Source organism: Prosopis cineraria, unplaced genomic scaffold (genome assembly GCF_029017545.1).
Source record: "Prosopis cineraria cultivar Desert tree isolate PC_DT_omini unplaced genomic scaffold, ASM2901754v1 PC10, whole genome shotgun sequence".
In the NCBI taxonomy this organism is placed as follows: Eukaryota; Viridiplantae; Streptophyta; class Magnoliopsida; order Fabales; family Fabaceae; genus Prosopis; species Prosopis cineraria.
The window spans coordinates 14,953,092-15,025,180 of record NW_026555341.1 but is presented as its reverse complement, the minus strand read 5'-3'; the positions used below and the strand labels follow the sequence as shown (position 1 = coordinate 15,025,180).

General features: G+C 33.2%; 4 protein-coding genes across 8 annotated transcripts in view; 3 read left to right on the top strand and 1 right to left on the bottom strand.

Annotated features, from left to right (window-relative positions):
- Positions 1–768, top strand: part of LOC129321706 (phospholipid-transporting ATPase 3) — a 20,525-nt gene extending 19,757 nt beyond the window's left edge. For both annotated transcript variants that reach the window (XM_054967588.1, XM_054967589.1), the window contains exon 27: positions 161–768. In XM_054967588.1, coding sequence (XP_054823563.1) covers positions 161–473 — 313 coding nt within the window. In that variant the 3' untranslated portion in view covers positions 474–768. The remainder of the gene's footprint in view (positions 1–160) is intronic.
- Positions 769–13,167: 12,399 nt separating this feature from the next.
- LOC129322363 (peptidyl-prolyl cis-trans isomerase CYP59) lies at positions 13,168–21,105 on the top strand. The gene is made up of 15 exons (XM_054968686.1): positions 13,168–13,326; positions 13,519–14,027; positions 15,182–15,286; positions 15,382–15,499; positions 15,641–15,691; positions 17,091–17,182; positions 17,312–17,411; positions 17,849–17,971; positions 18,049–18,126; positions 18,249–18,295; positions 18,904–18,959; positions 19,265–19,305; positions 19,757–19,859; positions 20,013–20,142; positions 20,216–21,105. Exons 2-15 carry the CDS (start codon positions 13,930–13,932, stop codon positions 20,889–20,891), a joined length of 1,818 nt encoding a protein of 605 aa, XP_054824661.1. The 5' UTR covers positions 13,168–13,326; positions 13,519–13,929; the 3' UTR covers positions 20,892–21,105.
- A 20,243-nt stretch (positions 21,106–41,348) lies between these two features.
- LOC129284539 (pentatricopeptide repeat-containing protein At2g27800, mitochondrial-like) lies at positions 41,349–46,173 on the top strand. Of its 4 annotated transcripts, none has more exons than XM_054920051.1 (6): positions 41,349–42,951; positions 43,648–43,856; positions 43,978–44,060; positions 44,904–45,006; positions 45,152–45,281; positions 45,355–46,173. In XM_054920051.1, the coding sequence occupies exons 1-2, from the start codon at positions 41,640–41,642 to the stop codon at positions 43,689–43,691; spliced, it is 1,356 nt and encodes a 451-aa protein (XP_054776026.1). In that variant the 5' UTR covers positions 41,349–41,639; the 3' UTR covers positions 43,692–43,856; positions 43,978–44,060; positions 44,904–45,006; positions 45,152–45,281; positions 45,355–46,173. The 4 variants fall into 4 exon arrangements, with proteins under 4 accessions (XP_054776026.1, XP_054776027.1, XP_054776028.1 ...); XM_054920052.1 differs by having other exon boundaries at positions 45,099–45,281; XM_054920053.1 differs by having other exon boundaries at positions 43,782–43,856; positions 44,904–45,281.
- A 2,333-nt stretch (positions 46,174–48,506) lies between these two features.
- On the bottom strand, positions 48,507–53,937 carry LOC129284437 (DEAD-box ATP-dependent RNA helicase 36). The gene is given in 9 exon segments (XM_054919923.1): positions 48,507–49,169; positions 49,712–49,810; positions 50,711–50,792; positions 50,873–51,076; positions 51,232–51,286; positions 51,289–51,553; positions 52,807–52,823; positions 52,826–53,564; positions 53,673–53,937. Coding segments are annotated over 8 exon segments (1,578 nt in total). The 5' UTR covers positions 53,436–53,564; positions 53,673–53,937; the 3' UTR covers positions 48,507–48,923.
- Between the last annotated feature and the right edge of the window lie 18,152 nt (positions 53,938–72,089).

Below are 72,089 nucleotides of genomic sequence, written 5' to 3'. Positions count from 1 at the left end.
ATATCTGATCCTATTGTAGGATAGCATGACCTTTAATAACGTTCTTATTTTTGTTTTTATTCCCCTGGGGCTAGAGATCTAATGACTAGATGGGATAATAGTTTTGTTCCCACTTCTTTCTTTGGCTGCCATTGTCTCATTTCAGTTCATCTGGTTGCAGGGTTCAAAGATGGTTCTTCCCTTATGACTATCAGATTGTTCAGGAAATGCATCGGCACGAAGTGGAGGGCACTAGCAGGGCACAGCTGCTGGAGATAGAGAACCAGCTAACACCAGCTGAGGCAAGAACTTATGCCATATCTCAACTCCCGCGTGAAATATCAAAGCATACAGGGTTTGCTTTTGATTCACCTGGGTATGAGTCCTTTTTTGCTGCACAGTTAGGTGTATATGCCCCACAAAAGGCATGGGATGTTGCGAGACGAGCTAGTGCCAGGTCAAAGCCCAAAATCTTAAAAAAAATGATAAATTGATCTGAGAGTAGGATGATTTGTAAAATTACTCTCTTTTCATTAGTTCATTAGTTTTGGCTTCCCATTATGAGAGCCAGCTTCAGGAGTAAATGTAGTAGAATATATGTGCGATAATATTTGTTATTTTCAGTTAGGGAGGTATCAAACTTCGTCCTCTGGGGAAAGTAGAGCAGATTGTTGGCAGGATTACATAGATGTACATTATACGATTTGTAAAAATTCGAAGTCAAATTATACCATTTGTAGAAACTCGATTTTGTTCTGAAATGCAGAGATTGATTTTCTTTGCAATGTCCTTTATTTTTGATCGAATGCTGCTTGTCTTTCTGATGCGAACGGTGGTCCTAATCTTTTTTTCGTTGTTAACAAAAAGTTATGTTGAATATTCATTGTTTTTTTTTCCCCTTTCTATATGTTGCTATTTTACGCTCCTGCTTATGAGATAATTGAACATTTTAAGACTGGCATTTTTAAGCAAAAGACGAAGAATAAATCTAAAACGAAACTGATGATCTGACAGTTTGAGTTTTAACCGATTAGGGTGTTTACTTTTTTGTATTTATATGCCCTTATTATAATTTTTTTAAAACGGAGGATTTGAAGGTTTATTTAAGACATTTTTTAATATCAAGTGTTAAAATAAATTGAAAATGATAAAAATTTGGTCATGACAGTTTAGAACTGCGATAAAAAAGAATATTAAAGTCATTTCATAAAATATTAATTATGAACTGCTCAAATTTTGATCTTAACCATTGAGATGAGAAGTGGGGGAAATTCAAATAGAGTGAGGTTCTGTTCTTATACGTTTAGAAGTGAAAGCAAGAATAACTTGGAAATGGTGTCTACAAGTTCAAGATGCTTCGTTTCAGTGCTGGTGAAAGGTCACCGAGAAAGATGTGGTATGATGATTAAGGGGATGATCCATCCAATTGACATCATAACAGGCCTACAAAATAAGAGAAAAATTGGTGAAAAAAAAAAAAAGGGAAAATCATTCTAAAGTTCCATGAAAAGCACTCAAAATACACTGAAGTCTCATAAATTCATCAAATAGCTGCCAGATCCTCAGGGACTTAAAGGTGAATAAGTCTGAAAATGAAATTACTAATTTATCCTCTACCATTAAAAGGGAAATTTTGTTATCTCACAAAACCCATGATCAGCGATACTTAAGATTGATGCATATCCATGATTGTTGATCACGGTAGGATAATTTTTACTTCCTCATATCTATGATAATCGCCCTTGTCTTCATCTAAGCGAGGTGAGAGTGTTCATCTACGACTGCAGTATTTCATCGACAAAAAACAATACAGTGATTGTTGAGCGAGTAAACGATTTCTTATGCATTAATGATTTCATTATTGTTTAAGCTTAGGATAATGCTTTCTCGGTATACCTGCGATCATTTGATTTGCATAGCTAATGGGTATGAATTTATCTAGTGCAACATTGATACGTTGAAAAATATCTGATACGAATAACTCTACATGTTGTCAACAGTGTATTCTTGTGTTGTCAATATGCTATGGATAGTTGTTGATACAATGTATTGTGCAGGATGACTTATAAGAATGCTTATACTACTGAAAAACATGGATTATGTTATGCTTTTTTTCATATAGGGGACATTTTATATATTATTCTTAAGCATGTGATGCAAGCTTATTTTGTTAAAAAATCTCTATTTTGAAACAACACTGCATCGTGTCAATAGTGGATGAATGTGTTGTCATTATGCTGTGTGTAGTTGTTAATGTACTGTGTGTGGTGTAGGTTAACCTGTAAGATGGCAAGTTCTTATATTTTTTCCATATAGGGGACATTTTCAAAATTATGACCATGGAAGTATGCAATATGTTGGGGGGAATGTTAGAACAAGAACAATAAACGAACAAACAATGTATGAAGAGTTGACAAGAATAATATCATCAAATGAGTAGCACACACATGCTCTTGTTTAGCATGACAAATAAGTGGAATACCTTGCGCACATGTATGTGCAGCAATCAAACTAGTTTATGGCAATGTGTACAATTTTGTGAATGAATATTACAAGTTTACCGCTCAATAGAAGATATATGCTAGCAACATGAGGCCGGTAGCCACACATGATTGTCTATGTCCTTAAGTATTGACGGTGACAAATTTATTAACCTAAACCTGCTTGAAGCTATCAATGACTATAAGGCTTTCCGGTAGGCCAAAGCATATAAGAAGGGAATCTCAAATCCAAAACAAAAAGGTTTATCATTGTGCAAGATGCCATGAGTCTGGTCATACCTCTGAGACTTGCAAAAATCCTAATCTATGCTAGAAAATATCAGAGACAAGTGTACTTTTTTGTTTATGTATCTAGAATTTATTTTTTTATTTATTGCACCTAATGTATCAGCACTTGTCAATGAAAAATGCATTGCTTGTCAATAAAGTGATAACTTATAGTCAATGGTCAATGGCAAGTAGTCAATCAATTCTTGTAACTGGTTGATTTTTAAAGGGAATTATTGCACCTAATGTATCAGCACTTGTCAATGAAAAATGCATAGCTTGTCAATATAATGATAACTTGTAGTCAATGGCTAATGGAAAGTAGTCAACAAGTTCTTGTAACTGGTTGATTTTTAAAGGAAATAATAGCACCTAATATATTAACACTTGTCAATGGCGAATATATAGCTTGTTAATATAGTGATAACTTATAGTCAATGGCCAATGGCAAGTGGTGAATAGGTTCTTATAACTAGTTGATTTTTAAAGGGAATAACAATACTTAACGTATCAGCACTTGTCAATGGTGAATGCATAACTTGTCAATATAGTAATAACCACTTCTCAATTGCCAACAGCAAATGATCAATAAGTTCTTGTAACTTGTTGATTTTTAAAGGGAATAACATCACCTAAGGTATCAACACTTGTCAATGGTGAATGCATAACTTGTTAATATAGTGATAACCACTTGTCAATTGTCAACAACAAGTAATCAATAGGTTCTTGTACTTTGTTAATTTTTAAAGGGAATAACAACACCTAATGTATCAGCACTAGTCAATAGCAAATCCATAGCTTATCAATAAAGTGAAAATCACTTGTCAATCATAGTTGGCCACTTGTCAACATTTAATTAATAAAACAAACTATTTGCCACATTTAGAAACTTGTAATCACCATTCATAATAACATTGTCTAAGTTAACTACATGAAATGAGCTAACTATGTAAAAGGACATGATTATCAATAAAGTTATATACTAAAATTCTATCAATAATCTTCTCTTTCCTTTCCTTCCTTTCTTGGGATCTTTCTAACAAGGGCATGGCTTCGTGCTCCTTCACGTTGTTACAATGACTCAATAGCCACAATAAGAATTCTATCTTCTTTATCCTGCACCACAAGTCAGTCTTATAAGGTACAACAAAGATTTTTTAACAAAACAAGCTTGTATCAAATGCTTGAGAATAATATATAAAATGTCCCCTATGTGAAAAAAAAAAACATAACATAATACATGTTTTCTAGTAGTATAAGCATTCTTACAAGTCATCCTGCACAATACAGTGTATTGACAACTATTCATAGCATATTAACAACACAAAAATATATTATTGACAACATGTATAGTTATTCATATCAGATATTTTTCAACGTATTAATGTTACACCAGATAAATCCATACCCATTAACTATGCAAATCAAATTATTGCAAGTATACCTAGAAATCATTATCTACCCTTAAACAATAATGAAATCATTAACGCGTAAGAAATCATTTACTTGCTCAACAATCACTGTATTATTTTCTATCGATGAAATACTGTAATCGCAGATAAACACTCCCACCTCGCTTAGATGAAGACAAGGGTGGTAATCATAGATATGAGGAAGTGAAAATTACCTTACCGTGATCAGCAATCATGGATATGCATCAATCTTCAGTATTGTTGATCATGGGTTTTGTGAGTTATGCGTTCAAGCAAAATTTCCTTTTTAATGGTAGAGAACAAATCAGTAATTTCATTTTTAGATTTATTTACCCTTAAGTCCCTGAGGATCTGGTAGCTATTTGATGAATTCATGAGACTTCAGTGTATTTTGAATGCTTCCATGGGACCTTAGAATGATTTTCCCAAAAAATAAAATCTATTGGACAAACTACTCTGTGTGTGTGTGTAAAAGCTTGAACAAAGTACCCTTAACATATAGAAGGATGTGGAGAATCAATATATCTTATATAGAAGTTCTACCAAGTCAATGTAAAAGTTGTGGCTCCTCTCATAAATTTACTATTTATAGAACTGTGTAAGCTTTATAACATATTAAGTTAGATGGTTTCACTTTTAAACTCTAAAGACTTAAAATCTAGTGTTTTATATGGAGCCATCCTTTTTCTTGTTTATGTTGTTTTTCTTAAGTCTTAATAAAACTAAATTTAAATTTTAAATTTTATCACAAATCATAATAAGTTGTGTTTTTAAACTAAACAATCATCATTCCTTTAGTTTTGATGACTATTAGGCTCAAGTCTTACTTGCCCTTTTTCCCCCTCTCTATCATAAGTGTTTAGATTGAAATTTGCTTTTTATCCAAAGCCTCCATATTCTATCTCGATTTCTCTCCAGAACACCCTCTTCTTGTTCTTTATGCCTCTCTCATTCTCTCATGTTCTTCATTTTTCAACCCTTGCTTGGTGCTCACTCTTTATTCCTACCTTTATGTTTTTTTTTCCTTTTCCTAGTGCTTTGCCTTCTTCACATTCTTTCTGTCTCGTCCATGGGAATTTTGGCTTTTGGCTTATGGTTTTGGTAGAGCAATTGACCTTTTTTTTTTACTTTGAAAACAATTGCAGTCCATGTAATACAAACATCAACCAAGAAAATAAAAATTAGTACAACCTAAAGATTGAGGTATGGACTTCCACCAAGGTGTCCAATTTTTTGGTACAATTTTGAACTAGTTGAATCTAAAGAGATTCAAAAGGGAGTGAATGTCTTTTCTCATGATTCTTCTAGTAGGATCTCTATCAATTTCCCTAAGAACATTTCCAAAATCTTGCTTCTTGATAAATACCACTGTGACATCAGAAAATCTAGGGGGACCCAAAAAAATCCAAGTTAGTTATCCACTTGAACACTACACATAACTCTATCAGGATGAGTTGCATCTTGCCTTCATTCTTTCTTGCCACATTCTTTCTTTCAGCTATAAAAGCAAAATCATGAAAAATAAGTATTTTACTTCCCTTTGATTTACCTCTTCCTCACTGGATAATCTGATTGATGTTAATAAAAATGAACCAGCCTTTTTGAGCTATTGCAATTTAAGGAATGATCTTTTTAGAAGCAAATTAACAGGTCTTCATAGCTTCAATTTCTTATCATGTTGTTTCTACTTCTTAGCATCAGCAATTGAGACTTGAATAATATCCCCAACCCTGTTTATTGTCTCTTTAATATGTTGAGGGTGAATTTCTTTTGCATTGAATTTTTTTCTTATTTCTACAATCTCAGAGAGCTTGAATTATGAGTAGAATTTTCTTTAATTGATCTAGCCAATTCTTATCAATTGCAACTTTGTTAACCCAATCAACAATGAATGATTTGATATTTGAAATTTCATCAGATCTAATTGTGAGTTTTGATGAAAACCAAACAACCTTCGCCAGATCACAATGAAGAAAGATGTGATCCACATTCTCCTTAGCATTATCACAAATGACATATCGATCTTCATTTTACAAATGATGTTTCTTCAAAATGTCTAAAGAAGGGATAACTTCATTGATAATTTTCGAAGAGAATAAAAGAACCTTGAGTGGCAGTTTAATCTTCCAAACCTCTTTCCAATTGACTCCTTTTGCATAAGGCAAGAATTGATTGTGTTCAGCCATAAGAGAGGAGAATACTTTTTTAATTAAGTAAACTCTATCACTTGCTTTGATCCAAACAAAAAAATAATTCTGGTCAGAAAAGGAGAAATGTGTTCTTAATATATCATCCATATCAACCTTAAGGCTTCTCTATTCATGAAGTGTGAGGACGATTGGGAGATTCGGTGACTAGGATGAAAAAAAAAGCAACTGAAAGGATAGTTAGTGAGGATGGTGATGATGGCAAAAAGGCAGCGACGGTGATGCAATGGTGAAGGGAAGAGGGGTGTCTAATTTTCCCTCATCATTTTCCCCTCGTTCTCTTCGTTACCATTAGATGAAAGTCTAAGTGATTCAAATTTAATATTTGATAAAATAATTATTTTACATAAAATATATAAATAAATTTGAACTATTAAAATTTGATATAAATAATTTGAAGCTATAATATATTATTTATATATTTTATGTAAAATTAAAATAATAATCTCATCAAGTATCAAAAACAAATTATTGAAAAGTTTTGATCTATTAGTATTGAAAAGAAGATGAGGGAAATTGATAGTAAGGAAAAGGAGACTCCCCTCTCCCATGATGTAGATGAAATTATGGCTGTTAATATCCAAATTTATTGATAAGTGACTTTTAGGTGATGTTTTTTATTTTTTGAGTTTGGTGAGAATATTGTGATAAAAGCTCAAATTCAAGTTTAGATTGAGAGTTTGAGGTTTCCCCCCCTAAAGAATGAAAAGATAACTATTAACCAACAAATGAGGAACCAATTGGGTAAAACAACACACAAAAAAGAAGCAAAACAAAAGGAACAATAAAAAAGATGCCAAAAAAAAAGCAAGGTGCAAATAAGGAAAATCTTAATGTCAAATCTTAGATAAAAACAAGGACCTTATATAAGAGAAGAATCATTGGAGAGAGGGTCTTGAGGCCTAATCCACAGAGCACAGTCCCTGACTCACAAGTGATCCAAATTGTTGCCTTAGCAAAAATGTCTTAGGATTCATGGAAAGCAACACATGCTTAAATGCTTACCAAAATTTAAGATAAAATTCATTAAGGTTGAACAATCTCATAAAAAAACAAAATGTTTCATAACTAACAAGTTCAATCAAAGAAAAACAAAGAAAGTTCTTATTTGGATTTTGGATGTCTCTCATCATAAGCCTCAGTTCTTTTAGGGCATTATCTTTGTTACCTTATTGAGGTTCTCGTTGTTGCCCTTAGTCCACCGATCATTGTTCCCATCTTTGCACATTCTCTAGTGTATTTCCAACATTTGAAACTCTTGTTTGCACCATATTCTCCCCTCCTAGGATGGGAGCAATGCTAAAAAGAAAAAAGAAAATTAGCACTAGCTCGCTGAGGGAAATCAACAAGTGTACTAGGAAATTGCCAATTATCTATATGCAATACACAACACATCTCAACCAGAAATCACACAAACCATAAACAGTTCTCAAAACTAAAAAATTGATACTAAGTTGTAAAATCTCTCACTACTAAATGCAATTAACTAATAAAACTTATGGTAATCAAAAGGTTAACCTAATAAGTAGATTACCAAGTTTTAGTTTTCAAATCAAGGGATCTCAAGTTTTCTAAAGTTAAAACATGTTCAAATCATCCATTGACTCATCAATTAGAGTAAAAATAAGTTACAGAAGCATGAGATATCTTAGAGGAGTAAAAGAAATCAAAATCATTTAAAAAACAACATGTTTACTGTGAGACAAGGCAATACACTGTGGCTTGTGCATGCTGCGCCACAGTGTGTTGCTTTCTATGCCATATGCTATGGCGTGTTGCACATAAATGACAGCGAATTTGACAGTAGAATTGAGAAACTTTCAATGCATCCTGATTCTTCATTCGACATTTGGATGACATGATCTAAGTGTTTATGGAAAGCTCTTTCCATAAATTAGATAATGGCATATGTTTTACTTTTAAAAATAGTCACACCAAGAAGTTGGACACCAAAATATATTTTTACCACTTTTTACAACTTCTAAACAAAAAGGGTATCCAAAACCCATACCAAGTGCTAAAAGCTATTCCTATCACCTAAATCATATTCATTGGATTTAAACTATCAATACAACACGTCACATACATTTAAATATTAGTACAACATAAAATTACTCCTCAACCCCTTTTCACTAAAAATAAAAGCGGGGAGGTAATTTGCTTTGCATTGCATTAAAACCAATCAAAATATATTCAAAACATTATTTCTACATTTACACTAGTATTTTAGCTTATCAACAAAATCTATCTCATCATAAACAATTACTCAGAGCTCAAAATATATTTTAGACATTTGCAACAATAAAAAGGTGCAAGCGTAATAATATGCAATATAGAATTAGCAAAATATTCTATTACATAAAATAATATAAACTAGAGGCATATAGTAGGAATGAACTAATTCCTAACCTCTTGAGCCTTCTCCCTCTTTGCTTCAGAGCTAGAGTCAGTAAAGTGTTAAATGAAAGGGGTAAGTCTAGCCACTCAATAACTAAGATACAACCTACACATGCATATGAAAATAAGTTCTTAAACCATATTTAACCACATAACAAAACTTATCATTATGTCTTTAACTCATTTCCATCTCATATACACTAGGTGCATTATCACAATTTAGGCACATGACCATAACCCATTATCCATGCAACTTGCCACATCATAATCATGTGACATGTCATAAGTTTACATAAGCAATGATCAACCAACCTTATACCCTCTTTATTTTCTTTAACTGAAACCGTGGTCTATAACATTGAATAGGGCTTCGTTTGTGTGACTAGACTACCTAAGCTTACTAATCATAAGGTGTGACTCAGCCAAAGATCACATGACTTACTCTCGAACCATGGCTTCCCCCACTCTCAAATTTCTAGAGTGTCACATACCCTAAGCTATTCTCCTCAATAAATTGGTGGAGAAAGCTAAGTTCTAGTCCCTTAACAAACTATGGAACAGTCTCTCGACAAATTGTGGGACAAGACTATGCCTCCATTCACTGGAGGGCAACCTAAATACCACATAAATTTTCTTTACTCCTAATCCCTAGGCAAACTCCTGCCCACTAATCATACCATGTATGATGCTTACCTTTTTATTTACATTCTTATTTATTCATTATCACAATAATCACGTTAGGCTTACAATTGTGCGATATCCAAGTGAGATTCAAGTTTCATTTCCCCTTATATCACATGAACACATCATTTTCAATCTCAATTACCCATCTTTATCAAGTCTATCATCAATAATTCATTCAAAACACATTATAAACATGCGATTCATCTCGAACATCACTTTTGCAACTTAAAACTCATTTTGCAATCACTTTAGTATGTTTAATGCACATCAAAGTGATTATATAAGCACAATGTTTTATTGCATGATATACTCGTTCACAAGTCATAATTTGCATATTAAACACAAGATTCATATCATACTATAGTTAATATATAAATATCCAAAGTAGGGTTCCCTCGGTTACCTTAAACCTTTGAGAGGTGAAAGATTTACCTTTCAATATTATAGCTTCCAAGCTTGAATTCTCAAGCCAAATTGATTTTCAAGAGCTTAATCTACAATTAACGAAGTTGAATTTCATCAATGATGTCAATTACACACAACTCTTAACTCACTTTCCATTTTTAACTCACCCAATGCCCACATTGCTTACATTTGGGCCTATTCATTGGGTTTATTAACTATCATTAGTTTTCATTAACATTAATGAGCCATTAAATTCCCATTAATGGCATCACATTCTTCTAACAACCCACATTAATGCAATTTTCAGATATTTATAAAGCCCAACAAGCCAAAACACCAAAATTTATTATACCTATGTTTAGATACTGTAATCTACTCCTGTTAACTCCATATGAGTTAATAGATTTAGACCTATAATTTATATGGATTGAAAATCATCTTCCATCATCAAACCCTAACCATAAACTTATAAAGAGGGAAATTAATGAGTGTGATACTTACCTTGGATGTTTGTAGTTTTTAAAATACTCTCAATGTCATTCAAGAATGAACCCCAACAAAGCTTGGTCATTGGTTCTCGTTCTCTCCTCTTTTCTCTTTATTTTCTATCTCACAACTGATAAACTACAGAAAATGACCATATGCTATGGCAAATGCTAAATGTGCTGTTACGCATGGCATAAAGAGGTCATCTTCTCACATTAGTTGTGTCTATGTGTCGCGGCAGATGCACTCCACACCGTGGCATGTGGCACAATAACACTAAATCTTTATTTTCTTCTCTTTTTGATGCTCGAGTGGTCCAACTTGATATCAAACCCACAATTAAGGCTAAAACACAATTGAATATGATTATTAGACCTCCTTGGCCATATAACACCTCAACTTACTTAGTTATCCTAATTAAGCTTAGTAAATCAGAGAATTAAAAATCGAGATGTTACAATTGGAGTGTAAGGCTTCTGGCTTAGGTATAAATCTTCTAGCTTGGGGTATAAGGTGTAAGATTTCTTACTAATTTTCCCTTTGAACTATTAGAATTTGATCTAAATAATTTAAAATTATAATATACTATTTATATGTTATATGTAGAATTAAAATAATAATCTTACCAAGTATTAAATCTAAATTATTGAAAAGTTTTGATCTAACAATAGTGAAAAACGATGAGGGAAATTGTAGTAAGAGAAAAGGAGACTCCCCTCTCCCATGATAAAGATAATATCATGGCTGTTGATACTTAAATTTATTGATGAGTGATTTTTAGGTGATCATGTTTTTTATTTTTTGAGTTTGGTAAGAATATTATGATAAAAGCTCAAATTCAAGTTTAGATAGATAGAGTTTGAGTTTTTTTTTTTTCAAAGAATGAAAAAATAACCATTAACCAATAAATGAATAGCCAATCAGGTATGGTGACACGAAGAAAAAAAAAAGAAACAAGAGAAAAGGAACAATAAAAAAGATGACCAAAAAAAAAAGCAAGTTACAAACAAGGAAATTCCTAATGTCAAATCCTAAATAAAAACAAGGACCTTAATTAAGGGGAAAACCATTGGAGATGGAGGTTTCACGGCCTAGTCCAAAGAGCACATCCCTTGACCCACAACTTGAGTAATCTAAATTGTTGCCTGCCAAAGATATCTTGGGATTCATGGAAAGCAACACATGCTTACCAAAATTTAAAATAAAATTCACTAAGGTTGGACAATCTTATAAAAACCAGAATGTTTCACAACTAACAAGTTCAACAAAAAAAAAAAACAAAGAAACAATATCATGATGAAAAGAGCTCCAAAAAGAAAACGATAACTTAGGTATAAGTTTAATATTAAATTATTATTTTTCTTTGTCAAATTATCATTTGTCTTTATCAAATTGTAATTGCATCCAATTTGAAGCTTCACAACAATTTATATATTTTATAGGATTTTAAAATAAGTGAAATCATTGTGTGGGATTTCTAACTAACTTTCCTGAAAAAAAAAAACAATAAGATTCTTGGTTTCAATATTCTACATATCACTGACATTTACTGCCTTGTGCGTTGTAGGGGGGAATTGTGTATAAGAAATTTCATGTCAAATAAACTACATGATGAAGAATTAAGATTCGTTAGAGAAACTAATATATGATACATGCGAGAAAGGAAAATTACATTGATGCACAATCAACAAATTAAGTTCCTAAAAACTTCTACAATAAATGAAATCTTCCATGTTAGAAGATCATGATATCTATCCCATAGAAGCCCACCCGCAGCTCAGAGGAAGCCACACACGTCTGGAACATCATCAAATATTAAAATTAATAACTAAGATACATCATTACATTAGATACATGCACCTCAAACTTTATCAGGTGGTACTCCACTAATCGCGAACACGATTTACTGGCCACCATTCACGTCTTATTTCTTCCACCGGTCTTATCTTGAAAACATAGTCGACAATGGGATAAGGAAATTCATGAATGCACGTATCTAGAAAGAACTCATATGAAACCTTGAGTGAATATCAAAACCGCCCACAACAACGTTAAAATGCTGTATAAAATAACTATTCTTTTCTTCTAAACGAGAAGCGGTCAATTATATCATCACCAATGAGAGATATTGTTATTCTGAAAAGCTATAAAGTAAAGCAGAACGCTTAATTTGTATATTGAATGAACTTATATATAAAATAAAAAATATTTATAACATAAAAACTGACCATACTATCAAAAACAATGAAGTCCAAAAAGGCAACTTTCTTGAACCATCCACAAATCCTATTAAATAAGTTTCTATCAAACTTAAAGGTAAATCCTATCGACCTTCACAACAATTGTGGACGAAATTGATTTTGAAGGATTGAAATCCTCAAACATATTGTGCTTTGAGAATGCAAGAATTTCATGAGCAGAAATTGATGAGTAGGTTAGAAGTTCTTGCAAGCAATGAAGGCGTAGAGTAATGAGAGCATCTTTGCATGACAATTTAAGCAGAAAATGTGATCCACGGCGCACGATACCCAAAAAATATAATGAATAAGTAAATTGCTGCATGGCGCCCAACACATGCGTTAGTCGGATCAGGCTTTTGTGATCAACTGAACAGTATAATGTAGCCAAGATAATAGGACAAAAGATTTACTGTAGATAAGGGAGTATGACAAATAAGTTACTGTAGCTAAGCTTTTTTTTTTTTTGGGCACCGGGGGGGGGGGGAAGGCTCAGGGAAATAGATTCCCATTATATATAAATTCAATGCGACTCACGTTAGAAATGGAGTGAAAATTGTGTCTTCTCGCCTCTCGGTGCTCTGCCTCTCGTCCCTTCCCTTTCCTGTCATACAGATCCATTCATTCCTCTGTGTCACGTTCTCCTCACAACGTGCCTTCGTCGTTCTTCTTTCAGTCTCTCCCTTGACCGAACGATTTCTACTCCTCCGTGGTCTGTGGCTTGTCGCTGGTCAGTATCATTCTTATTGTTCTTCTCTTTCTGCATCGTGGCTGTTGGTTGCTGTTTCTGAATGTAAATTCTGGATGTAGTGATTTTTGGAACTGGAATTGTTTGTTTCTCCGAATTACATTTTTTGAACTAGAATTGATGGTTTCTTTCTCTCGGTGTGAATATAAATTCTGGAATGGTTGTGTTTCGCAGGGAGCATGGGTTCTAGGGGTAGAGACATATTCATACAGTAATGAATAAGGCTTGGTGGTGATTTTGAAACTCGAAAGCAGGGATAGAGCTGCTTCGCTTCTAACGTGGTTTTTAGGGCAAACGGAGTTTAGCTGAACTCAAGTTTGTTTCGTTGCTCCATTTTTTTTCTGACGTGAGTTGAGATTGAAACTTGGTTTTGGGAAAAATTGAAAGTTGAAACCAAAAAACTAGGTTGGATTGAATGAACGAGGGCTTGGTGGGGGCGGTGGTTTTGGGTGCTGCCGGTGTGGCCAGACACTGAGTGTTGACGTGGAAGAATTTCCTAGTCGCTGCACTGTTCTCTCCCTTTGTGCAACCAGACTTCCGAGCTGAACTCGGGACGGTTCTCCATTTTCGTAGCAGTACAGGAAGATGTCGGTTCTAATCGTCACGAGCTTAGGAGACATAGTGGTAGATTTGTACACCGATAAATGCCCGTTGACGAGTAAAAATTTCTTGAAGCTTTGCAAGTGAGTCTAATCATTCCATCATTACACATTCTTTCTTCGTTTTTTTTTTTAAATAAATTTTTCTGTTATAAAATAAAATCTATTTCTGGGTTTGGCAATTCAACTCATTTCCCACTGATTTCATGACACCAATGTTTGGTTCAAAACCCAGAACCACTTCTTTGTTAACCATTTGCCACATTTTGAATTTAAATAACGAAGACATTCCAATATACTAGCTTGCTTAGATCTTAGGTATATCGCTAGTTTGAGGAATTTTAGTATTATTGCCCCTCACCCAATGTACTCCAACTGTTTTCTGGTGTTTGTTTTCCCACTTCTGCGCAAAGATTTACGCGAGCCTATGACGCCTATAACTTTCGTTACCCAAATGCTGCTCATAACTTGTATTTCACTATGACAAATTCTACATTTGATATATTTTTTCCAAGCTCAAATCTTACTTTTTGTCTTTAGAGCGTTAAATATAGCACATAAAAGATCAAATTACGGTCTCTTTATTCTCCTATGTAGCCGGCTATTGGTGTATTATGAACATGTGATCTGGTTACGTCTAGTTCAGTGATGGCTGGCTATGAGCCGTATGACTTTGCCCTTTAATTCCTATAGATTGTTTAAATTCACACATAAAAATTCAGTGATGGCTGGCTATGAACCGTATGACTATTGCCCTTTAATTCCTATAGATTGTTTAAATTCGACGTATGAATGTTGTCCGATAACTCAAATTACATGAAGTGTTTCCTTCACATTTCTCGCTGGGCCTTTAAATATTGTTTCAATCAACTTTTCTACTGTTGGGGATAGAAATTTAATATGGCGGTTGAAGATGTCAATGAGACAATAAGTCTAACATGACTTAGAAAAATTGAACACATGTTATATCATAAATTTACAGCTCTGCACTTCCCAACTCCACTCTTACGCTGGCCCAAAAAAAGAAAAAATCCACCCTTACAAAACACTAACCATTTTACCTATTTAGATGGGTAAATGCTAACCACTTAACCTCTTCCTTAATTTGAGAAGTTACAAAGAATAAAATAGAATAATGGGTGTCTATTTATTATACTTTGTTAAGCTGGTTTCCTATGGATGTTCATATTTGTCTAGCATCATACTGATTATTTGTTACTTTGGACTTGTTGGCCTAGGATTAAGTACTATAATGGGTGTCTATTTCACACTGTTCAGAAAGATTTCACTGCTCAGACTGGTGATCCAACTGGAATTGGGAGCGGTGGTGATTCTGTTTACAAGTATGAAATCGGAACTTATAACTTCATAGGTTTTATTTATAATTATTGCACGTTGAAATTTGATCTAATATATCTAATATTACTCTTCTTATTAGATTTCTCTATGGTGATCAAGCTCGCTTTTTTAGTGATGAGATTCATATTGATTTAAAACATTCTAAGACTGGTACAGTTGCCATGGCTAGTGCTGGAGAGAACCTGAATGCTTCCCAGGTACAAGATTATTTTCTTCAAATGTTCTCCTATGAATTCTGTAAGAGAAAGGAAAAATCTTGAATTAGTATTTGCTCTTATCTTTAACTCATTGTAGAAAGTTGTTTTTGAATAATTATTTATTCAATTGAATTTTTTCAGTTCTACATCACTCTGCGTGATAATCTTGATTACCTTGATGGAAAGCACACTGTAAGTGTTTTCTGCTCTCTTGCTTTACTTGCATCGCTAAGTACAATTACATCCTTGTGATGAATTTTATTGAAAAATTTTAGTTTTTCATATTTTAGATATAATGGTTACTTTTTTGTAATTTAACGGCTTCCCCCTCCTTGCTGGGCCCCCAAATGATGTTTTCATGATAACATACAAGACAGGATTAGAGAACCCCCATTTCAGTATTACCTTTCATAATAGCAATAGTCACTGATAGTTCATTTTCGGCAATTTTGTTTTCAGAAAGTAAAGATGGTTATTATTAGGTACTGAAAAGGAATGAGTGAGAGAGAGTGGGGGATTGAAAGCAAATGAGGTCTAGAAGTCCTAGTGAAAGAATATGAAAGAAAATGTGGATGGAAATAAAAAAAACAAGATAGTAAATTAACTCAGGAAGCATCCCTTTCATCATACATATTGCCTTTTAGACAAATAATTAATCTTGTCTTTGTAATGAGTGTGTGTCATTCTTCTTTTTGCACAAAACGGGGCATCTCTGGAGGCCTATGTATTTAGGAATGCATACTCTCTAAGGTTGGCAATTAATTATTACCCCATTCTCTATCATTACATAGTTATTCTGACATCATATTATTGCTGCAATATTTTGTATTACTCATTAATTTTACCAAGTCAAGACTTTAGATATAAAGTGGTAATTTTAGGAAGATGGAACATCCGGGTGTTACTTGTTTTTGTAGTGGAGAGATGATGGGTTTTTTTTTTTTTTTTTGGGTTACACTGATTCCTTTTTATGTTTCCTTATGGGTGACGGCATGATGATAATATGTTACAAAAGTTTTTAGAAGATGATCAGGAAAAAAAAAAAAATAATGTCAGTGCCTGCTGATTCCAGTACTTGATCATGCAAGCTGTGTTGTATTTGTATATGGTGTTAAGCTAGTTGTTATTTCTCAGAAAAAAAAAAATGTGCTTTTGCTGTTCTTTCTCTTGAGCTCTATGACATTAATTACTTAATAATGTCTTATTAATAATGGCCTTCCGATCTCCTTTGTTCAAGGAGTTTTAAGAAAACCTAATATCTTCATAAAAGACTTTGGTTAGTGAACAACTTTGTCACAAGTACCAGGGTGAGGAATTAAATAAAGTATTATTTAGGTTCTAAGGAGGTCATCAAGCATGAAACATCAAAAGTGAAGTGTTGCATGGGTTAATAGTTGTTAAGGGGGTAAGAAGACTAGTTACTTTGTTATTAGTACAGATAGGGGAAGATTAGGGCGCAAGGGGATGCCCCTTATGAATAGTTTTCTTTTACTTGTGCATTAATTCAGAACTGTTATCCCTTTAGAATCTTTTCTGTGGAAGTGTTCATTTTGTTACGTTTACTTTTTCTGAGATGTGTCCATCATTGCAGGTTTTTGGTGAGGTAGCTGAAGGACTTGACACTTTGACTAGAATAAATGAAGCTTATGCAGATGAGAATGGGAGACCTTATAAAAATATCCGGTTTATACACACTCTGCTCTGTATTTTCATCTTAATGATATATTAATTTGATTTGCATTCTGCCCCGTACAGTTGCCTCACTTTCTTTTTGAGATGTAATATAATTATCTTCCTGAATTACTTGAACAGAATCAAGCACACTTACATCTTAGATGATCCTTTTGACGATCCTTCTCAGCTAGCTGAGTTAATTCCTGACGCTTCCCCAGAAGGAAAGCCAAAATATGAGGTAATAATTGATTGCAGCACTAGATGTGTGGACTGAAACTAAGCAAACGATAGGGGTTGTTACTTATTAGCAAAGCAAGGATTGTTTCTGGGAGAAAGACTTTTAAAAAAAAAATTGGTAAAAGGAATTTATTGGAAAAGAAAAGTTATCTTTGGTTTGTTTCTTGCATGGTTTCTTGAAGGGAGCTTCCCTGTCATATGCAGAGTGATGGTAGAGCTTGTTTGGACAGTTGCATTGGTTTGACTTTTGTATTTAAAATCTTGTGATCATGTTTCTCTTTTATTTAGCGAGGTTATAAATGGGCAATTATTTTAGGTTTAGCTTCCTGTGATATGCATTTGCAGTTGATTCAACCTCATTGTCATTGATTCAATTTTGTGTTCTTTGACTCTTTGGTAAGCATATCTGTTTAAATACAAATTAATGTGATTTACTAGATTGTTGATGAAGTGCGGCTTGAAGATGATTGGGTGCCCATGGATGAACAATTAGATCCAACAGAGCTTGAGGAGGTTATTAGGGCAAAGGAAGCTCATTCTAGGGCTGTTGTACTGGAGAGTGTAAGTATATGGTACACATTATCTTTGTATGTTTTGTGATGATCCCATGTGTAACTATTTCTTTATCCTTCTTTTAGATTGGAGATATTCCTGATGCTGAGATCAAGCCTCCTGATCACGTGTTATTTGTTTGTAAATTGAACCCAGTTACTGAGGTGAGTGATCTTTCTTGTAAGGGTTAATGATTTCTATCCTACTCCTATTGTCCCCCTCTTCTCTGAGGTAGTGCTTTGTCTGTCTTTCGATTATTAACATTCTACTTATTTTGAATCCTCAGGATGAGGACTTGCATACTATATTTTCACGCTTTGGGACTGTTGTGTCGTGAGTGTTATTATATACTGGACTTCTTTGGTGCTTTTAATAATGGGTTAAAGAGAATTTTGCCTCTCAACTATTTGCTCAGACCATCTAGTATCTTAAACTTACATGTAGTGTAATTTTATCCTTCAACATTTGAAAATAGCACACTAGGCTCCCTACTATTAAACTGACCGTTAGTTAACTGAAAAAATTACAAAAAAGGATAGAAGAAAAGGACCCATAAAATTACAAATAAATACCATAAAAAATTAATATTGTCTAAGTCTCAAATAATGGTGGGTCAAAATCGTATTTTGGCTTTTTCATGGATAAGAAATAACATTTGTATCTATTATCTATATGTAATTTCGAAAACTTAAATTGATATTAATTTTCTTATAATTTTTTTGGTTATTTTCTGAATTTTTAATTTTTAAGTCAACTGATTTCAAGTTAATTTTTTTAATGGAAAGGTGTTCACTACCTATTTTCAAATGTTGAAGGAGGAAATTGCACATGAAATTTTAGGATATCGTGTTTTTGAACGAATAGTTGAGGGCAAAAATGTTTTTAACCCTTTAATAATGGATTGTGTATTTCTCATTTGAATTTGAAATGTTTGATTATAGGGCTGAAATCATCCGTGATCAAAAGACTGGTGACAGCTTATGCTATGCTTTCATAGGTTGGTGCATGTTTCCTCTTTGGTGGTCTAGGAAAGAACTTCATGAGTTATTTGATAGTCACTGCTAATAAACAAATGAAAACCTGACTTGTATAATAAATAATTGTACTTCTTTATCTGTCAAGGGTTCTAATTATTTCCCCTCAGATATGCTTACATTCATCTACAAAATCTTTATTGCTAGGGCGCTCTGTTATTTAGTTTAAACTGTACAAATCTACTCTGATCATAGACAAATGGACTTTTAGTGACTACTCCGTTGTTATAAATCAAGCAACAATCTTATTTACCTTTTATTTTGGCAGAGTTTGAGGACAAGCAGGCGTGTGAACAAGCATATTTTAAGGTATGTATTAAGACGCCTTTCTATGTTTTTGCTAATTAATAACCTCTGTTTTGCTCCATGACACTTGATATTTTGATATTTCAGTTGGTTAAATTGGCTCTTTGTCTGTATACTTGGTTGATATTTCAAGGTTCCTTCTTGTATGGAGTCTTGCGGAGTCTTGCATTTTATTCTGTTTTTAAGAAAAATCGTTTTATCAATCTATTTTCCTGCTCGTTTGTCTTAGCTTTCAGTGATATTCCATCCCTTTGAATTTAAATTTGGCTTATAGATTTTTTTTTTTTTTTACTGGACTGTCAGTTTTTCTTTTCTTTTTTTTTTTTTAAATTCTCATCCTGAGTTTAACTGTTTAAGATGTTTCTCTAATGATGATATATTTCTAAGATTTTCCCTTTGCTAAACAAAGAATCTTATTTCCCTTTCCTTGTTTTATTTTCCCCTGAATCTGCAGATGGATAATGCCCTGATTGATGATCGAAGGATACACGTAGATTTTAGTCAGAGTGTGGCAAAACTATGGTCACAGTATAGGCGCAAAGATCAAACTGGTAAAGGTAAGGGTAGAGATGTTTATTGTATATAGTCTGGTCCTTTTTCAAGGAGTTGCGCAGAATGCCTTTCTTTTTTTGTTTTCTGGTATTTCAGCATGCAAGTATTTGGATGTAAACAATTGCTATCATAATGTTGGTACAAAATCGTGATTGTAGGTAAGGGCTGCTTCAAATGTGGTTATTCAGATCACATTGCCAAGGATTGCACTGAGGATGCCAAAAATAACCAAACGACGAAGTACATCTTGAAGGATGACAATGCCCAACGTGGTGGGGATAATGCCAGGTTTGCACTCAACATTGCAGGCATCTGTCTCTGTTTATCGGTTCAAATGTATGACACTTGCTTCATATTGTAGTTATGAAATGGTGTTCGATCGAGATGACACGGAGAGTCCAAGGCAAGGAAAGGGACACAGAAGGCATGATAAGGATGACCCAATTGAGAGGAAAAGTATGCATAGGGGTCGCAGGGATCAAGAGAAGATAGGCTCAGACAACGGAGATAGGAATGGTGATAGAAGCAAAGGAAGATATGAAAGAGATGGAAGAGATGTGGATTCCCGTGCAGAGAGGAAAGACAGAGATAAGCATGTGGAAAGACGTAGAGACGATGATGGTTATGGTCGGAAAGATGATCGAGATTCTAGGAAGAGATACGAGGATGATAGCCGTACGGAGAGACGGCTGGATGCAGATTATAGGAGAAGAGCGGATTCTAGCCATGTGGAGAGAAGGGATGAGAAGGAGTACGGCAGAGATAGGGAGAAGAGGAAGAAGGATGCTTCAGGTTCAGCTGAATATGGCCATGAAGGCCATGAAGACAGGAGGAGAATGGATGACAGGGATCATAGGACCAAAAAGGAAGACCAAATCAGGCAAGACTCGAAGAATGAGTCCAGAGAAAGAAAAAGAAGTATAGATGATGATGATGATGAAGATTACAGACGTCGAAGGGAAGAACGTGGGCATAGAAGAAGAGACATTGAGTTCAATGATGATCGACATAGGAGACATCATAGTGACAGGAGATGACTTTAGATGTCACTAAAATTTCTGGATTAGTTGGTTTCTAGCCTCCTTTTACATGACAATTAATGTTTCTTTTCTTTTCTGTGGGTGCTCCATGTGGCTGTGCCAATGTTCATTTTGTTTGAACAGCTAGTGATACTAAAGAAGTTGACTGTACTGGGTTTTTGGGGACGAAACATACATGATACTTTAAAATTGACTGTCAAATCTAACGCAACTCTCCCGGAGACCAGTTACAAATATAGGCAAAGTTATTTTCCGACCGTAGGAACAACAGAAAATTCAATGCAGTTAAATATCCCGGAATGCTAATGAGTTGAGAGCCTACCCTTCGATTGGTATTGAAAATGGAGGGGATGAGAGAGGATATTTTTTCAATAATTTTCCTCCCGTCCCCGCCAAACTCCCAAAATATGGGATTATTGAAGAAAGGGTATAATTTTGTTCTCTTGTAACTAATTTATTCATACCATATTTTCATAATCCAAAAATGCCCCTCTCTAAATAAAACGAACACAGCTTCTCTCCTGATCCTCTGCACCTCCCCTCGTCTTCAAGAAGGCCTGGGTTCAAATTAAATGTTTTAATTTTTTTTTGTTTTGTAGTTATTAAAATAAAAAATTTAAAAAAAATATTATCATCCAGCCGGACAGTTTAGATTTAATATAATTGTTTAAATTTAATATTAAAAATTTTAAAATTTTTATTGATTGACTGACTATTCAAATAGACTATAGATAATTTAAAATTTTTAAATTGTAATTTTTTAAAAAATATTTTTTGAAAGTGCATATTAGAATATTATCTTTTTTATAATATTAAAACAACATTAATATTAAATCTACACTGTTCAAATGATATAGTTAAAAGATGAATACATTTTTTATCCTTGTTTTTTTTAACAAAATCAGTATATTTATTAAATAAATAAGAAAAACAATTTTAATAAGATAAGAGTATAATTCTCATAATTATTTTCTCTCCCCTCGTGAACCAAATAAGGTCTCTTCCCTTTTCCCTATTAAAATTCCTCCTATTAAGCCAGAGTGTCTATTTGCCCGAAAACAAAAGTTGTTTCCCATGACTTCAAGATCAGTAAAGTTGTTTCCTATGACTTTAAGATCAGTAAATAAGCTTTGAAATGAAATAAAAGAAATGGAATGAAATATTTTTAAAATATAAAAAGGAATAGATGTTGAGTAATAATTACAAAAATGTAAGAATTTCCTCCTTTTAATGCCAACGGAGCCTAAAAAAGAACTTTAGTACCCACTATGAAAAAATGATTGTGCAAAAATTTTTCCTAAACTAACTTTGTATGATTTTACCCTATCACTATTGTACCAAGTTCAACTTTTAAAACCCAATATATCTATCATTCAATAAAAAGCAGAAGGACTAAAATGTTCTAAACCTTTTTTTTTTAAGGTGCCTAATATCCTAATTTTTTTTTGAAATAATGTCATATCAAAATTTTTCAAAATAATGCAATGTTGCCCCACAGTTATATCAAGCTCATGTTGACCGTTCAATAAGATTGTTTGACCAAGCAAAATAAGAGGTGGCCCCTAGGTGGATGACATGTCAAACCCAGCTCAAACCTATTCAACTTCTCATTCTTTTCCACAAGCGATCAGTCTGAGACCTCTCCACATTTCTCCCACCGTCATCTCCTCCTCCTAACCTGTCATCGAGATTCTCCAACCTTGCCATTGTGAACTCGTGCACCAATGCTGGTAAAGACCTTTAAATCCATCTTCATTGGCAGCATATCTCTCTCTTCAAATCTATCTCCATGTTCATCTGCCGAAGACCTCCAAATGCATCTTCATCTGGGTATGTTTTTATCTTCACTTTGCTTTAACGCCGCATATCTCTCTCTCTCTCTCTCTTCTTTCTCTAACTCTTTAATTTTCACACACTTTTCAATGTAACATCCTAAATTTTAATTTTTGAGTTTAGTTAATGAACAAATGTTAATTAAGGGTACGAAACAAGTAAGGATGGATTAGGAATAAAATAGAGTAAGATTTGAGGGCTTAAGAGTGAATTTGAGGAGGAATTTGGGTATTTGTATTCAATAGTCCCTAGTTGTAACCTAATAGGTGACTATTGATCACAAATGAACATCCCTGGAAGAGGAGTGTGCTCTTTATTCACAACTTTCCACGGTTGATTCTTTCACTAGACATAATTGTATGCGGTTGTGGATTGAGGAGGCAAATCTAGATTGGTAGCTTCAACTACAAATGTTCATGATTATAACATGCACAACTATTTGCAGTTGAAACATCAATTTTACATTATAAGAGTTTGAAAAATGCAAAAACAAAGAGAAAAGAGAGAGAAGTCAGAGAAGGAGAAGAAGAAGCTTTGCTAGGGCATGACATTTTTGGCCATTGTAGATGTCTTTAAGCTAGGAATCACTTGACGTAAGTTTCTCCATCCTTCCTCTTCCCTTCTAGCTCCATTTTAAGGTTAAGATTCCTAACATTCTCTTGATTTCAGTCCCTAGCAAAATTTCTAAGTTTTTTTTTTTATTGTTATGGCTGAATTAATGGAGTTAAATGAAGTTGTTGAAAGTTAGTTTATACTTCTAGAACAATGGGTGCCAGTCATGTGGTCATTAAATTCGAATTTCTGTGATTTTGATAAACCCTAGACTCTTTTAGAAGATATTAGACTATAGAGTGTTATAATTGTTGTTATGTAAGTTGTTGGGAGCTAAATGAAGTTAATGGAGCTAATAAATTCATTGAATTTGAGTTTGCATGCATGATTTGAAACTTTGGTCTTTTTAGTGGGTGGTTAAGAGTTGGAAGTGCTATGTTTATTGGTTATTTGTGATGACTGTGGTTATATTGTAGATTGACCTTGTGGCAAACCTTTTGAGCTCAATTTAAGATTGGGAAGCAATTTTGTATTAGGGGTAACCTTTAAATTTTCAAAAGTTTGAGGTAACCAGGAAAATTCTATTTTATGCTATTGTTTGTTGGATTGATTATGGATATTTGAGAATTTCCACTATGTTTTTTATATTTTGTTAAATAGAAATTTATGTTTTTAAAGTTTGAATTTGATATTTTCTATCATTTAGAAAATTATGCAAGTATGGTTGTAAATGTTTATAAATGAAGTTATAGAATGTATAAATTTTTGAATTGTGTTTATAAAAACATGAAGTTGCTTATATATATATATATATATATATATATTATGAGCAAGAGATTACGTGTCATAATCATATTAGGTAGGAGTTCGCCCAAGAAGAGTTAGGATTATATTGCCTACGTGGATATAACTAACATTATGGGTGGCCTTGATGTTTAGTTTAGAGTCAGGTCTTCCTGAATCTCACCTAGAAATATAAAGCATAGGTTGCCTAGACACTTTTCCCTTAATATCACTTGGACTAAGTATGGGGTATGTCAATGTGACACCATAATGAATTTGAGAATTGGAAGAATTTATGATCCGAAAATGAGCATAGTACCTTTGGCCAAATAGCTTCTTATGATTGGTGAGCTTGGGCTAATTTATTTACATTGACTTAGCCCTATTGAATTGATAGCCCACAATTTGGTCGGCAAATATGGAGGTTATAAGGAGTATTGATCATGTATTCGCTGATATCATGAGATGTGATATTGCATTAAGAACTCATTTATTTATCTTAAATGCTTACTTTGGATACATTAATTGATTTGACTTACATGTGCATGATTTTGAATTTTCTTGGTATTAAATGGCTTGTATTCACCTTATCTTAAATTTTTACATGCACTAGCTTTAGGCTGACTAAGGGAAAGGCATTAAAGGCATAGGAATTTAGTATTCCTATAGATACCTTTCCTATTTTTGTATTTATATGTGTAATTCGATAATGAAATTGCTAAATAAGGTCATTCTTTTTATCACTTGCCCCATTGCATGTTATATGTGTTTGTTAGTTGTATTTAGTGCCTAAGATTTATTTTATGAGCTATCATTGCTTGTTTAGGGCCTAAATACTATGCAAGTAAGCTAATGATTATTTTATTGATTGTTACTATGTTATATTGGGATTTTATTTTTGTGAATTTGTGTAGTTTACCTCCTTTACTTTTTTTTTGAGTATGAGATTGATGATTAAAAATGAAAAGTGTACTAGATATGTCTATTATGATGCATTATATAGGTTGTCATAAGTCTATGGCTTTTGGCCTAGGTCATTGTTTTAGTTATTGGCACCCTGGTTAGAGTTCGAACACTTTGGAGTTTTTAAATTTGAAAGAAGGGTTAATTTTTAGTCTAGGCATCCAACTTTTCATTGTTATATTTTGGGTTTGAGTCTGGTGCTAATTATTAATTCACTAGTCCTGCTCTTTATGACTATCTAAATCACCCCAATCAGATGTTTGATGAAAAATTGAGGTGTGTCAGAAGTTTACCCTCAGGATTGATTAGTGATAGTCTAATATTGTTTGTGACTATGTAATATGTTAGGTGTATGGTACCTACACCATGATGCATGACAGAGAGAAGGTCAGTGTAATGTCCATATTGACATTACCAAGACAACACTCTTACATGTCATTGTGATAATCAGGATTAGATAAAATCTTAAGAAAAAGTTATCACAACCTAAGGGTTTTAAAAATAATTAGTTTAAAATAATGGAATCCTAAGAAAACCCTTTTCAAAAAAATATTGTTTGAGCTCAAACCATAATTGAAATCAAATACATTCAAATATGAAAGTGTGGAAATCAAATAGCTCTTCAAACAAGCTGAAGCTAGCCACTTTTAAAAATTCTAGTCTGTCTGTCATGACAGATGGCATAAAGGTATGAGTCCCTCAAAAGCCACTTGTACTGCAGCATGCACCTACTGTCATGACAGTAGATTGCTATCATGACAATACTTCAAACTTTTAGAGTGTGCCATTTCGCTATCTGATGTTCGATCTGAGCAGTTCAAGTGTCCGCATGAAGCTCTTCAAGCCCTTTAGCTAATGGCACTGGTCTCACACTCATATAATCATTCATTAAGAAGATAGATACTCAAACTCAAAATGGTTTGTTTTCACCTCAAAACACTTTCAAAGGTATCCAAAACACACTACCAAATGCCATTTGTAACATCCAAAAAGTTTAATTCTGGTTTATTAACCTAATGAGGGAGATTAGTGATTAATGAGGTAAGTGGCTAAAGAAGCTTAACTTGGCATAATTGTTGTGACTTCAGCCCTAGAAGTGGGTCCAGATTGATGGCGAGTCATTCGGGTAAGGAAATAGGAAGAAAAAGTGAAGAATTATCCTCTGCGCTATATGCTGCGGTGCGTGGTCAGTCTGTCGTGGTACACAGAGATGAAATTGAATGCAATAGGCTCCTCTATGCCATATGCCATGTGAAAGGAAGCATGCGTCATAGCTCATGGTCAAAAATTAGATATATCTGGTTCATATCTGCATGAGGAAACAGAAGAGAGGAAAGGAAGAAAACAAAGAGCTCTACTTTTGCTCTACTAGGGCACATTGTGGGATCATATTGAGGCTAGATTGAAGCTCTCAAATACCTAAGGTAAGTTTATCATGCCTTCTTCTTCCTTCTTCTCCCTCATTTATGATGATTAATGGTAGGATTTGAGTTAAAAGATAGATTTTCAGTCCATAGGATTATGGGTTCGATTCCATTAGTTAAATGAATATAATGAGAATTGTTAAGGTACTAAAACACCACATTGATAATTTTAAAAGTGATTGGTCTTGGGAGTATTAAATACCCAAAAATGATATTTATGAGATAATTAAGAGAGGTTTATGTGCATTAATGATGGTTTAAAGTGTTGTTAATGATATTGTGCATTAATGAAACCTAATGAGCTCATTAGGTATGAATGGGTAGTGACTATGGGGTAATATAATCGAGTATATAGAGTTATGTGTTGATAAATTTTTAAGATTAAGACAATGATGATACTCTTGTGGTGTGATTGTAATGTGGTTTATTTTATCACCATTTGAGTTTGTTGAAACTTTGGGAAGTTGGTATAGTAAGGGGGCAAACCTTTGACCTCTCAAAGGTTTGAGGTAATTGGGGGAAACATAGCTTTTATAGTTGAATGTTAATTATATTTGTAAAATGTGTTTGATGATCTAAATCAATGTGTCATATAAGCAAGGAGTTTGATTGTGAAATGGTTTTGAAAAGGAACATTATGTCACTTACTTGTGATTTATAAATTTACTTATGACATGTTATTACAAAAGTAATATGTGATATGTTGAATGTGTGGAGTGATTGAATATGAGTATGTGAGATTGTTTACCATAAAAATTTATTGTTTAAAATGCATATTATGTGAGAAATATGCATAGCATGATCATTGGCAGGAGTTTTGCCTAAGAAGAGGAGTAAATTGGTTGAAATCATTGGTGGTATAGCGGTGATCATTAGAATCAGGAACTAGCCTTGGCATCAAACATTGGAATAGGGAGGTAGCCCTTATCCCATAGTTGATTTGAGACTGTTCCACTTGTTCTACAAGGGAATTGAACCTAACTAGTCTCCATCAATTTATGAGGAAGCTAAATTAGGGGTACGACACCCCATGGTTGTTAGTATTAGGGAAAACTGAATTATGTAAGTGAGTGTGAGTTCACCCTGCTTAGTAGCTCCTTACAAGTAGAAGGCTGAGTTAGTTTGTGAAGGATGTAGCCACGTGATAGCCACCGATTTGTGTCGGAGGTAAGAGGAGGATATAAGGTTGGCATATAATCATGCATATAAGTCTGACCATATGGTTGTTAGTTTTGTGGTCCGGTATACATTAGGGCGTATGATTGTTGTTATTGCAACCTTGTGTTGTGCTTGTGAAATATCATGATAAAGTATATTGTAGTAAGCCTAGTCATATGGTGGTTAGTTTTGTGAACCATGGCTAAGTGTTTATTCATTATATTTATGCTTATTTGCTTATTTTCATCTATTTTCAATTGACACAACTATATGGGTTATGTGAAATTTGATTACTGAAGTGGTTATACTCACTTCTTAATTATCAATATTTCAGGACCTAGCTTATCAGATTCGAATAGGGGAAAACACACAAAGGCTTAGGATTATGGAGTAATTCTCTTTATGCCTTTTTTTATTACTTTTGTGTATTTGTTAATGTAATTGCCAATTAGGATCAGTTGACATGATTTTGTGCCTTGATTTGTGAGTTTTAGTTGTAAACCTATGGATAAAGCCAAAGTACTTGTGCAAGTACAAACATATGTATTTGAAGATTTGGGATGAAATTGATGATTTTGTGCAACATTTTCTCCCCATTTATATTTCATAAAAATGGGGTTGAGTGGTGATTTTTATGATATGATGTCTTCAATTGTGTGTGGTATGTTGCACGGGTCTGTTAAAGTCTATTGAGTATGGTCAGATGGTTGGTGTGAGCTATTGGCACAGTGGTTGAGTTGGGACACTCTATTTATGAAATTTTGTGAAAAAGTGGTCAAAATGGGTTTTAGTGTCTAACTTTTTATAGAAAATGAGTTTGAGTGGAAAACCAGTGTCATTAGCTAGAGCTAGGAGAAAGCTCCGTGTAGACATCGAACCTACCTCAATCGGATGTCGAATGAAGATTTAGGACGTGTCGAAATTTGCTCCCTATGTTGTCAAATGACAACATTGATGCTGTCAAATTCGTGCAATGCGCCGCGGCGTATATGCCATAAGATATGATGTACATGTCATTTTCTACACAAAATCTTTTTGAGTTTTAAAACTCATTATTTTGGGTCCCAATTGATTTTCAAGCTTCCACATTACTTTTAAAACTTTGATATGAACTTACTAATATAATGTTTGAAATGTGAATTGTTAAAATTGCGATTCTTTTCAAAAAGGATTTGAGAAATACTCTTTTTATCAAATTTTACAATTTGATAATCCTTTAAGGTTAAACTTTAGATTGTCATGATTTAGAGTTACACGTGGTTTAGTAAGGAGATCTTACGGTTTTGGTCTCTTAGTTTTTACACCATTAGCCTCAGAATCACTTTGATCACCTCAAATGGACCACACACAACATGACATACCAGTCATATCACACAATTAAGTATTCAAACTCATAATGACTACAAACCTCCATTTGATAATAACATAAAGGGGTAGATAAAACTTAATACACATTTCATTTGGTCATTTTGACACACAAATCACTTCTAATACATCACTTGTAATTGCAACTTAGCCAAGCACACACACTTAATCCACAATATCAACCTTGGACCAAGATATGCACACTTATCACAAATTCATATAAGTGATATCCAAAATAATGTCATGTTCTTAAGTTGGTATTATATAATGGAAATATCTATTATAATACCTAAAAAAAGGAAAGGAAAGAACTATACAACTACGCTCTTCACTCTTCAATCACCCATTCCTTCCCCTTGCTCCTACCGAAGCCCTCACTTGTAAAATATAACCATGAGGTGAAATAAACATTTCAGTAATAGAATAATTCACTATTATTAATTAACATGCACAACCATAAGAGAGTGAAGCTATAAAACTCTAAAATATACTTTTAGCATGTTACAACATACTCTTTTTCATGAACACAAGTCATTTACCATTAGCATGATCATTCTACCATTTAATCCTCCATATCACCCAACTAAAATCATAGGCTCGTGAACCAAGTGTACATCCATATGATTCGAGCTCACCTTGATGGTAGAATCACCCGGCCGTGTCCTATCCACTTTCAGACTATTGTTTTCCCCTATCACATAAGAATTGAGGTATTATTATTCTCAATACTGCATTATTGATTCTAAAAAGTGTCACTCTCCAATGCTGTATCTTGCATGGATACTATAGAGAAAATATCTAACATTGTGCCTCACGAGATACTAAGGAGATACATGTCATATAGACATTCACTACTCCTTCCTCCGAGTGAACTCCTACCCCTAATATAAGCATGCTCAAAGTCTATCATATATAACAACATATACATTTCAAATTTCTCAAATAATTCATATAAAGTTAGCCTTATATGTAGATGTATTAAGGTTTCCTTATTAAAGCATAGAGTTTTGTTAAATAGACTTGGTTGCACTTGGAATAAACACTTTTGATGAATGTAATATGTGATTGAATTTCTAAAGCTCTCCCTCCCTCCTTCTCTCTTTACATCTATCTCCCTTCTCTTCTTTCTCTATTCGGCTCTAATCTCGTCAACTATCTATTTCTATCTTCCCTACCTTTCCCTTTGTTCAAATATGTGCAGGTTGTGTGAGTGTTTGTGTGCATTAGTTGGTACCAGAGCTTGTTTTCCTACACTCCTTGGGTATTTCTTCACCAGAAAAAATTGAAATTCATTAGAAAAAAATCATTGATACCCTTAACTCAAGCTGGCTTGCCCAGAAAACAAACTTTCCAATGTCAGATCCTAAAACCACAACCACCAACGCGCGGCCCCTCTACATGTTGTAGAGTACTATGCTTGTGGTATTCACGTGCCATAGCACTGACGACAGTCTTTGTTTATGACTTCACGCACCAACATGAATAATGTCCAATTTCTATAGTTTTAAGCAACTAAAGGTCCCAATATCATTCAAAGCATATTGGGGAAAAAGTATAACTTTTAGGCTTTTAAAGCCTTGTTTTTAGGATGTTGATTGTCATTTAACTGACTTATATGGCTTTTAGGAGGAGGGAGGAGGTAGTTCTACCTTTCATGCTTGGTCTAAAATCTTTTTTTTTATCCTTTTTTAGCATGCAATTTAATTTTTTAAAAAGTGTGTTTAGTTTAATATTCTAAAAAAAATATTGACCATTATTATTATTAATTTGTAATCTTGACAGCATTGTTCCCAACTTAGAACACACTTACCTCACAATAATTCAGCCCTATACCTTGGTCAAAAAATTAGCCTAGGTTAGTTGACGTTTTAACTGTTTCCTTGTAAGGTTATAAACCTTCAGAGGTTACTGTGAATACTTCACTCAGATTGTTACCTCTTTAACATACATACAATCCTTAAGGAATTTTGAATTTCTAGAGAATTAGTTTGTTAAAAAAGGAATTCACCTTTTAGATGAGGGCAATTGGGAACCTTTTCCTTAAAGTTTCTAGAACCACCCTAAACCATACTTTAAAATATTGCCCTTGCTATTGTATGACTATTCCTGATATATGATAAGCAAGCCTACTAGACTAGAAATTATTATCCTTAAATCCACCGCAGCCTATAACTTCTATCACCCAGAATCACTTGAGGAATTTGAGAGGGCTTAAAAGAGCATATGTGGACAAGAAAATTGATGAACTCAACGAAATCATAAATAAGAAATTAAAAGAGAACATGTGGGCATTTAGTTGTAATATAGATAGAATGCAAGAAAGGTAACTAAAGGGTTGTTAGAGGAGACCAATATTCAGAAGAGAGTTAAGTTTTAGGAATGAGAGATCCCTATCTTTAATCAACCTAAGGTAAACTCCTATAAGATTGGTTATTCTTCTAGAATTATAGGTGGAAAAACATGGTATGACCTTCTCCTTATGAACTTATCAACCATCAATCAGAAGATTAGATGATACTTGTGATGGTTATGACCACGAAGAACATCATCATGGACCACTTCAGCCAATCCAGAACGATAAAACGATAGAGAAAACTTTAAAGGGATGTATACTGATGACATCACTAAAAAGGTTAAGGTTGAGGCCCCTACTTTGATGGAAGATTGAATGCTAGTGCTTTCTTAGATTGGTTAGCTAGTATAGAGACTACTTGAATGGTATGACAAGTGCAATACCCAACGAGTTTGATTTACAAAGATGAAGCTTATAGTTCTCACAAGAAAATACTAGCAAAATGTTCAAAAAAGAACAATGAGCCAACAGGGATATCCTTCAATTGAGGTGTAAGATAAATGAAGGTAAGTTAAAAGAGAAATACTGATAAGATACAGGAAAGGTAACTAAAGGATTATTAGATAGGACTAATATAAGAGGAGAGTCAAGTTTTAGGAATGAGAGATCCCCTGTCTTTATTAACCTAGGGGAACTCCTTGTAGAATCAGTCATTCTCTCTAGAACTATGGGTGGAAGACATGTTGACCATCTCTTCATGAATATCAATCATCAATTGAAAGATTTAGATGATACTTGGGATGCTTATGACTATAAAGAACATTCATTATGGGATACTTTAGCCATCCAGTAAAAATGATAGAAAAAACTTTAGAAGGTTGCATACTGATGACATCACCAAAGAGATTAAGGTTGAGCCCCTGAATTTGATGGAAGATTAAGGTCTGAGATGAAATAAAGGCAAGTTGACAGAGAAATATGTGCTTAAATCATTACAAGAGTCATTTGTCCTCAACTTAAAGCAAGTTTCTACTACTTTTGAGTATATATCTCATTTTGATCACCTTATCATTAGAAGGGATGTGGATGAAGAAAACTGGTGTATGATCACTAGGTTTGTTAATGGACTCAAACCATATATACAAAAGGACCTCAAGTTGAACTTTATTGAGTCTCTTAAGGAAAAGTACCATAACACCTTAGAAGTAAAGTCTTTATTGTAGTACTCTTCTATTAGGTGTACCACATTGCAAAGAATTCAATTTTAACAGACATGAAGTTTAAACTTCATGGAGAGACCTTTTGGAGCACCTATATCTAGGCCTAACTAATTAGGTTCTAAATAATACCTTTAAGCCTATCGAGGCTTCCTGCCCCAGTAACTCTCTTGTTGAGTTTTTCTGTTGTCACTTAAAAGGTCATATTGATTCAAAGTGCCCACAACGAGCTTTAATTATTGACTTACCTTTTGAGGATAAGCAGAATGATGCAAATGCTGACATAGTTGTGGAACCAGTTGAGTGTCCTTCAAATATTGATAAGGACATCATTATTGATGAACATGGGTGTGAGACACGTTAAGTTAGAGTTATGCAATGCATTTTGTCAATCCCTCTACCTAGTGATTTATGGAAGCAAACTAATATTTTCCATACCTTTATGAAGTATGGAAGCAAATCTTGCAAGTTAGTGATTGACATTAGGAGCTTTAGAAATGTGATTTCTAGTTAAGGAGTAGTCTGACTCGAACTCAAGATAAAACCTCACTTAGAACCTTTTTCAAGTTGCGTGGGTTGACAAAGCATCTTTACCAGTTACTCAACAATGTCACATTCCTCTACAACTAGATGATTATAAAGTGAAGGTTCTTTATGATGTTCTCCCTATAGATATTACTCACATTCTGCTAAGTCGACCATGGCTTTATGATCACAATGTCATCAACTATGGTCGAGAGAATACATATACATTTAAGTATAATGGCAAGACAATCCTATTACCCCTTGCTAAGCTTGACACTGATGTTAGACATTCAAGTAATTCAAAAGGTACGAAGCCTAAAAGCTAAAGTTTTCACCTTCTAATTGAGAAACAGTTTATGTAAGAAAGTAAGATGGTACACTTGTGCTTGTTCTAGTATGTCTAAGATCTCGCAATGAATTTCTTTAGTTATAACTATGGAAATGCCTAAGGAACAACTCTTAAACAAATTTTAAGACATCACCCTGAATGAGCTTTTATCTAAGCTACTACTAATGAAGGATGTCCAGCATGTAATTGATTTTACTTCAGGTTCATAACTCCTCAACTTACCACACTATTGGATGAATCTAAAGATAGGGAAGAGCTTAACTGACAAATTAATAGATTATTGGAGAAAGGTAATATCTAACATAACATGAGTCCTTATGCAGAACCTGCTCTTTTGACTCTAAAGAAAGATAGCTCTTGGAGAATATGTATAGATAGTAGAGCTATCATCAAGTATAGGTTTTCTATTCCTAAAACTTGATAACATGCTTGGTTTGGTATTCGAATCTAGTTGGTTCTCGAAGATTGACCTCCGAAGTGGTTATCATCAGATCAAGATTAGACCTGGAGATGAGTGAAAGACTGCCTTTAAAATGCAAGATGGGTTGTTTGAATGGCTTATCATGCCATTCAGGTTATCAAATGGCCCAAGTACATTCATGAGAGAAATGACTCACCTCCTTCTTTCATACTTAGGAAAATTTATAATGGTATACTTTAATGACATACTAGTCTTTAGCAAGTCTAAGAGGAACACTTGAAACATTTTGAGTTAATTTTTCTCACCTTGCGTTAAGAACAGCTTTATGTTAACTTGCCTAAGTACTCATTTCTTCAAAATCAAGTCATCTTCTTGGGTTTTATTATTTCTGAAAAGGGTTTAGCAACTGACCCCAAGAAAGTCCGAGCTATTCGAGAATGGCCTAAGCTATAATCTCTCCATGAAGTATGAAGTTTCCATGGCCTCACTTCTTTCTATAGATGCTTTATTAGAAACTTCAGTACTATTATGTCTCGTATCACTGATTGCTTGAAGCAAGACAAGTTCCAATAGATTTCTACAGCATCCTTAGCTTTTCAAGATATTAAAAAGAAGTTTTTATAAAGCTCTAGTCCTATCTTTATTAGATTTTATGAAGTGTTTCAAAGTTAATCTTATTAGATTTTATGAAGTGTTTTAAAGTTTCTTGTGATGTATTTAGGATAGGAATTAAAGGAGTGGTCACCATGTGGCTTTCTTTAACAAAAAGCTCAATGATGCAAAACAAAAATACTCCACTTATGACAAGGAGTTTTATGCAATTGTGAAATCTCTTGAGTATTGAAAATACTATCTCTTTCCTCAATAATTTATTCTTTACTTTGATCATCAGACGCTTAGGTTTATCAACTCTAAGTAGTACTTAAATGCTAAATATGCTAAATGGGTTGAGTATATTTTAGGATTCACTTGTGTGTTCAAACATCATTCAAGAATAGAAAACAAAGCAGCTGATGCTTTGAGCTGAAAGATTAACTTGTGGCACACTATGAGCATCAGTGTTATTAGTTTTGAAAACCTAAAGAAAGATTATGCTTCATGTCTAGATTTTAGGATAACATACCAAGTTAGCAGTGATAACCATCACGATCATGTTGATTTCATCTTTAAAGATGGTCATCTCTTTCGCGAAAGCAAACTATACATCCTATGAACTTCTATGCAAGATTTTCTTGTTTGGAAGTATATGCTAGAGGTTTAGCTAGTCATTTTGGGATCAATAAAACTATCATTAGTTAAAGACAAGTTCTATTGGCCTTCCTTCAAGTGTGATATGGCTCGCATATTGTCTCAAAGTTGAAATTGTCAAACTTTTAAAGATAGAAGATAGAATATCAATTGGTACACTCTTTTGCTGATCCCTAAGGCACTTTTAAAATACTTAAGTATGGATTGTCTTGGGGTTGGCTCAAATAACTAGAGGTCATGATTCTATATGGGTGGTTGTAGACAGATTCTCCAAGATTGCCTATTTTATTCCCTATAGCAAGACTACAGATGCTTCTCATCTTGTAAAATTGTTCTTTAAGGAGATTGTGCATCTACATAGGTTACCTACTACTATTGTATTCGATAGGGATATTAAGCTTGTTAACTACTTTTAAAAAACCTTTGGAGACTTTTTAGTGCCCAGTTTAAGTTTTATTCTCCTTTCTACCTCGAAACAGATAAGCAAATTGAAATTACTAATTGAAGTCTAGGTAGTTTTTTGTTGAAGTTTAGTTGAAGACAAGTCGAAGAATTAGGATTTGGTTCTACATGTAACATCCTGATTTCTTAATCCTGCAATTAGCTATTAATCAGGGGTAAGTTAGTAATTAATGAATGATTAAGAGTTTGGATAATTGCGTAATAATTTGACTCATTGGGATGTTGAATGGACAAATAAGTATGAAAGAACTGCATTTTGGGGTAAAGTATACACGCGCGATGATTATTCTCCTCATTGTGCCTTGCATCATGACACAATACTACCTATGTTGTGGCCCATGGAACATAAAATGACCTAATTTATGCATGTGGAGCTCATGATTTTAAAGGAAAAAAGGAGAAAACACATGAAAGATGAGAAGAAGAGGCTATCTCTGTGCTAGGGCAAAGGTTTTTTAGGATTCAAAAGAGATTTCCAACCAGTAACTTATCAAGTAAGCTTCATATAGCCCTTACCTCCAATTCTACTATAATTTCTCTTAATATGAGTTATAGAAAAATTGAATCAGGAAAATTTTAAGGGTTATTTTCTTACTTATAGTAATAAAAAAAGTTCTTGAAAGTTAAATTAAAAACTTTGTAACTGGTTTGGAGTTAAATGATAGAGCTTTAGATTTGTAAGCTCAATTTAACCTTAAACTAGGAGAAAATTAAGGTGAAATTTGTGTTTAAGTAGAATGGGATCATTTGAGGTGATGTAAAATGATAATTGAATGGTAGTGGATTTTTACAAAGTGAAAAGAATATGTGGTTAAATATAGCTATAATTGACACTTAAGTATTTTTGGTCAATTGAACCGATTGACTAATTGAGCCAATTATGTATAGATCGGCATAATCCTTATGTAAAGTGAGAAGAGAACTTGGTAGAAATGAGTAGCGATTAAGAAAGTACCACGGTAACCTTATAGTGACAGAAGGATTGAGGTAATCGAATAACTTTCTTTGTTTGACTATTTATTGTAACTATGTATAAGTATGTTATCTATTGCATGAAACTATGTTAAACTGAGCATGTTTTGTGTTATTGCATGGTTATGACCTGAAAATGAAATTTGGTTAAATAAACAAGTGAAACTATGTAATTTTACATATGTGTATATATATGTATATATGTGTATGGTGGTGATTGGGAACTTATGTTCAGAAAGCATGATCACAAGGGTGGAAGTTCACTCGTGTAGAGATATAGAGAAAGACCATATGACATTATTCTTCTTAGTGTCCGATGAGGTGTAGTGTTGGAGAATTTATATCTCTTTAGTATCTTTCGAGGTGCGATGCTAGAGATTATCTCTTTAGTACCTATTAAGGTGTGGTGTTAGAGATTTAGACTCCTTAGTGTCAATGTGATGTAGTGTTCAGTCAACAATACCCCCATTGTGTATATTAGGGGAAACCATGGTCCAAAAGTGAGGTAAAACACCTTAAGCTGAGTGATTCTACCACTGAAGGTAAGTTCAAGGCTAATGAGAGTGTCTATTAGTCTAAAGTGAACCTATAGTTTCAAGTCGAGGTAATTTGAAATTCGGTCGGTAATGATCATGCTATATTTAGAAAGGTGGTGAATTATGGTGACTATAGTTTTAAAAGTGGTGAAATGATATATATTTATGAGATTTGAAGTGTAACATCTATTATATGTTATGTTCAATTGTATATTATACTATACTTCCTTATAGTTATATATGATAGTCAGTAGCATAAAGTTATTTTGTTACTGAGATTATTATCTCATCCTGTGGTTATATTTTTATAGGACAGGGTAGTGATCAAGGTAAAGGAAAAGAGTTTGGATTGGCATAGTGGTGTTGTTGTCGTGAAAACTCTTGAGTTTGTTCAATGAACTAATTTGATGTGAATATTGTATATATAAGTTGCCATAAGAATTGCATGCATGTTTAAGTTGTGATTAGTGGAAAATTTGTAATGATTTTGTGAATCTTAGCCTATATATGAAAATGTGTAGTGAAATGATTAATCGGGGCTAAGATTTAGTTATAAATATGTTGTGAATGTGAAATCTTGAGAATTGTGGTGATATTACAGTGAAAATGACTAGAGGAAAGTTTTTGAGCCAAGTTGTGAAAGTTGTGTTTTATGGAAATGGGCCATTGAGTGACTAAATTGTGACATATGTGTGTATATGCTTTACAACTTGGTCAATTAGATATATAAGGTCCTTTTTAGACTTGGTTTAATGTCTAATATGGTCTAATAAGACAATGTGATCAATTATAGCACTTAAGTGCACTAAATTTTTTGTAAAAATTGACCTTTTTCACCTGGGTGTTCAAAATTTGATCAGATCGTTAGATCATGTCCAAATTTTTCTCATAAGTTAGCTTGGGAGATAAGCTTCGTGTGGGCGCTTGAATCACTCCGATCAGACATCGTATATGAAAATGGTGCACGTTAAAAGTTTATCATTTGTGCTATCAAATGACGACAGCAGAAACTGGCTTCTGCACTATGGTGCATGGTACAGAGAAAGTCAAGGCGTGTAGCTTTGTACCACATGTCGCAGCACATTCTCCATAATCTGACCTTATTTCTTTATTTTTAAAGACATATAATAATTGATATGAATGTGTATGACTTTTTTCCACTGTGCATGGCTCTGATATGTTAAGATTTTGATATTTTAAAAAACAAGTCTTAAGTCCAAGCTTTTAAAACAAAATATTTGTTTACAGTTTGGTTTGGTTAGTAATGAATAGGTTAATCCTTTGTTTATATCGTGGGGATATAGGGGGAGGCTTACACTACCCACTGCCAAGTTTGCATAATGATTTGGTAAATAGGTCCACAAGCATGAAACCTTTCTAGATTGTTCAAGATTTTAATCCTAAATAGCCCATTAACCTTATGCCAATCTCATTGACATTTTGCACTTTTGAATATGCAAAATTCTCTGCCCATCTCCTTCATAAATTACATGCTGAAATTGGGTGAAAATTAGTAACAAGGAATGATCAATAAAAATTATCTGCTAATACTCATTGTCAATTTCAAAGCTTCAATATAGGTGACTATGTTATGGCTTGAATTCATCCAAAATGTTATTCTAAATACGCTTTTAAAAATTTCATGCTCGAGCTTTTAGACCTTTTCGCTTAGTAAAGAAGTTAGGATCTAATGCTTATCTTTTAGAATTACCTTCTAATATGGCCATGAGTTTGGTTTTTAATGTGGAGGTTCTTTTGCCTTACTGATAAGCTTTTGAGCCTCCTCATCCCTTTGCTTTTTGATGATCCTATAGGTACTCGACCCTCACAAGTGCTAATCCTACCACTGCTGTCTATCTCACCGTTAATGGAAGAGATTGAAACCATTATGGAAGACCAAATTGTCCTAACAATTGAGGGGGCTCTCTATAATTACTTGGTTCATTGAAAGGGTTGTTCAAATGAAAATGCCACTTTGATATCAGAAGATAAGTTTAGCCAACTTGATCCTGCCCTATTGAAAGCCTATCAACTTTCTATCTATCTCTCCAGAGGAGAGTTCCTTACAACAAGGGGAATTGATAGAAAATATGGGAGACATTATTATAGGAAAAAAAATAAGTTCTCTTTATGTTATTTTAATATTTTGTAAGAAAGAGAAGCCTAACTTTATATGGACAAGGTGTTAAGGCTTCCTTTTGTGTTCTTTTATAAGAGAAAATCTGAAAGGTAGCTTTATATGTTATAATTAAGGTTTCCTTATTAATACATTAGAGTTTTGTTAAATAGACTTGGTTGCACTTGTAATGGACACTTTTGATGAATATAATATGTGATTGAGTTTCTAAAGCTCTCCCTCCCTCTCCCTCCCTTTCTTCTTCTTTCTCTGTCTGCCTCTAATCTCTTCCTTTTTTTGTTTCAATTTCTCCCTACTCTTTCCCTTTGTTCAGATATGTGCAAGTTGTGTGCGTGTTTGTGTTGTTTGTGTTACATCACCCATGCTTCTAATTGTTTTCCAACTTTGATTTATGCTTGCTTGAAGTTTGAATATATATATATATATATGTATATATGTATATATATAGATATATATATATGTATATATATGATTTAATGGTTTAAGTTGGGATTCTAATAGTTTATGAAAATTATTTTCTACAAGTGTCAGATTTTACCCTTTTCTAGTATACTAATAACTATTAAATAATTTATTGGCTAAAAAAAGTAAATATTAAATAATGTTAATCCTATCTCACATGTAAGAATATATTTTCCCATGGTTGGAACTATTTGTTGTTGTTCATTTTAAATTGTCAAATTTATATATTTATTTATATTTACCATAGTAGATATTCAACTTGGGTTTTTTTCTTTTTTTTTATTATGATTATCTCTTTTAACTACAATTAAACTTTTTTTTTTACCGTGGTAAGGTGATTAGAGTAATTGTCCTCTAATTACCATGATAATATTTGGTTATTAAGTTAAGTCTATGAAGTCAAACATTAAGTGCTGAAAAGTTTGGGATTATTATTATTATTATTATTATTATTATTATTATTATTATTATTATTATTATTATTATTATTTTAGTGGTTGATTTTCTTCTTTCTCCTCCTCCTCCTTTTCTGTTCCACTTCTTTTAGTGGTGCTGGCTCTGTTTTCGAGAGCAGAAGTGAATTTGAGTCTTTTCGTGGGTTATGGATCTAACTTAGGACATAAATCAAGGCTCTCAGCCTCAGCCCTCAACGTTTCAAATTGAGGTATATGGCCAAGAGAGGAAGGGTTTATGGATCAGAGAAACTTGTTAGGTTTGTCTTTGAATAAAGAGAAACTTGACAATTTGATGTCTTGTTCATCCTAATGTTGGACCTGCTTGTTTTCAGTTTTCTCCTTCCAATCATAGTCCTGAACGGCCAAACCTATTTTTAGTTGTCTAAGAGTTTATTTATTGCAAAATAGGGGTTTTATGTTGGGAGAATTTTGGTTAATGATCACGTAAGAAAATTAATTTTTGACGGATCTAAAAACATTTTAAAATTTTAATTTATTTTAAAGAAGAAAAGTCAAAATAATTTTGGTGGTGAAAAGATCAAAATACCCTTTCTTTGTCATGCAGAATAATTAGTTATTAATTTTCAAACTTTTACTTGATAATTTATCAATATCACTAGTAAATTACAGCCATTTGTTAAACAATTAGTAACATTAATTATTAATTTGGTAGATTTATTTGTTAATTTACTAACATTAGTTGTAAATATTAGTTATTAGTTTACAATTAATGTAAGTAAATTACAAGACTTGTCAGTAATTTACAACTGATATTAGTAAATTAACAAATAAAGTTAATAATTTAACAATGATATTGCTATTTATGATTGAATCACCAATGTCAAGTCTTATATAATTATTGACATATCAATTCATGTAATTTATAATTTATATTAATAAGTTAACAAGTGAAATAAGAAAGATAACAATGGGTAATTCTGTATAACAAATTAAAGATGTTTTAACATTTTTATCTTCTAAATTCTTTTAACTTTTCTCTCATAAATTAAACTAAAATTTCAAAATATTTTTGAACCAACTGAAAATTAATTCTTCTTCGTGGTCCTTAACCAAAATTTTCCCTTTAATTTTTTTTTTCAAGTGATGATGCCTATGCACATGAGAGTCTGCTCTGTATTATTTTCAAGTGATGATGTGTGATGCAAAATATGGTATTTTTTATTGTATTAATGACTTGGGTGTTGTATTATTGTATTTTATATATATATATATATATATATTTTTTAGTTAATTATTAGGTTATCTTTTCGACTGTTGATTGACCATGATACCTGTGAATTCTTGACATTTCCGGTTCGCTGTCCTGGTTTTAAAACATTGCAAAATACCCTACATCTGAAGATCTCATTCGACAATGGTTCACAATTGCACAAAATCCAGACTCCCAACGCAATGAATAAACGAGCCTTGTTGCCACCCCTATTACCTTGAGGTTTGGATTTGATCATATAATCTTGTGTTTGCATCAGTCTCGGGAGTCTCCTCAAACTGGAAAGGTGACACAATTAACGGAAGAGGAAATCTCTGACTTTTCTGGTAAGCAAATAGGCTTCATTTGACGGTGGAAAAATGTATTCTTTTGGTAGAAATTGCTTGAAACATGGTTGCTCCTCTCTGAGAAACTTTTTGAATCATCTATGCTCTGCAAACTCATTTGGGCAGCAGTTTCATGAATCAGCTGTGCTCAATAGTCTCATTGGACAAAAATCCAAGAAATTTACTCTTTACGAGACTCATAAAATTGAACCCGTTCCCCAAATCTCTTCTAAGAAAACTCCACGGCTGTGTGAACCCCCTTGCTTTGCTTCTCATTATTCGACGAAGCCACCTTCAAGGTCATTCCGAAGAAGAGCTCGCAAGAGACTATTAAAATCCTTGAAGCCTACTCTAGACCAAGCCCAATTCCAACTGGCCATGTCCCAACTGTCCCCAAGGTTTACTCCTGAAGAACTCTGTAATGTTATTACTTTTCAAGAAGACCCACTAGTTTGTTTGGAGCTCTTTAATTGGGCATCACAACAACCCAGGTTTCGGCACAATGCCACCACTTATCACATAACCATCCAGAAGCTCGGTGCAGCACAAATGTACCAAGAAATGGATGATATTGTCAATCAAGTGCTTGCGGTTCCATTAAATTGTTCAGAGGCACTTTACAATACTATAATATATTATTTCACTGAAGCTCGAAAGTTGACTCGAGCTGTCAATATTTTTAACCACATGAAAAGTAGCAGAAATTTGAGTTGCAAGCCTTCTATCAGAACCTATAATATCCTTTTTGCGGCACTGTTGAGCAGAGGAAACAACTCTTACATAAATCATGCTTATATGGACACTATTAGATGTTTGTTTAAGCAAATGGTCAACGATGGGATAGAGCCTGATATATTTTCTTTGAATTCCATGATTAAAGGTTATGTGCTTTCTCTCCATGTTAATGATGCACTCAGGATATTCCATCAGATGGGCATGGTTTATGCTTGCAAGCCTAACTCATTTTCTTACGATTACTTGATACACGGGTTGTGTGCGCAAGGAAGAACAAAGAATGCTCAAGAGATATGTGACGAAATGAAGACTTCAGGCTTCACCCCAAGTAGTAAATCTTATAATTCACTTGTCAATGCTCTGGCACTTGGTGGAGAGATTGAGGAAGCAATGAGATATCTGTGGGAGATGACTGAAAATCAGAGGTCAGTTGATTTTATTACATATAGGACTGTGCTGGATGAGATATGTAGACAAGGAAGAGTTCAGGAGGCCATGAAGTTATTGCGGGATTTTCAAGAGAAGGACCTCTTGGATGGGCATGCTTACAGAAAACTTCTTTATGTGCTGGAAGATGACTATGGGAATTCAGTTAGCAAAGTTGATCCAGGTGCTGAGCTGCCTTTCTTGTAACATTGTATTTAATTGATTCCATGTAAAAATTACATTTAGTTTCAATGTGTCAAGGGTCATTTCACGATATCTTTTTTGATAAATGATAATATGTGAATAGCAGATGCACACACTACATAAATACAGCAGATGCCTTTCTTTTTGTCATTTCATGTAATTGGATGGTTCATTGGCATACGATATAACAGCTCTTCTCCTTTATGCCTTATAGGATCAATGTCTTGTAAAAACCCTGGGCTAATTATATTAGCTTATGCACTCTATATTACTAGGTTTTAGGTAGTTTTCTTTTTTTTTTTTTTGTTTTTTGGTTTTTTTTTTGGGAAGAATGGGGAAGTAATAAAAAGTTGTATGTGGAGGAGAAGCTGCTGCTGATAAGTAGTTCTCCATTTTTTCTTAGAGAAGCTACATAGGTGTATTTTAATTTTTTATTCAGCTAGAAGGAAAAATTGAAGGGTGTATTTGATTGTGCATCAGTATTTGTGTATCTTCTTTGACCCCCTCTTTGATACCAAAATAGTATCCTATCTCCATGATACCTCAAATTACTGAAACTAGTGATTAACAATATTTTTCAAAAACTTCATTTATAAACAATTGCTAACAATTAACTAGGGTTGGGGGTGAAGTATGTATCAGTTGGTCTGACTTGATTTGTGTCTCATTCATGTAGGAGTATTCCACAACAGCACTTTTGTTCATGGCAGGATCCAATAAAAAAAAAAAAAAAGATTTATCACTGCCTGATGCATATTCAAAGCAATATTCCCTTAGTTCATCCCATTCCTTACAATGTTCTTGATCAAGATTGACAGCGATGAAAGCAATTCCCAGAAGAGATAAGATGGTTCTCATATTGTATATTGGATTACATCATATCAGGTGGGTTATGGCACTCAAGATTTGATCACTTGAGTTTTGAGAGCCCATCCTCCCTTCCACTGGAGAAGTTGCAGTTTTATTCATGTCAAGATTGAATTTTGCTTTGCTATGAACTTCTTAGGTGGAAGCATCATTTGGAAGAACGGTGACCCACCAAAAACACAGATCTTGTTAATCCCCATATGCAGAATATGCTGAAAGAAGGTTGGCTTAACTTTGCAATTTCGTTAAAGCTGCTGTATATTTACTTTTGTCTAATTGTATTGAAGTGAATTTTTTTACTACTCAAAACTACATATAGCTAAAATATGTATACATTTCATTCCTAATATTTAGTTATTTTTCCTGTTGAAGTGAAAAAATTTCACTCTAAACTAGATATAGTCAAAGAAATATATCCATTACATTCCAAATTTAGTAAAAGTACAGTAAATCTATGAAATACCTTAAACTAGATTTTTTTTGTTTTTGATTTTTTTTCCCCTCTGCAATTGAATTCAACTTGAGACGTCACTTGTTAGAAAGTTCAAGATTCTTATTGGTTTGGAACTGAATAAATTGCCATAGTCGACAAACAGAAAAATCAATGGAAAACTAGATATTAAACTGAATAAATCACTTAAAAAAATAAGGGTCACTTGTTATCCATTTTATTCTTTTTTAGAGAAAAATTGTTTTGTCAATGCATTTTTCTGCTTGCTTGTGTTAGCTTTCAACGATATTCTATCTCTTTGAATTTAAATTGGGCTTTTAGATTTTTTACTGGACTGGCAGTTTGGTTTTTTGTTTATACCCACCCTGAGTTTAACTGTTTAAGATGTGTGTTCAGTGATGATATATTTCTAAGATTTGTATTCCGTCTCTTTGAATTTAAATTGGGCTTTTAGACTTTTTACTGGACTGGCAGTTTGGTTTTTTGTTTATACCCACCCCGAGTTTAACTGTTTAAGATGTGTCTTTAGCGATGATATATTTCAAAGAATTGCCTGTAACTAAATGAAAGAACTTATTTCCCTATCCCTGTTTTCTTTTCCCCTGAATCTGCAGGTGGATAATGCTTTGATTGATGATCGAAGGATACATGTGGATTTTAGTCAGTGTGTGGCAAAAATATGGTCACAATATTGGCGCAAAGATCGAACTGGTAAAGGTAAGGATAGAGATGTTTATGTCTGGTCCTTTTCAAGGAGTTGCGCAGAATGCCTTCTCTAGTTTTTTTTTCTTTTTTATTTCACCATGCAGGTATTTGGATGTAAACAATTGCTATCATAATGTTGATACAAAATCGTGTGTAGTTAAGGGCTGCTTCAAATGTGGTTCTTCAGATCACATTGCCAAAGATTGCACTGCGAATGCCAAAAATAACCAAACCACGAAGTACATCTTGAAGGATGACAATGCCCAACATGATGGGGATAATGCCAGGTTTGCACTCAACATTGCATGCATCTGTCTCTGTTTATCGGTTCAAATGTGTGACACTTGCTTCATGTTGTAGTTATGAAATGGTGTTCGATAGAGATGACAGGTAGAGTCCAAGGCAAGGAAAGTGACACAGAAGGCATGACAAGGATGACTCAATTGAGAGGAAAAGTAATGCATAGGGGTCGCAGGGATCAAGAGATGGTAGGCTCAGACAAGAGAGATACGTTTGGTGATAGAAGCATCAAAGGAAGATATAAAAGAGGTGGAAGAGATGCGGATTCCCGCGTGTAGAGGAAGGACAGAGATAAGTATTTGGAAAGACATAAGAGACAACTATGGTTATGGTCAGAAAGATGATCGAGACTCTAGGAAGAGATACGTGGATGATAGCCGTACGGAGAGACGGCCGGATGCAGATTATCGGAGAACAGTGGACAAGGAGTATAGCAGGGATAGGGAGAAGAGGAAGAAGGATGGTTCATGTTCAGCTGATGATGGCCATGACGACAGGAGAAGAATGGATGACAGAGATCATAGGACTAAAAAGGGAGACCAGATCAGGCAAGACTCGAAGAATGAGTCCAGAGAGAGAAAGTATAGATGATGATGATGATGAAGATTACAGGCGTCGAAGGGAAGAACGTGACATAGAAGAAGAGACATTGAGTTCAATGATGATTGACATAGGAGACATCATAATGACGGGAGATGACTTTAGATACAGAGATCAGGGCGGAAGAGTTAATTGAAAATTAATTGAAATTATTGGTATGAAATGTGTAGTTCTAATATAATTTACAGAAGTTCAGGTGTTTAGCTGTATCACCTGATAATCCTTCACATGGGTATTTTCTGACCATGGGAACTCCTGAAAATTCACTGCAGTTAAATATCCCGAAGCACCAATGACCTGATAGTTTAAGCTATTTGCCCAAACAAAACAAAAAAAAAAAAAGGGCTGTTTCCTAGGACGTTAATGTGCCGTTTGGCTAATAAGAGGAAATAAAGAAAATGAGAGAAGAGAAAGGAAAGTAGAGAGATGTGATTTATTGCAAATTATTTTATCCAATTTTAAATTTTATTTGTAAAATTATTAAATATGCCATAATCTAAAAATTTTAAACTATAGCCATACATATACATACATACATATATTATATATATATATGGAGATAGAGGAAGGTAAGAGTGAGAAATGAAAATACTCACGGATAAATTTAGAAGTAGAGTTTTCTCTTCAAAATTTTCTCTTATTTGGAGAGGGAAATATTGGGTGCAAAAATATGTGAATTCCACGTTTTATGTTTTCCAAACTTCTTATCCTTCTCATTTTTCTTTTATTAGCCAAGCAAGAGAAGGTGTAGATTTTCCTCCACTTTTGTCCTTCATCTCTTCCCCTCACTTTTCTCTCTTACCAAATATAGCATAAGATCAATAAATTTGCTTTGAAATGAAATTAAAGAAATGGAATGAAAAAAAAAATTGGAAAATTGGCAAAAAAAAAAATCTATCCAAATAAGCAAATAATAAAAGACTACTACAAAATGGTATCATTACTCCAAAGTTTTTAGGGATTTGTCTAACAAACTTTTTTCATGAAATTATGTCTAACCCTGTGCAAAATAATAGAAAACATAATTGTTAAAGCATAACCTGAAGTTGTTAATTTAATCATGCAATAATAATTATGCACCCTATTTTAACATCTTAATAATTAGCATTTTAAATTTAGATGTTAACTACAAAGCTTGCCATAACTTCAATTTAATTATACAATAACTACGCTTATTATATTAATCATTTCACCTTCATCATTAACAACTACAATGTACTCTTTCCAGACCAAAATATAGGTCATTATTAAATAATTTATGTTTCTAAAAAAAATTGGTTAAAATCTTAATTTTCTAAAAATATTTACATGTTTTTAGTAAATATAAAATTTAATTTATTCAAAACACCTTCATTAAGTAGATGTGTAATTAAAAAAATAAAAGGAAAATTTCAAGTGGGAGCCCTTGACCCAATATAATGAAAAAGAAGATCCAGAATTTTTGAAATTTCATTAAAGGACCGTATGGAATTTTTTTAAAATTTGTAATAGAAATAACAAAATTGCCCTCTTTTAAATGAACAATATGATTTGTTCATTCACATACTGTATGTTATTTGTTTGATTACGAAATGTTGTTCATTTCTTTATTTCACTTATTTATAGCCCTAGTTTCACTTGATTTCATTCCAAATGTTGATTTTATGATAAAACGACTTGTTTATTCTCATATTGTATGTTGTTTTATTTTCTTATAAAATGCTGTTCATTTTCTCACTTCACTTGCTTATGACTCGACTTTAGAATGAAATCAAGTGAAAGCAACAACATACAATATGAAAACAATAAATTATTTATATTATTTATTTTAATGAAGATAATTTTATCATTTTTGTTACAAATTTAAACAAAAATCTGTATGAGTCCTTCAATAAATTTTCAAAAATTCAAAGATATTTTTTTTCATTATCTCTTATTAAGGCCCTCGACTGAAATTTTCCCAAAAATAAAACACCTATCCAATATTTTATTTTTTAGATCAAACAAAGTTTCAAATCTTCAAAGACAAAACACTTATATTGTGATGCAGAAGAAATAAATTTTAACCACCACAATGTTTATTATTTTGCAAAAGATCACAACATAATTTCACATAAAAAAAATAAAAATAAAAAATGTCAGATTAGTTACTATAAATTTCAAAGAAATTGCCCCATTTCATGATACTCTACCATTCATAGGTTTATTTGTCATTCTTCCTTCTTAAAATATAAAAAAAAAAATTAATCTTTTAATCCTTCAATTTTTAACTCACTTGTAATTCAATCCCTCAACTATAACTCGCTACGACTTAATCCTCAACTATAACTCACTATAACTCAGTTCCTCAACTTTTGATTTACCTATAACTTAATCCTTATTTTTAAATTTTTTTAAAAAAATTCTTATCAAATAAGAGGAATAAAAAAAAACTCATATATTATTTTAAAATACCCTCCTCTTGCACATCAATGTGAGATATAAACTAATATAAAAAAATTAATAAAAATTAATGGACTAATTTGTAAGTGATTCAAAAGTTGAGAGACTAAGTCATAAACGAATTATAGTTAAAAAATTGAGTCATAATGAATCATAATTGAGAAACTGAGTTATAAGTAACTTAAAAATTGAAAAACTAAAAATTAATTTTATCAATATAAAAAGAAATAGTTGTTGAGTTATAATTACAAAAATGTAAGAATTTCCTCCTCCTAATGCCAACGGGAGCCTAACAAATAACTCTAGCATAACCCACTATTTTGAAAAAACGATTCTACAAAATTTTGAGAGTTAACTTTGCACGATTTTACTCTATGATTATTATACCAAGTTCAACTCTTAAAACCCTACATATCTGTCTTTCAATAAATCACCCGTACAATTTGTTCAACGAAGCATTCACCACTAGCATTCTCAGTTTCTGCTTCTGTTCTTTTCCCAAGCATCCAATCTTTCCCACTTGCCACGAGTTTGGTTCTTCAATGAAACGTTTACTCTTGCAGCGTTGTCAGCGTTCACCTTTCTTCACACTTAATTCATCAGAAACTTTATAATTCACTTCCTCTTCTTACTCTTTTTATTCTGTGATCTTTATCTGATAATGTTTCCACTTCCTTTTCATGTTTTATTCCTTCTTCCTTGAGGCCTTTATTTCTTTTCCTCTTTTTGCTCCTTTTCTTTAATAATCCATTTTCTGACAACATTTTCAGTTTCTGCCTTTTCCGCTCTTGTGCTTTCTCCTCAAAGCCATCATCCAACATTTTCATTTCTGCCACATTTTTAGCGCTGAAAACCTGCAAAAACATCAAAGAAAACAAGCCACCCAAAAATAAGACCTCTGATCTAATTTTCCCATCAATAATTAGGCTAGTGTTTAGAGCTACCAATAAACAAAACCACAAATAAGTAGTGTAATTATACACATTAACCATCATCATTCCCATCGCAGTAGTTAAAGGGCTTTCCTTGCAGTAAAATGAGACTATGGCTTCTAGATTACTCTCATCCAATTCAGTAAGCGTTTTTGTAAAAACTGATGGTGGTTAAAAAAACAAGGATACTAATAGATTTACTAGATTTCAATCAAAAACACAAGCCAAAAAAAAAAAAACTGTAACTTTGACTGGGTCAATTACATGTCCAGTCTGTTTGACTCTCTGAACTACAGAATGGTCTGGTTCACCAGGTCAGTGGGTGAACCTGCCAGTCTGATCTAAGTTAAAAAAATAATGAGATGATGTTCGCATCACATAACTCATCATGAGATTTAACACTTATTGAGCGATGATCAGATATTCAATGACCTGACCATAAAATAAACCCAAAGGTCTCGTACCTTTTTCATCAGAGAAAGCACTTCGTTCTCTTTGTATTCGACCAACTCTAGTTGCTTTTCAAGAAGAGCTTCTACTTCATGGATGAGATGAATGTCATTCTGCAAATGCAAAGAAAGAAATCAGATGCCAATATACACTCATAAAATACCTCCATTAACAATTAAGTGTGAAATATAATTTGAATAGCTTTAGAAGCTATCTTTAAGAAAGTAAGAAATACATAAATAAATTGAACACGCGTACAAGCTTTGTGAAATAGCAGAGAACATATGGGCACCCAAGCAAAACAATAGAAGGATCGAAATAGATGATGAAAGGGAGGGAAATATTTGTTCCCTTAATTCATTTTTGGACAGCCAAGACCAATTTTTTATCCAACGAAATCATATGAAGATCCAAGAACTAAGTCAAACTAGAAGCTGAAAATGATGTTTTATAACTACCGACCAAAAATGCAACATACTGTTCTGTACAAAAAACATTTACAGAAATAAGCTCCATCAAATCCAATTCTTCCTGATATGCATTTTGAACTATATGTTAGTGACATAGAAACAATGGCCTTGATTTTAATTTATATTTGTTTTCCCAACCCCCCATCCTCCCCACCCTCTTCTCCTGAGAAGAGAACAAAGATAAAGATAAGATTGCCAACCAATATCTGCATCTGCCATTGAAACCCCTCTATACAAACCCCTAGCTGAGCACAGGCCTGACAAAGCACATTATGTCGTAAATATGCAGTGGCAAGATTTGTCTACAAAAGTTTTGGCACTTTTCTCCCGTCTTAAGCACCAAAATATCTACATTCCACATCAACATCGGTGATTCTTTTTTGAGAAGTGGATATGCACTGAAAGACGCATATAATGATGCAAAAAGAATAGCCATTTAATGTGATAAATTATGAATGCAATGCATTTAAAAAAAAAAACAAAACATCACAACATAGGAAAGAGAACATCAAGTTTAAAGTCTGCTTCTAATTTTTGGTTTACCTGGGTAACAATGCTCACTGCCAGTCCTCCTCTACCTGCTCTTGCAGTTCGGCCAACACGATGAACATAATCCCTAGGGAACCTGCAGGCATGCTTAAAATCAGTGATGTCAAGTGTTCAGAAAGTAACCAACAAAAAATGAAATTGAGCAGGAAAGGTTACCTTGGGACATCATAATTGATGACTAGATCAACTGTAGGAATGTCCAAACCTCGGCTGGCAACATCAGTTGCAAGCAGTATAGAAACCTTTCCTGATTTAAATTGATTAAGTGCTTCAAGTCTCTGAGCCTGTGATTTGAATGAATAGAGAGCTGCAGCTTCCTGATCAAGTACTTCTAGCATTAAACTTAAACGATGACAATCCCTGCAATTATTTAGCAATAAAAAGGAATAATTGTAGCTGATAGCGTGTACAAACCTTTACACATGATTATGAACTGAAAAAAGGGAAATTACAAAGCACAATACCATAAAAAAGGTGCCAAAAAATTCACGCAACATTTCACCTAGAAATAATACCTGCATGTAGAGAAAAAAACAATGGCAGAGCGAATGCCCATATCTTCCATTTGGACAACATATGCATCAGATAAACCTCCTTCACTTTGTTAGGGACAAATATAATCTGTTGCTTAAGCGTCTCAACTGTTTTCAGGCCTTCATAGGCCTCATAGACATAGAGCTTGTTTTGGTAACGCTCACGCAGCTTCTGTAGATTACTTGTCGTAGTTGCTGAAAAGAATAGGTTTTGCCGATTTTCTGGTAAGCACTGAAAGATCAGTTTCAAATCCTCCTGAAAGCCAACATCAAGAACTCGATCTGCTTCATCTAATACAAGGAACTAGAGCAGCACAAGTTGAATACTTCAGTAAAATAGTCATTAGGTGAAACATGTGATGCTTAAGCACACGACAAAAGGTCATGCTCAATCATTAATTCCTGTAAAAAATGAAACTTAATTTTTTTATCACTTCAAGTAAGTTTCTAGGTATGTCAATTGTCAAAACCTTCAACAGCACTCACCAACCCTATGTTTGGACAGAGAGAAGTACTGAGATAAGGGGAGTTTTTCAACAGATCCTAGAGAACTAGTTGGAAAATTATACTATCTGACAATTACTCGACTAGACATCTTTTGCTATGAGTGTAGCAAGTTGATTCCTACAATGGACACATATTCACTCATTTGAAGGCTGTCATGCGTATCCTCAAATGCATCAAAGGAGAACTCGGTAAAGGCTTACACTGTAAGGATCAAACACACTCCCAAATGGTTGGATAGGCTGCCAAAGATTGGGCAGGATAACCTACTGATAGCTGATATGCTACTGGTTACTCTATATTTCTTAGAGGAAATATTGTCTTTTGGAAAAGCAAGAAACAACGTGTGGCAAGATCTTATCCTGAAGCTGAATACCAGTGTTACGGTATTGGCAACACATGAACTTATGTTAATGAAACAATTACTCCACAGTTCAATTTTGCAGTCTTGATTGAATGACCTAAAAGGGTGACTTGCTACTGTACATGTTGCTTTTAATCCAATTTTTCATGAGGACCAAACGCATTAAAAAAAAAACAATTAATTGCCATTTCATCATTGACAGAATCCTATTTGGAACTATTCCCACTAGCTACATCAACTCCAATCACCAGGTGATTGATGTTCTCACAAGAGTATTAAGAGGACCCCCATATTTCCTACGTTTGCAAAAAGCTGTGCGCAAATGACCTACATGCTCAAGCTTGAGATGGAGTGCTGACTATGATATGATTTAAAGTTGATTATAACATCACCTGACTATAAGTGATTCCGTTTTTATTGTAAATAATAATCAGGATAGATTGCAATTGACTGTAAATATTTAGGGAAGTTATTTCTGAAACTATTCGTCAAAAGTATGTTATTTTGTGTCCCTACAAATAGGAGACTCATGAAGGTCAGTCTTTCGGATTCCTCTCTATTTTCTCTTCTTCTCATCTCTTCAACCATAAATAATAAACAACATTGATTAGAGTAACAATCAAATAACCACAAAGGCATAGCAAGGACAAAGCTTGAAATTCAATTAATAGGGAAAGAATCAGCATTACCTTAGTTCTAGAAAAACCGGAGGAATATCAGGATTATCCTCAAGCAAAACCTTGATCCTTCCTGGTGTGGCAATCACAACATGCGGCCTGGATGTTAAAATCTTGGCTTGTTCCAACATATCCATCCCTCCAACCACCACGGCTATCCGCACATGCAAGCATGAACCCAATGCCCTAAATTGCTCCGCCAGTTGGTAAGCCAACTCCCTCGTTGGCGTCAAAACCAAGGCAAAAACCCCAAAAGGATGCTCACCCAATCGGTGAAGAATTGGTAGAGCAAATGCCGCAGTCTTACCACTTCCAGTCTCATCAATGCCAAGCACATGGCGGCCATCTAGAATCTTCGGGATGCAATTTAATTGCACCCGTCGAGGCTTGCGCATTGCGAGCTCCTTGCAAGTCTTCACTGCCCATTCCGCAAGTCCAAGCTCTGCGAAAGTAGTGGGATTGGTGTAATCAAGATCGGTATCATCTAACTTTCCAAGGTGCTGGCTATCAAAGTTAATGTCTTTGGCGGCAGCAGCGGTGGTGGCTGTAGCAGTTGAGGCAGCTGGCAAGTTGTTTTTCGAGGGTTTATGAGATTTGGAGAAGAGTGGAAAGTTTTCATCCACAAGAATTTGTTGGTCCATTTTGATAACCAGATTTGGCTGAGTGTGCTGATTTATTAATGCTGAGCTTTTTTAGAGCCACTGTATCAATACCAAGCTGAGTAAACACTATTTGGGTTTATTGATGCGATGGTCGTGGTCTTCTTGTACCTGAAAACAAGACCCACAGGCTTCTGCATATAGTAGCTTCCAATTTGAAAATAAAAATATTGATGAAACCATATGTAGAGCAAAGAAGAGACAGTTGACGAAACTCACGGCGTAGCTCACGAGCAGCCCAGGTAAGACGGTGAACGGAGGAAACACAAAACACACGAGCTGCAACAGACTCAGACGGAGGTCGAACTCGGATGCGACGAAGAGGACTAAGTCACTGAGCAACGGTGATCGGAGGCAACGGAGTGAGCCCCGTGAGCACCTTAGGATTAGGGATTTTCAATCAAAGGCCTAAACTCAATTCTAACTCGAGAGATCGAGAGAGAGAGAGAGAGTGAAACTAATTTACCGATATAACGATTAATCCAATAATCTTACAGAATGTGTGAGTGTGAGAGAGAGAGAGAGAGAGAGAGAGAGAGAGATGATTTTAAATCTTTTATAATAGAATGTTTCTTTTTATATATTCTTTTATTAAAAAATATAAAATATTTTTTAAAAAGTTAGATACTCAAAAATATAAGATATTTTTAATTTTTAAGATATAATTATTATTTTTTTAAAAAATAATTTATTGATGAATGAATTTATATTTATTATAGGGTGTTTAATAAAAAAAACATAAAAAAAATAGAATTAATTTAAAATAAGTAACTATTTTATGAAAGTGAAATTCAATTAAAAATATATTATATTTTTTAACGGAAGAAATATCAAAATTTAAAAATTAAAAAAATAATTAAAATTAAATTATTTTTTTTCGGTTGAAAATATACATATCAACATTTCAAAAAATTTTTTATTTATAAAATAGTATATTATTTTTAATTAATTTCTCAAAAAAATCTCACCAAAAAAACTTATAATTCTAAACTATGTGGATTTTATTTCTCATCACAAGATAAGTAGGCCCCAGATTCTGATTCTAGGTCAAGTTCTCTCTTGTAAATAAATAAATATTACTCATTTATTATTATCATTTTTTATATTAAACATGTGAATAAGAAAGGAATAATTAAAATAAATTTAAAATAATATTAATTTAGCATAATTAACTTCAGGTAACTGTTCTCACGAATGGATATTGTGAGATGTCTAATATTTTTCTCATACTCAATCGACTCTCGAACCTTTTTTTTTCAATTCACTATCATTCTTATTTCCTTTAAATAGTTTTCTAAGATTTTTATCAAAACTTTGATGGTGACTTTTATTTTATTGATTTTTGCTTTGAAGGCTGGAACCTCTACTTTCATGTACTGTCCATGTTGCATTTTCGAGTGCGATAGTTTGGCGACTCTACTAGGGATAGTTAGAAAGTCAATCCTATATAAGTTTGTTGTGCTCAAAATGTATTATCATCATCATCATCATCATCATCATCATCTTCTTCTTCTTCTTCTTCTTCTTCTTCTTCTTCTTTTTAATTCATGTATGCCTTTTTTTTCTCTTTTTATTTTTTTTTCATAACATATCTTAAGATAGATAACATATGGAATAAATCCTAGAATAGAAGACTTTTATCTATACATATGTTCTTTCTCCTTATTTGATCTGATTAGCAAATGACAGTTGAGTAGTATATAAGAATAAGATAACATGCTTGAATGCTTTTATCACACACTATGCAATTACACAATTCAACACATGAATATTTTAGGCCCTATACCCGAGTCTGTGAGTATCATATGTTAGTAGAGGTTTATAGTGGTTCCTTATAGAGTTTTTGAACTATCGAAGGTTACTATGAATGCCTTACCCAAGCCGTTACTTACTCAGTAGATTTGGCCCTTATGGAACTTATGTTCTTAGAGGGTTAAAATGACTAAGTGAGGTCTTTATCATGCAGTGAGAGCATCTTGGGGACCTTTTATTTATCATGAATAAAAGTCTACCTTAAAACTATACATGTTTAGATGAAGGCTAGTAGCTAACTAAATTAGTTATTGCTAATATTTAAAAACACATTAAAATTGAGGATTACTTAAATAGGACACAAAATGAGAAAATGTTTTATTACATCATTATCATCATCATAGCATATCATTTATGCATGCTACCTTAAGAAAAGCAACTATTAGGTATCTTATGTTAGAGTGGATATTGTGTCACATCCTGAAAGTAGAGGGTGACCAACACAGGTACGACTCACTTCACACATTCCTGTAAGCCTTAAAATGAAAATTCATTCCATTTTTAGAAAAAGAATTAATCAAATTATATGAAAATTCTAACAATTTTAATACTAATTGTTATAACAAGGTTTCAACGTTTTTGTAGAAATTTTAGCAAAACCTTCCCTATAAATAGGATCTCCCAAAAATTTTACAACACAAAAATTTTACAGAATAAAGTATCAGTTAGGAGCTTAGTTCCTTTTAGCCAGCAAACAGTATATAAATCAAAATAAAGTTTTAACAATAATCTATGTAAAGTAACTGATCTTTCTTCTAAATTTAAAATACATGAGTTCTAAAATATTTAGACAAAAAGGTAGCAACACCAAGCAAAATTTTCACCCAGTATAATTGTATTGCCCTTTAGAGGTCGATGATAAGATTAGCGTCAGCTAACAATTTAAGACTAAATAAATTTTTCAGTGAATAGCATTCCCAAAATAAAATTTAAAAGAATTAAAATAATAAACCAAATAACAGTGTAAACTAATTAAAAAGATGATGATTCAACATAATAAACTTATAAGTCTGTAAATCATAATTATAACTGTAAAATGAAAGTAAATTAAAAGCAATTTATTTTATCATGCTTAAAGAAAATAATTTATTCACACATAAATCAAAGTAATATACTTGCCAACCAAAACTATTGAAATTTCAAAAACACATATTAATCAAAATTTAGAGTTATGAAAACTCAATAGAACCGGTAACGAATATGGACACACAGTCAATGAAAATAAATAACCAAACACAACTTATGCCACGAAGATAAATGTTGACATACAGTCCACGAGGGTAAGTAACCAAATGCAGCCAAAGCCACAAAAAAACATGGACACATAGTTCACACGGGCAATACTAACCAAACGCGGCTTAAGGCCACAAAATTAAATGCGAATATAAAGCTCTTGAATAACAAACATGAGATTAAAGCCCATGAGGCAACTAGATAATTTTTAACCATAGCGCTATGAGCTAATGGAACTATCGTTAGCAGCAATGTTCTGTTTAAAGTCCTTTTAAAATCATATTTCAAACATGTGAGAAAAATAATCACTTTTAAAATATAATTCATATTTTCAATACCCAACTTGCATGAATCAGTTCAAATTTCAATTTAATACTTGTTGAAAATAATATTTCATAAATAATATACAAGCTTACATTAATTGGATAATCAAGAATTTCCAAAGTTTAATAAAAAAATAATTTCATAAATATTTGGATTATATTTCTTGAGGAAATAAATGTACATATCACCATCTAATTATCCATCATTACTATTGCATAATTTTTAAAACTAATGTAATTCATAAGGGTAAAATATTTTAGTAAAAGTTTATTAAAAATAAAAATAAATTAAAGGGAATGCTATTCACTTACTTGTTGAAATTTCAAATGTTTAAAATATTCTTCTTCAATTTTTATCAGAATCTTCTTCTTCCACATGTCCTATAAAGATATTAGTAACCAAAATTTAATAAATCATCTTTAATTTACAAAGACTTCCTTCTACTCTTAATATAATTTCAATCAACATTATCATTTAAAATCTAAAACCAAAATTCATGCTTTAAGATTATTTCAAATGTTTCAATAAGCTTCTCATTGATGTCAATATTCAAGTAATATATCAAAGCTATTCTCTTCCAATCTCCTTTAATAAATTCTTTAATATCAATCAATCCAATAAGATTTATTTAACTTCACATTCATGACCCATATGTACATCATTATCAAGCTTTAAGTCAATTTTTTTTCCAGCTCAAATTTGAACCTTCTTCTTCCTTCAACGCACGGGCAGAAAAGAGAAAAATTACAATTCCAACATTATTATTCTTACTCTCACACACACAACAAACTAACAATGGAAAGAATCAAGACTCCTCACCTCCACTCAGCTAAGCTGTGCAGTGGCGGACGAACAGAGGAAAGAAAAGACGAAACTTGAACGCCGAACAAAGGAGATAAATTTCAATAACAGGCCTTCGCAAGCAACCTCAAGTCTTGCGTGTTTCCTTCCCCATGGACTTAACTTACAGCATCAAAAGCAAGAAAAACAAGAAGCATTTCAGAGTGGACCAAAGGAGACGAGCAGAAAATGACGGAGAACCAAGGAGAACTCACACAACAGCAACACCTACAGCGAACTGAGCAGCAAGACTGAAATTTTCGATCACCTAAGCCTCCTGTGACGGCAATAGAATGGTAGCAGCTCAACGCATCACGGCCAACACGAGTTGGAACAGAGAAGGACGAAGGGACCTTGCAGACGAACAGCAGCAACAAACAAACTCCAGCACTTGTCAATGGCGGATGAATGAAGCAGTGGTGATCACTCACACCAGCGATGACTAAGGCTGAAACGGAAGGGAATACTGACAGCGTGGGTCCAAAAGAAGAAGAAGAAATGAAATATCATAGCACCGCTTTCTCTCTCTACTGTATCATACACACGCATGCAACCTCCAACAACTGACTTTCACAGTGGCGGATGAGCAACGGCAGAAAAGGGAAGCAGACAATTGTCGGCGGTGAGGAGAGAAATGCAGAACGACAGCGAGAAGGATGAGAAGAGCAGAGAATGCATAGAAGGTCTCTTTTTGCTCTCGCTAAATCTGGAAGAATCAAGGAGGACAGTGCATGCTTTGTCTGATTTGAAGGAGGACGATCTTGTAATGGCATAAGGCGAAGTCAGAAAAATAAAACCCTTCATGGTTTTTTCAGATTCGAACAGGGAAACTTTTGACAAATATCAGCCTAATTTTCACTACACCAATTTCTCTTATTGTCATATTTATCCCAAGAAAATATAACTATTATTGAGACACAAATTTGTACATTTAATTATTATTATAATTATAATTATCATTATTATTATTATAATTTTTCTAGGTTATATGTCACAAGGATGGCACTAGCATTAATTGACTAAGCTTTGTTTATGGGTCTTTGACCCTAATGACTATAAATTCATTTCATCCATACACTCTTCAAAATAAATGACATTATAGAGTTGATGCACTTTTATTAATTAATCTAATTAAACAACTTTTCTTGTTATAGGATAAAATAACATATTTCGTTTTGAAAGTGAAACATTAGCCATGTATCAACTTTAATTGTTTATTGGCTAATTGTTAATCCTTTCTCTCTATAGAGCAATAAGCACTTAGAGGAGATTGAAAATTTTTCATTTACCTAATGACAAATTCAGCATTGTTTAACGAGATTTAGTTAACTTTTGCACATAAATATCTAAAAACAAACTATCCTCAAATTTTTTTTAAAAACAAATTATAAGGTTATTTTTGTGACTTTAATCATGCATGGATTTGGGTCCCTCATAGGCTAATAGTTATTTCCATTTCTCTATGATGCAATAAGCATATTGAGGGAAGGAAATTTTGTTTGGCATAAATGAAATAACCTTGTAATTTGCTAATACATTGTACAGAATTACAATATTTTTAACATCTAAACCCTTTCAAAGAGATTAATGAATCATCTTGTGCTTTCCTTAGCATAAATGTTTAAGGCACAAATAAGCATAAGTTTTAGGACTTGTTTTATTTAACCCCTATTACTAATAAGACAACAAGAAAGAATGAAATTTGAAATTCTTCCAATTTGATTACAAACCCTACGTATTTGAGTGAAATTCAAAATTCTTTCAATTTGTCCTCTACACCAACACAAGGTTGTAAATAAATAAGTTGACAATTTTGTAGAAAAGAAATAATATTATAACTCCAAAATAAATGCATCTGACTATCTCCACCCCCTACTTGATTCCTTTATTCTATAATAATCATTCATTAAGGCAAGGGCATAGTAAACAAATGCCTTTGCATCCATGCATTTTAATATCACATGCTATGAAGAAAAGATCTTAAAATTTGTGAAATATGGGTTTTTAGATCCTTTACATGAGAAGGTTAAGGCCAACTAATAGTAGGGTTGGAATTAAAAGTGTTATAGGAAATGGATTTACCAATTGATCCAATAATGTTTCCTTCCATCTCCCCTACCTTACTTGCCATTATGCTAGTCATTTTCTTACTCCTTGCCTATTGTCATTATCTCATCCATTCAAAACACATTAATATTTCATGATACACTTTCACACCTTTTGTAACATCCTAGAGTTTAAATCTAGGAATTTTAAGTGTTTAGAAGGGTATATTGGTAAAAGTAAGTGAATTTTGATTCATGATGTTTTTGAAAGACTAATGAATTATTAGACAGCCTTAAGAGAGGGCAATCTCAAAGTTTGAGTAGGCTGTGGCACTGAGAGAGGCCCGAAACGTGTCTAGGCATCTCTGTGCTATGCGTTACAAAGGGCAAGCCAATGCACCACGGCGCATGTGCAAAGATATGTACTTATCAACTTGCAAATCAGAGCGAAAATCAAAAGAAGAAAGGGTAAATGCTAGAGTGGCGATGAGCATTTGGGGGTAATTTGGAAGCGTTTGGGGGTTTGATTATTGTTAGGTAAGCTTCCTACATCTCTTCCTCTCTATTTATGCAAATTTTCTAAGTTTTGGGGGTATTATGGGGCTTGATTTTAGTTGTTCTTGGGTAATAGCAAAAGCCATTGCCTTAGTTAGGGTCTTAGGGAGTTAAATCAAGTCACTAAACCTATATTTATAGATTATATAGTGATTTGAAACTTTTAGTTATAGGTTGAATGAACCCTAAGTAAAAATAGGGAGATTGAGAACAATATGGGTAGAGACTTAGGGTTTTTAGTATGTTTGGGTGTTAAATAGAATTAATAAAGTGTGTTGGGATGATTGATTGGGTTAAATTAAGGTTTTTGATATGATGGGCATGTTGCTCACTATAAGTGAACGAGTCGTAGCAAGTAATATAAGATGAGTAAAGTATCGTTCCCTTGAAAATTTGCTTAAAAGAGATGATTAAATAAAAAACTAAGTAAGATCGATCAAGTTGAGCCAAACACAATTATAGGAAAAAGTTGATTTTTCAAACTAAACTTACACTAGAAAATAAGAAAAAGAGAATGATTCACAAACTTCAAGCACAAATTGGGACCTAGAATTATTTATCACCCTTGTATTTCATAACACCAAAATTACCTCCTATCCTAAATGTTTTTAATGAAAATAAGTGATAATCTAGGGTTCTAAAAATATTTGGACAAACTCTCTTAAATCATGAATAAGTGTTTAGTTAAATTAATTTCCCAATCTCTTATTACAATTAATAAAACTCAATTTTTAGCTCCAACCCTAATGTGACTATGCAAGGCTAGCAAGTATATCTCTATCTTACCATCAAAACTATCCATTCAGCATGCAAATATCAAGTTCTTACACTATTATACCTAAGTTCTATACTCAATCTAGCCCTCTTAGGCATCAATCAAGTGAACCCAATATCTAAATAGTGGCTAATCATTTAGAAGCATTAGGAAAAGAGTAAAATAAACACATACATATCATTAATAACAAAAAGAGAGGAGGAACATAGTGTTAATTCATACAAGGATTCCAAATAACCCTAAAACAAAGTGTTTAACTACTCATAATCATCCAAAAGATATAAATACATAAAATAGTTGGACCCATATTAGAATATAAGAGAGAAAAGGAAAGAGGAACAGAAAAATCGAAGAAAAGGAGCTCCAAATATCTTCAAAACTCTGTTCTCTTAGATCTAACTCTTTTAATGCTTAAACCCTAGCACACAAAGCTCCAAATGGTTGCTCAAAGTCTGAAGAATGCATTCTGGATTGAGCTCTCAACATATATATGTCCTAGCTAATTAATTTTTGATAAATAAAATATAGCGTTTTTCTAATAGCGGTGAAAGTTGCGACTTTCTGACGACTTTAATAGTTTTGAACTGTTTTTACAATTAATAAAAGTTATCCTTTTTATACTTAATTTCTTCATCCAAAAGCCTTCCAAAAGTATCAACAAAGTCCAAAAATGCATCCAACCAAATCTTAAACCAAAATATCAAGTAATTAGCTTCAAAATACTAACCTAGAGCTATGATTTGAATTTCCAAAACAATATACACATTTTTCTAACTTGAATATTCAAAATATGTACAGTTGTGCCAAAATATATTGAAATCCAAGAAAAATGTGCTCAAATCACATGAAATTATAGAGGTTAACAAGGTACCTAAAGTTGTATTATAAATGGTGTAATTAGTGTGTGGATTGATGATTTAGAATTTAATCTTGTAGATTAGCTATTGTTCAAGCATTGTGGTGCTACTGGACACATGTGGAGCCGTTGTTTGACCATAGGAACCCTTTTTGTGACAAAAGGGTTTAGGTAACGAGATTGTTTAAACTCTATTTATGTATTTGGATGGATGTGCAATTGCTTTTAAAGCTAAAGTTCTTGTTTTTTATTATTATAGCATTAATATATAATGATTATTATGAACACTGTATTTTATCCGGATATTTGTTAAATGTAATAAAAATAATAATGAATTCAACCAAAAAAATATAAAAATACAAAAATAAAATTTAATCTTTTTTAAGATTATATTTTCAAAAAAAATAATCTAACATAAAAAAAGGTATTCTTGCTTAATTTGAAATCAAATTTTTCTCCCTTTATCTGATTTTCAAAATTATGATTAACATAATATGAAAATAAAAAAAAGAAGAAGAAAGCATTAAAAAAAAGAGAGAGGCATTAAACATTAACAAAGAAAAAAAAGAAGAAGGAAAAAGCATTAAAATATATATATATATATATATATATAATTGGGTGGATGAACCGCTGAAAAGATCAACAATTTCACCCAGCCCTTAAGTTGCTTTTGGGCAGACACAGGGCAGACGGCACACAGCAAAAGAAGAGCAGACACGATGGCAGAGCACACACATGTGAAGCAAACACAGAGCGGACACATGATAGCAAAAACACAGCATGCATGCACGTAAAGAAAAGGAATTAGAGATGCATGCAGAAGAAGGGTGAGGAGAGACATGACAGAAGAGAGAAAAACATAGCACAAAAACACAGTACATATGATAGACGAGAAGGAGAGGGAGAGATCGAGAAAATGAGAAAGACTAGAGAGGAGAGGCACAGAAAAAAGGGGAAGAAAAATGAGGAGAGAGAGACGGAGAGTGGGAGACGAGAAGGAGGCCGAGAGTGAGACAGTTAAAAGAAAAAAAAAAAAAACAGAGCATAAGAGAAGAAAGAGAGAGATGGAGAGAGGAAGAAACAGAGATGGAGAGAAAGAGATGGATCAAATGAGACAGAGAGAAGAGAGTGTTTGGAGATAGAAGAAGAAACAAGGATAAAGAGAAGAGAGCACTGATCCAAAACTGAAAAAAAGAGAGCCAGGAACGAGAAACAGAGACTGGAGCAGACCGAAAGATAAAAAGGAGAGGACCTGTGATTTTCGATATAGATTTTTGAGGTGGGAACAAACCGAGAAGAAAAGGAGGACGAGAGGTAAAGAAGGAAAATTTTTTTTCTGTGTGTAAAATGAACGAAGGCTGTTTTGCATGTAGGAAAGATTAGCATTTCGTCTCAGATGCGTGACTGGGAGCTAACTAGTTGTTTCCATCACAAGTTTGATTTACTGGTTTTTTTTCTCCCTTCTCTGCTCTGTTATTGGTACGCTCTACTTGGTTTTGTTTTATCTCATCCCTATTCTAAATTCTTACAACAGATATGTGTGTAGATTTCTGTCATGAAAGGGATCCTTAAGGATACTTCCTTGTATTTGAAATAAGAAAATTTGAAAATTTTGAAAGTTTAAGTATGGATAGGAAATATTTAAGAAAATATTTAAAGAGAAAGTAGCTTTGTATCATTGTGTTTTCTTTCTCCAAATCATGCTGCATATCTTAAATATGCTTTAACACATGTTTATTTGCTTTTACAAATGAGGTCGATTTAGTTAGAATACTTTCCCATGATGCTTTCAATTCTAACATTTGAAAAAAATTATTGTTGAGTAAAGTGATAAGTTAGATTCAAGTTTGTTTTTTAATATGAAAGAGTATTAATCAATCTAAATTTCATTTCTATTTCTTTATTTCTCAAAATCATACATTATTTTGTGTTTAATTTCAATTTGAGATTAATTGAATAATTGTTGAAGTTAATTTTGATTTTAATGATATCATTTTCATATGGGGATTTTAAATGTGTGGTTAAACATACAATTTTATTTGTTATTATTTTCCAAATATAATTATAATCAATTAAAATATTTGAATGGTATCGTGAGAGATTTAAAGAATCTCCATAGATATTCAGCTTAGTTGCCTCATTGTGAAGGATAACGAGTCCTCGTAAATGTCGTGGTTATTAACTTATATAATAAATAAATAAATAAATATAAATAAAATTATAAATTTTTTTAATAATAAAATTAATTAATTAAATTAATGTATTAAATATTTTGGTCATATGAGATTTTTGAATATCTATAGACCTCTAGAATAATCATCTTATTGTGAAAGTCAATAAGACTTCGCAAGTATAATGATTAAGATTTCTATGTTTAAAAATATAAATTATATAATTACACATTAAAATATATTTAAAATATATATTATTTAATCCTTTATTGTGTGAGTATTTTGAATCTCCACAGATATTTAGAATAATCGTATTATCAAAAAAATCAATAAGGCTTTGCCAGTATGATGATTGCAAGTCTTTTCAAAAAAAGTATATATGTATGGACATATTAAAAAATAATGATATTATTAATATTTAAAAATTTAAGTAAATAAAATAAGTTGTTAAACTCTTTTATCGTGTGAGAGTTTGGAATCTCCATAGATATATAGAATAATTGCACTACCGCATGAGCCAATAAGGCTCTGTAGATATAGCAGTTAAATTTTTAATCATAGAATATAAAAAAAAATTTAAACCCTTTACCTTTTTCTTATTCCAAAAATTTAAAAATAGAGAAGATAATTGAAATTAATCACTTTTTTGCAATTTAAAACACACATATTAAAATTTCATAAAATTATTTTATTTGCAAAATGGTGAATTATTTCTAATTAATTTCTCTTTAAAAAAATATTTTCACCAGTAAACTTATAATCCCAAACTACATGGACTTTGATCCCCATCACAGGGTACGTAGGCCTTAGAGTCAAATTCTGAGTCAAGTCCTCCCTTGTAGATAAATAAATATTTCTCACTTAATTTTAATCATTTTTATATCAAACACATGAATATAAAAGGGATAATTAAAATAATTATAAAACCACATTAATAGAGCACAACAAACTTCAAGTAACCGTTCTAACAAATAGGTGTTGTGGGGTGCCTAACACCTTTCTCACATTTAATCGACTCTTGAACCTAGTTTTTATTCTCGCAGATCATTCTTATCCTCCTTTAAATGATTTTCCAAGATTTTTCTCAAAATTTTGGTGGCAGCTCCCCATTCCTTCGATCTTCTTTCCGAAGGCCAGAACCTCTGCTCGCACTGTCAGTGTCGCATTTTCCGAGTGCGACAGTTGGTAACTCCACTAGGGATAGGTTAGAGAGTCAAGCCTATACAAGTTTGTTGTGCTCAAAATATAATATGGTCTTTCTTTTTATTTTTATTATCCCTTTTAATTTGTGTGTGCTTTTTCCCCTTCTTTTTCTCTTCTCTCTCTCTTCATTTTTTTATAACATATCTTAGGATAGATGACATGTAGAATAAATCTTAGGATAGAAGACTTTTATTTGTACATATATTTCTCTCTTTGTTTGACCTAATTAACAGATGAGGGTTGGGTAGCATATGAGAATAAGATAACATGTCTATATTCTCTTATCACACACTGTTCACTCACACAATTCAACACACACATTTTAGGCCCTATACCTGGGTCTGTGAATATCATAGGCTAGTAGGGGTTAGTAGTGGTTTCCTTGAAGAGTTTTTGAACTCTCAGAGGTTACTACGAATACCTCACCCAAGTTGTTACTTATTCAGTAAATTCAGTCCTTATAGAGCTTATGTTCTCAAAGGGTCAAAATTACTAAGTAAGGTCTTCACCGTGTGGTGAGGGCATCTTAGGAACCTTCTATCTATCAGGACTATAAATTTACCCTGGAGCTACATGTCTTAGATGAAAGATAGTAGCCCAACTATTTTAACTCATACCTGATGATTACAAAGATAAACAGACTCAAGCTTCCTAAATATGACACAAAATGAGAGCATGTTTTATTGCATAATTATCATCATCATGACATATCATTTGTGCATGCTACCTTAAGGAAAATAGTTGTTGGGTGCCTTATGCTAGAACGTGTATTCAATGTCATTACACTAATCAATGTTAATGTGTCACAAGGATGGTGCTAGCATTAAATAATAAAACTTTGCCCATGGGTCTTTGACTCCAGTGACTATAAATTCATTTCATAACATTGAAGAGTTGATGCATTTTGTCAGCTAACTCTCGTCAAGCAATTTTCCTTGTTGTGGGGTAAAATAACACGTTTCATTTTGAAAGTGAAACGTTAGCCACATATTAGTTTTGACTGTTCATAGGTTAATTGTTAATCCTTTCTCCCTATAGTGCAATAAGCACTTGGAGGAGATTGAAAATTTCTCATTTACCTAAATGATAAATTAAGCTTTGTTTAACAAGAATTAGTTGACTCTTGTGCATGAATGTCTGAAAACCAACTATCCTTAATTTTTTTTTCTTTCCTTAAAAAAAACAATAACAAGTTATAAGGCTATTACTCTTATGACTTTAATCATGTAGGGATTTTGGTCTCTTGTAGATTAATAGTTATTTCTATTTCCTTATGATGCAATAAGCATATGAAGGAAGGGAAATTTTCTTTAGCATAAATGAGGTAGCCTTGTAATCACTTAAGAGAATGCACAAAGTTACAATATTTTTTAATACCTAAACCTTTTTATAGGGATTGCCGAATCATCTTGTACTTTCCATAGCATAAAGGTTTAAGGCACGAGTAAGCACACTTACTTATTTAACCCTTGTTTATAGACAAGCAGTGAAAATGATATTTGAAATTCTTCAAATTCAATCACAAACCCCACATCTCTGAGTGAGATTCAATTTTTTTCTCTCAATTTGTCCCTTACACCAGCGCAAGGTTGTAAATAAATTATTACTATACTTTACATCTTCCCATCCCAACCCCCCACTTGATTCCACAATAATCATCTATTAGAGCAAGGCCATATATAGCAAATAAATGCATTTGCATCCATGCATTTTCATATCATATGCTAAGATAAAAGACTTTGAGATTTTTTAAAATATTAGATTTTTTTAGGTCCTTTATATGGGAAGGTCATGGTCCCCCACCTTGCTTGCCACAATGCTAGTCATTTTCTCACTCCTTGCCTATTATCATTATCTCATCCATTCAAAGCACATCAACATTTCACAATATACTTTCATACCCATGCCTTGACAATCAAAAATGACATGGTAGGTGTGGATGCTAGCATTCACTTGGGGCGCATAGTTTTTCTAATCAAATTGTGAGGTCAAAAAAAAATAAACAGAGGGGATAGAGGAATCAAGCCTACATGTTGCATTCATCAATAAGGTCATTCACCACTAAAGAGAAAATTCTAAAATATTATTTCTAACATGTCTTATCTTCATTATGTAATGTCTATATGGTCAAACTCTATCATTAAAATGATCTTGTTTAACTTTGTCAATGTTATAATCATACTTTTTCATTTGACACCCCTGTTTGCTTGTTCTATCCCTTGACCATAAAACTTCTCTTATCCTATACATTATTCCCTTAATGTTTGGTATTCCCAATGAAAAAATCATAATGGATATGGAAAAGATCAACTTAAAGAAAAATGCCCTTATTTCATAAAAATGTAAAAATAACAAAAAAGGAAAGAAAAAGAAAGAATGAATTGAAAAAAAAAATAGAGAAAAAGAAATGAAGATAAAAAAGGACTGATTAGAAAGATAAGACAGCATGCTCCATTAACAAATTAAGTCAAAGATATGAGGCATTTTTCTTCTTTCCTAAATCTTGAAGGAGTTACCCTTAGTCACCCATATTGAGCCAAGAGTAATGTTTCTTTCATTCATCTGTTTACAAATATCACCGGGGTAAGGTACTCAAACATATGTTTATACTGAATTTTTAAATTTCAAGAGAGGATCAAGACTTTTCTTTCACTCAATTGAAGCTTTTTTTTAACCCTCTAGATTTATCCATTCAAATAATTTCTTTTCATTTCCAAGCTCATGAAAGCAAAGCTCAAGAGCTAAGAATAAATATAAAAAAAATAGAGAAAAAAAAGAAAAAAAAAAGCATTCCTATTGTTGGGAAAAAAGATCATCCCTCCACTAGCATTCACTCATTGAATGGGACACGAAGAGAAAAAAGAAGAAGAAGAAATAAAAGATAATTCTTTTCCTTTCCCAATGATAACTCCACAGAAATACAAAGTCTTGCAAGATCACATGTCTAAAAAATTCCATTGTAATTTTGCACCTATGTTTAAACCATCACATCTTTTCCATTCTCAACTCGTAATTTTATCCTACTCTACTACATCACAATCCCTAAATATCCTCTCTTGTTAGGTGAATTTTGGCATAATTTTATGTTAGAGTAGAAGAAGGAAAAGGTTGAAGGAAGAATTTACACAGGGGCACAAAACTTTTGAACCAAATATCATTTTATTTTATGAGCCAATTTATCCAAGCCACATTACAAACCCCATAAGTCCTCATTGAGATTTGACTTGTTTGAATAAAATCAGGGCAGTTTTCTTATTGGAGATCATTCTAAGATGCAGACTATTGAAATTGGAGCAAGCTTATAGCTCAAAATTAGATCTTTTACTCAAAAATTGTGTCATTTTTAAAAGGACATACAAAACGAAGAGGGGACCCTCCTTTCAATTTCCATATTTATTCCCTTTCATCTCTATACTATCCAAAGACACCTCATATAAATTTAAGTAGTCCTCAATTTTACCATTCCATCACTTTCCACTTCATAATTTGGCTTATCCACATGATGCCTATCCTCCATATGTTTCTTGTACCCCAAATGGGGATGTCTATAAACCTTCCCAACATTCTATTGATTGCTGACTCCATTTTCTTTTCAGATATGACCTTTTGTTTACAATGATTGTTTACATTGACATTGTTAAATAAAAATTAGTGTCAATTTCACTTATTGACTATACAAGCTTTGATGATAAAGATAGACAAGATGAAACATCTATGTTTAACAAGCATTTCATATGGGCAAACAAATTGTCTTGAAAATTCTCAATATAAGTGGAATAAACAGTTTTAAATATCTAAAAGCGTGACCCCTTAGTGTCCAATTCTTGTGGCAAAAGTTGTTAAGTCATTGAGTTACAATTTCATTAGGGAAACTAACAACTTTCCTGTTGTAAATGACCTAGAAGACCTTGGCATTTCACTCATTTCAAGTTTTGTTTCCCTCTTGCATCAAAATCCTGTAAATAAAAAGAAATACATTTTGCAATTTCAAATGCATTAAGCATTCCACATCTTCACATAAATTGAAAAAAAAAAAATTACATCTTTCACATCAAAGTAAGCCTCAATTTAGATGGGGGCAAATGAGGAGTTGGATTTTTTTTAAAAAAAGTCAATCTTGCATCATATCCACCCATTGCATACTTCACATAAAAATTGCCACAATTTAGATTAGGACAAATCAAAAGCAAATCATTCAGCTTTCCATATCACTCATGGCAGGCGTTGCATCAAAATTGCCACAATTTAAATTAGGGGCAAAAAAAGAATTGAACTTTTAATCAAAAAAATCATGTATTACACATTATCCATCCATTACATGCTCAATACAAAAATTTGCCTCCATTTATATTGGGGAAAATAAAATATATATATTTATATATGCATGGCACATCACCCCATTGCATACATTGCCGCAGAAAGTATGTCCCATTTGGATTGGGGCAAAATAAAAACTGCAGAACCCAAGGAAGTAAGAGAAGAAATAACAAACCTCACATGTGAGTTTATCATATTTTCCATGTGAGATGAAACCTATTCTCACACCCCTTTTAAAGCCCTGTAAAGACAGGCACCCACTAAAAGCCCTACATGGGTAGGCACTTCCTTACCATTCAAAGCCCTGTAAAGACAGGCATCCACCAAAAGCCCTACATGGATAGACACTTCCTTACTATTCAAAGCCTTGTAAAGATAGGTACCCACCAAAAGCCCTACACGAGTAGGCACTTCTTTACTGTTTAAAGCCCTGCAAAGACAAGCACTAACCAAAAGCCTTACTTGGGTAGGCAGTTTCTTACAGTTCAAAGCCCTGTAAAGATAGGCACTCACCAAAAGCCCTACTCGAGTAGGCACTTCCTTACTGTTCAAAGCCCTGTAAAGATAGGCACTCACCAAAAGCCCTACTCAGGTAGGCACTTCCTTATCGTTCAAAGCCCTGTAAAGACAGGCACTCACCAAAAGCCCTACTTAGGTAGGCACTTCCTTACTATTCAAAGCCCTGTAAAGACAGGCACTCACCAAAAACCCTACTTAGGTAGGCACTTCCTTATCGTTCAAAGCCTTGTAAAGACAAACACTCACTAAAAGCCCTACTTGGGTAAGCACTTTCTTACCATTCAAAGCCCTGTAAAGACAAGCACTCACCAAAAGCCCTACTTGGGTAAGCACTTTCTTACTGTTCAAAGCCCAGCAATGACAGGCACTCACCAAAAGCCTTATTTAGGTAGGCACTTCCTTACCATTCAAAGCCCTGTAAAGACAGGCACTCACCAAAAGCCCTACTTAGGTAGACACTTTTTTACCGTTTAAAGCCCTGTAAAGACAGGCACCCACCAAAGCCCTACTTAGGTAGGTACTTCCTTACCGTTTAAAGCCCTGTAAAGACAAGCACTCACCAAAGGCCTACTTGGGTTGGCACATCCTTACCATTTAAAGCTTTATAAAGACAGGAACTCACTAAAAGCCCTACTAAAGTAGGCACTTCCTTACCGTATGAAGCCTCGTAAAGATTGGCACTCACTAAAAGCTCTACTTGGGTAGGCACTTCCTTACCATTTAAAGCCCTGTAACAGCAGGCACCCTCAAAGTCCTGTAACAGCAGGCACCCCTAAAGCCTAGTACCGACTGGCACGATTCTTTAAAGCCCTGTAATGGCAGGTACTCTCAAAGCACTATAATGGCAGGTACTCCCAAAGCCCAGTACTGGCTAGCACAATTCTTTAAAATCCCTGTAACGATAGGCACCTCAAAGCCCAGTACTAGCTGGCACAATTCTTTAAAAGCCTTGTAATGGCAGGCACCCCAAAGCCCAGTACAGACTGACACAATTCTTTAAAGCCCTGTAATGGCAGGCACCTCAAAGTCCAATACTAGCTGGCATAATTCTTTAGAGCCTTGTAAAAGCAGGCATCCAACCAGGTCCCTTGGAACATAAGCAATTCATCGTCATTGAGGTTTTGTTTTGTTTATTTCCTAAATCACATTTCATTTTAAACTCTTTATTTTATTTTTTTTTATTTTTTTGTTTAGTTGTAGGTACCTTGGAGTCTTGCCCCTCCAAACAAAATACATGTTTCTTTCTTCATTCATTTTTAAGATAAGAATATCATCTCATGAAATTCTCACTTAGCAATCGAATGAAGAGGGGCATCTAGTCAACATATATTTTGTTTGGATCATTGTCATTTGTTTACTACATCTTTCTTTTTATCTTATTTTATTTAGTCATTTTCATTCACATCACATTGCTAAAACAAAAAAAATCATTCTATTGTGTTTGTTATCCAATAGTCTTGCATCATTTAGTTATTTTGATTTACATCACATTGCTTAAAAAAATCATTTCATAGTCTTGCATCCTTTTATTTTATTTGATCATTTTCATTTGCATCACATTGCTAAAACACAAAAAAATAAAAAAAATAAAAAAAAAATCATTTTACTGTGTTTTTATCCAATAGTCTTGCATTCTTTTATGTTATTTGGTTATTTTCCCTTGCATCACATTGCTAAAACAAAAAAATCAAAAAAATTATTTTACTGTGTTTGTTATCCAATAGTCTTGCATTGTGTTTAGATATTTGTTTATTGATCATTTTCATTTGCATCACATCACCTCATCACATTGCTAAAAAAAAATCATGTCATTGTGTTTGTTATGCAATAGTCTCGTATTTAATTATATCTTGTCATGTCAGGGGCAATTAGGTCTTTTCATAGATATTGCATGGCCGACCAAAATACATGTTCTATCTTTACTTGTCACTTATGTAAGAATTTAAAAACACACTTTTTCATCTACTTATATAAGAAACAAGTAAA

Excerpts from the sequence above, each read along its gene's own strand:
- LOC129322363 (XM_054968686.1), top strand. The coding sequence starts at position 13,930 with ATGTCGGTTCTAATCGTCACGAGCTTAGGAGACATAGTGGTAGATTTG. Across the intron at positions 17,183-17,311 it reads AGACCTTATAAAAATATCCG|AATCAAGCACACTTACATCT; the intron begins GTTTATACACAC and ends TTACTTGAACAG. Across the intron at positions 19,306-19,756 it reads GTGAACAAGCATATTTTAAG|ATGGATAATGCCCTGATTGA; the intron begins GTATGTATTAAG and ends CTGAATCTGCAG.
- LOC129284539 (XM_054920051.1), top strand. The coding sequence starts at position 41,640 with ATGTATTCTTTTGGTAGAAATTGCTTGAAACATGGTTGCTCCTCTCTG. Across the intron at positions 42,952-43,647 it reads AGTTAGCAAAGTTGATCCAG|GAGTATTCCACAACAGCACT; the intron begins GTGCTGAGCTGC and ends TCATTCATGTAG.